General features: G+C 27.0%; 4 protein-coding genes across 4 annotated transcripts; 2 read left to right on the forward strand and 2 right to left on the reverse strand.

The window, feature by feature from the left end:
* Positions 1 to 6,077: 6,077 nt before the first annotated feature.
* Positions 6,078 to 7,418, reverse strand: LOC136091842 (uncharacterized). The gene has a single exon (XM_065819553.1). It carries the CDS (start codon positions 7,416 to 7,418, stop codon positions 6,078 to 6,080), a length of 1,341 nt encoding a protein of 446 aa, XP_065675625.1.
* Positions 7,419 to 8,786: 1,368 nt separating this feature from the next.
* LOC101239845 (tyrosyl-DNA phosphodiesterase 2) lies at positions 8,787 to 15,069 on the forward strand. The gene is made up of 3 exons (XM_065818704.1): positions 8,787 to 8,920; positions 12,823 to 12,993; positions 13,087 to 15,069. The coding sequence occupies exons 1-3, from the start codon at positions 8,889 to 8,891 to the stop codon at positions 13,685 to 13,687; spliced, it is 804 nt and encodes a 267-aa protein (XP_065674776.1). The 5' UTR covers positions 8,787 to 8,888; the 3' UTR covers positions 13,688 to 15,069.
* Positions 15,070 to 21,817: 6,748 nt separating this feature from the next.
* LOC100200799 (ras-related protein Rab-31) lies at positions 21,818 to 22,598 on the forward strand. Its single transcript, XM_065819554.1, has 2 exons — positions 21,818 to 22,448; positions 22,591 to 22,598. Exons 1-2 carry the CDS (start codon positions 21,818 to 21,820, stop codon positions 22,596 to 22,598), a joined length of 639 nt encoding a protein of 212 aa, XP_065675626.1.
* A 235-nt stretch (positions 22,599 to 22,833) lies between these two features.
* LOC100204411 (DNA replication factor Cdt1) lies at positions 22,834 to 43,806 on the reverse strand. Its single transcript, XM_065820443.1, has 6 exons — positions 42,833 to 43,806; positions 38,035 to 38,232; positions 37,517 to 37,742; positions 29,976 to 30,158; positions 23,270 to 23,615; positions 22,834 to 23,139 (listed from the first exon to the last, which is right to left on the reverse strand). The coding sequence occupies exons 1-6, from the start codon at positions 43,711 to 43,713 to the stop codon at positions 22,970 to 22,972; spliced, it is 2,004 nt and encodes a 667-aa protein (XP_065676515.1). The 5' UTR covers positions 43,714 to 43,806; the 3' UTR covers positions 22,834 to 22,969.
* Between the last annotated feature and the right edge of the window lie 13,553 nt (positions 43,807 to 57,359).

Consider the following 57,359-nt stretch of genomic DNA (forward strand, 5'->3'; position numbering starts at 1 on the left):
CAACTTCATTTTTTGATAAACTTTTCTATAAACTTAAGTTTAATTTTTGATCGAAAAGATCCCATAACGTATGCTCTTAATGCCTTAGCATGTATTTTTTATAATTGAAACCTCTATTCTTCACTCTAAAAATAAAAGATAGAAATTTCTACCTTAGGGTAGGATATGCAACATAACCTTAGTAAGTTATAATTTTCTACCTTCTTAGGTAGAAAATTGTATTACAAACCATTATTTTTAATATAATTTTCTACCTAAAAGGTTTAAAATTATACCTTACTATAACCCTTGATATCCCATGTCTTAACCTAAGGTAGAAAATTCTCTTTTTTAGTGTGTTTGACACTAGATTGTACATATTATATTAATAAGTAAAATTTAGTATAAAATCTCTCACTCCCCACTCAATAATATTGAGTGGGGAGCGGGAGAGTGAAACCATCACTACCCGTAACCAAACTGGCTTCTACCTACCCAACTAAAGGTATTTAAATCAAAATAAATAAGATCTGGCAAAATATATAAATAACTACAAACAAAAATCCACAATTTCAATTAAAAAAAAACAATTTTTATCAGCATGTCTACATTTTTTAGTATATTAAAGAGTGTTGAAGATGTCTCTAGCGCCCTTTTAAATAATATTTCTTTTGATACCAGTATGCATTTAGTTACTAAATTAGTTAATAAATTTAGTCACAACTATATGAATAAATTCATATAAAAAGTTTGGGTCTTAAAACGTCATTACTTTTTATAGAATTTGATAAACTTTTATCTTTAAATTACTTTATTAAAACCATTTATATTATAATATGATAACCACGTTTTTAACTAAATTAAACTTTTCATGTCACATACCTAATAAAGGTTTACCTTTTTTAAAAAAGTGCTTATATACTTGGTTTTTAACACGTTGCTCTAGATAGATTTGATCACAAGTATTATAAAAAGTTCTTTAAAAGTATGAATTCATGTATGTATACAACCCGAGTCTCGAGAGAAACAAAATAATTTAAAAACATTATTTATAAAACTAATAACTAATATAAATACTAATTATTTATAATACTAACATAAAACTAATTATTTTACATAGAAATTATTGTTTTAGATTTTTACACGTAAAAGAAAAGTAGGAATATTTTGCGTGTATTTTTTTGTGCTGACTTGATTTAGATTTTGTTTTTGTTACAACGAGGACTGTTACACACTAAAAAAACAGGTTGAAATTTCTACCTTAGGGTAGGATATGTAATATACTTGTAGTAAGGTGTAATTTTCTATCTTCTGCGGTCGAAAGTTATAATAAAACAATGGTTTGTCATACAATTTTTTACCTTAAAGGTATAATTTTTTACTTTAAAAGGTAGAAAATTATACCTTACGAAGGGTATATAACATATCCTACCCAAAGGTAGAAATTTGCTTTTTTTAGTGCGTAATGGATACCTATCTCTATCCTTTTAAACCGGTCTTGGTCTTGTCTCTTTGGACTCAAAACTTATCAGACTCGCTAACTAAACAGGTCATGTATGAACGTTAAAATACAGCAATGTTATATTTTAAGTTATCGAAGTGTAATACTTTATGTTGATTCAACGTTGTATTTTTAGTTAGCAGAGCGTTTTATATTTTTTAACTCAAAAATCCATGAACCAAAGGAAATGGAGTCCATATTTGACTGAAGTATTGGTTATGAAAAATAAAAACAAGGTTTGTAAGGTCAATATAGGGTATAAGTTCTAAAATTTAATTAAATTTAGAACATGGTTCTGGCGACTGATTAAAATGGGTTTAAGGTCTTTTTTTTCAGTTTGATGGCTTATACTATATAAGCCAAAGTATTAAAACAATATTACTACCATATTAAATAAATAATAGGTTACCGAACAAGATGCTCTTTTAATTATTATTATACACATCATATCATGATGAAATCATGGATGATGAAAGCTATTTTACCTTAAACAATAGCATATTAGCTGGTAATGATAGGTTTTATGCCGCTGATCCTTCTCAATGTTCTGACCAAGTAAGATACAATTTGCGTAAAAAGTACAAGGACAAGCTCTTAGTTTCTTGTTGCATCAACCCCCGTGGAATAAGCCCTCTTTATATTCATCACAGTAAGCAGGCAATCAACCAGTACACTAATAAAGAGATACTAGAAAAAACTTTACTTCCTCTAGTATCAGAATATTATAAAAAAAACAATGAGTTTATCTTCTGGCCTGATTTAGCTGGATCACATTACGCAAAGTCAGTCATCGACTTTTTAAAATTAAAAAAGATCAAAGTTGTACCCAAAGTAATGTTCCAGATGCAAGTAACTAAAATTAAAAAATATCAAAGTTGTACCCAAACTAACGTTCCAGACGCAGGACCAATTGAAAACTTTTGGAGTGATTTAAAACGGCTAGTGTACGAGAATAATTGGAGAACTGAGAATTTGGAAGAGCTTGAAGCAAGAATTAGATATTGTTATTCAAAGATGAATAAAAAAATTTTCCTTACTCAAATAAAACATCTTTCAAAAAAATTAGAATATTGCTAAATATGGTATTTGAATTAATTATTTTAATATATTTATAAACTACGTATGCTAACATATTAACAGTTGAAATATTAAATAATAAAACTTATTAGTTCTTAAAATATTGATTTTTAAATTTTGTCCAAAATTTTATTTATGAGGTGTTATTACTAGGGACAAATTATGTACTTTTTTCGAAGTTTTAGTTTTTTTGGAGGCGGAATGTGACGCAGTTCCGTAAAGAAATTGCAGCTACTTGACGTAGTTTGACGTAGTTTAGGCGAACTTGTAAAACTTAAATCGAAACTTTATAAAAATTTTATCTTCAACAATCTTTAACTTAGGTTTTAAATGAAATGAAATAAAAAAAATTTTTTGTTTAAGGTGGTTGTCCAACAAAGAATTTTTTTTTTTTTTCAAAAAAAATAAAAAATTTTATTTAAGTGTTTCTTTAGAAGCATTTTATCCTCTTTAAAATGATGTATGGATAAATTCAATTTATATAAAACTCTCTTTTTTTTCATTTTTTATATAGTGGTAAATAAAAATTTTTATAGAAATATAATAATCTATTGCACAAAATCAAAACGTGTAGCAAGAATGGAAAAGCGATCCAGTCCAATCATTAAAAACAAATAAAAAGCAATCAAAATAGGCTATATAGATAAAAAGAATGAGAATTAAAAATGTGAATCTTATGTTGCTGGTGATTTTTAACATATCTTAGGGAAAATTTTTGTATTATTTTAGATAAAAACTTGATTTTATCACATTCGTGATTTTAACTGATTTTTAAGATTTTAAATCATAATAACTCAAGAATGAATAGATGAAATAAGTTGAAATTTGCAGGAATGACTCATTTCTCATATATAATCCATACATCATAGGCTTTTTCTTTTTCGAATTTTTTAACTTTTCAATTTTAAACATTTATACAAACAGTGCTTTGTCTTAAACACACTTTTTAATAATAGAGGCATAACTTTTGAATAAATGAGTTAGTCAAAAAAATGGTATAATAAATAGATTTTACTATCACCTTAAAAGCTATGTTAAAATCTTGATGTTGTTATTACGTTACTACCTGTAGATATCATGTTTTAAAATTTTGCATATTTTTGTCTTACTTTAACGATAAAGTAGAGTAATCAAAGCAAAAAAAAAAAAAATTAGCGTCTTTTAATATATTTTTTGTCAAGGCCATGCATATAGACCAAAATTTGGTTATTTAAATTCACAGGGCCAAATAAAATATTTTTTCTTGGGCAACCACATTAATACAACTACTTCTGCTGTGTTTAAAAAAAAAATGTAAGTTTTTATCTGTTTATGCAGAGTTTAAGACTTTTATAAAGTCTCTTTTTGGACTTATTGAGGATTTTGCTCAGTCAGTTTGCTTCAAACTGTTTTAAATAAAATAAAAAACGTCTTTAATTTGGACATGATCATCGATCAAAGGAGCTAAAACCTCAACAAAGTGTTTAAAACCATAATCCTAAAAAACATGCTTTTTTCACTCAAAATTATGTTCCATGTTTAATAAGTACAAGGAAAGAAAAAAATTATATGCTTGTAGTAGTAGCTCTTTTTCTTTTATTTCTTTGAGGAATTATTGTCTAAATGTCTTCGTAATTTTTAAAATAATTCCAGCAAAGTCATAACTTAAAAACTTCCATTTGCTAGAACTTGAAATTTCAAAGGTCTTGAAATTAAAGCTAAAGTTAAGACTCCATAATATACCGCAATTAATTTTACTAAATTAAATAACATAAAATCTTGATAAACATATTACATATTAAATGAATTTTAAAAAATTGGTTGTAGTCAACAGTAAGATTTTTAACCCCTTTTTGCATAACTTTTTTTATATTGAAATAAGCTAATAAATCTAGAAGTATTCTATGCCCCAAAATCAAAAAATACATACAAATTTAAAAAAAAGCTATTTTAAGGTATACAAATTGCAAAATATTTATTTGTATCATATATGATACATCATGCAGTAGTGGCACTTTATGAAGAAATGAAAAACTAATGTTTGTTGTTAAACAGAGAGTTTTTCTTGGAATATTAGTTTGAAAGTTATACACATTCAATAAAGAAATATTATAAATAAAAATTTTATTGATAGAAGGCTTTAAAACAGTTGCGGTCTTTATTGAGACATAGAGCTGTGTCGCACTTCACACAAAATAAATGTCATGGCGGAGCACTTGGCATACTTGCAATGAGCTCGCTTTTCATTTAAAATGGTCAATGTCTAACTTGATCAGATCGAATTGCTTTATGGGGAATAACAAATTTTGGACTGACACGTGGTGTGAAATCAACAAGTGATGGGCGACCCGTTTTCCATTTACGCGACACCTGGTACATAGACAACAAATTTGCTACCGCCAATTTGAATCTGACAAGTGAAGTTGACAGATTACGCTTCCATGACAGAATCCAGAAATTGATAATGGACATATCAATATAGGCTGTATATGTCTTAAGTAATAATTTGTAACGAACATATCATATAGGCTGACACATATATATATATATATATATATATATATATATATATATATATATATGTATATATATATATATATATATATATATATATATATATATATATATATATATATATATATATATATATATATATATATATATATATATATATATATATATATAGGGGAGATGGGGGCGCATTGATCGCCGTAGCAGTGTTTTGAAAATTGCGCAGAACCTGAAAGAGATGTAAAAACTTATTAACTACGAAACACATGTAGAACTATCTGGCTTTTGGAATATATAAATATTTTGATCTAAAAAAATGATAAACATGAATAATTTTAACTTTTAAACAACCCTCTCAAAAGATCAATGTACCCCAAACTATGGGGTACTATGATCTCCGACTTGGGGCATATTGATCTTATATGCGTAAAATTATCTAAACGTTTAACACTTCTATAACTAAATCTTGTAAATAATTTAGTCAAAGGGTAATATTGTATAACATATAATACATCTAAATTTTTTAATTATTTTTTAAATATAGCAGTTAAACCCACTAGTCTAATTTTTAATTAAAAAATGTATAAATCACAGCAGCTATAAGCTACCCGCTTTATATACGTTTAAAACTTTACAACAACTTGAAATTTATAAGAACTGAAATATAAAGACTGAAATAAGAATACAACTTTTAAGTTTACAAAACTTGTTAAAAGTACAATATTTTGATTAAGAATATTTCATCATTTGTGAAAGTCAAGTTGTGAAGCAGCTTTTGGTTTACATTGTTTTTTATTCCTAAGCAAGTAATTCTTAGTTTCTTTCTTATCTTTTGTGGAGACTTTTTGTTGATTTTTGGTTTGCTTCAAAATTTTCTTTTCTTTTGACAAACGAATTTCATTTCTGACAGGAGTATCAGTCAAGATCCTTGTTTTTAACTGCCTACTTTTAACATTTTTTTTCTGGCTTTTGGGTAAGGTTTTAAAACCTCAGGTGAGATTATAGAAGCAACACTTGTTGACACTTTGTTTCAAATACTTGTTTCAATATTTACTATAGTTATTTCAGACTCTATGTGATTAACATGTGCTGGTATCATTTCAGATTCCATGTTGTTGACAGGAGTGATAGTAACTGTATCTGGAGCAGCTCTATCTGTAACTGATGATAGTAAATATTCGTCATCTTTGAAAATTTCAGAATTGAATGGCTCAATGCCAGCTACTCTAAATCCTGTCTGTATATTAGATGGTGAGAAAGCTTTTGTATACGGTTCTCGAACTATTGAAACAATATCATAAATGGTCATTGGTCTTGGGTTTGAAACCATCCAATTATCACATGCAGAATTGTAAAACCTTTTCAATGGTCCAAAAACAGTTCTATCTAATGGCTGCAATTTATGGCTGCAATGGGGAGGAAAACTTATCATTGTAATTCCGTGTTGAATTGCAAGCTCCAAGCCTTTAACAGAAATATGACTTTCATGACTGTCGAGAAGTAACAAAACTGGAGATTCCTGAGAACAGTTTGAATATTTAACAAAATGTTTAATCCATTCTATGAAAATTTCTGAGTTCATCCAACCAGAAGGATTTGCAAATCCCACACATCCGGGAGGTCCTTCCTTAATCATGTAATCATGAAACTTTACCCTAGGAAAAATAAATAATGGAGGAATGGAATTTCCAATAGCATTAGAGGCACAACATGCAGTTATCAATGTTCCTCGTTCTGCAGATGTGATTCTTCCAACTTGCTTGCTACCTCTACCAGCTAAAACCTTTACCGGCTTTTGAACGGTTGTTAAACCAGTTTCATCAACATTATATATACAGTTAGGATTATATTTATATCGATTTCTTACCGTTTTAAGATTTTGAAAAAACTCTCTTACAGTGTGTTTGTTAAAAGCTGTTGATCGAGCGAAGCTCGTTGCTTCAGGTGTTCGTAGAGACAACTCTGGTTGTCTTTTCATAAAACCTTGCAACCAATCAATGCCTGCAATTTTATTTTTGATCCATGATGATGGGCATATCTTATTGTTTTTTAAAGCAAATTCATATGCCAATAATCGCGTTGACCTAGTTGAAAGGCCATAGTTCATTTTTGATGCAATTAGTAAATAACTTGATAAACTTTTTTCATCTTCTGCTGTAAAAACTTGTCTATTGTTGTAGTTAGGCTTGAAAGCTTCATTTGGATTAAGCCTCTTTTTACGACAATATCTTTTTAAAGTCATTCTATCTATGTTAAACTGATGTGCTACAACATTCAGTTGTGTTCCTTCTAAAACTTTATTAACAGCTACTTTCATTGTTTCACTTGGTATAGCAACTTTATTTGTTTTTTTAATTCTATTTCTAACCATTTTAAGATCTGTAAAAAAATATATCAATAAAAACATATGTTTTTAATAAATGCTAATATTTAACATAATATTATGTTAAATATTTTTTAATTATTATGTTAAATATTATTCTTTTGATATTATAAAATAATAGTATTATTATTACTAGCTTATAACATAAGTAGATTTAAAAAATGAAATGCTAAAAGCTATTGTTTGTTTATATATAGTTTTTTTTTAAATTATAAATACAATTCCATTCGTTTAACTGTATTGCTTATAAACAAAAACATGGGGCAATTCGTCTTCTATGGGGCACTTTGATCCTCCGATCAATGGGCCCCGCATAGTCAAAGATCAATGTACCCCAATAGGTATAGGCAACATATTGATAGCAATATCTACTGTATAAATTGCAGCCAAATAAAAATTATATATTATATTATACACCTAACACTTACAAATTTAAAATAAAATTGTTGTTAACCCATACAGACATCTAAATAAAAATATATTTGAATTATAGTACGATTTAAAAAAATCACTTTTTATGACGAAAAACAATATTTTCTTTATTTTTTTTGACGCTGATAACCTTATGAAAAAATATTACGAATAATCAATTAGGGAAGCATAATGGTTAATTAAATTGCAACCTCACTTCTAGTAAGGCAAAAATGAACGAGTAAAAGCCAAAAGATCATACTGCCCCGGCGATCAATGCGCCCCCATCTCCCCTATATATAATTTATCAATATATCATATAGGCTGCACCCTGTTGATACCAGAAGGCTTTCTTCCATAGAAAAAAGTTAGATTGATAAAGATGAGAAGAACCATTTTTTGAAAAACACCTTAGGGGTCGTCCATAAATTACGTCACGCTTTTGGGGAGATGAGGGGTTAGCGGTTTTGTGACGTCTCGTACGTGTTACTAAAGAGTAACAATATTGTGACAAGGGGAGGGAGGGTCAAAAATTGCGTGACGTTTTTATGTACAGCCCCTTACCTACAATAAGTAAAATGACGATTTTGTTTAGGAAAGGATTTTTTTTTTCAAGATGGCGGCCGGAAGCATTTAGTGGCACAAGTATAAAGAATACTTATTAATATAAGATTTGAATTCATCTTAATAATGTGTTAAATTTAACTTAATAATTATGTTATTTAAAAGAGGCAAATTAAAGAGTAAATTGTTGACATCTACAGAATCGAAAGCTTTTTAAAATTCAATAAAGATATTGTATAAAATTATATATTTATATTTATATCGCTTTTTTTTTCATTTAAACTTTTTAATTTTTTACTTTTCAACAGTAATCCCAACAGTCCGTTGGAATTATGCTTTGTTTAGTTTTAATATTGATTAAGCATTTGACTATATCCCTTTTTTTTTATTCTTTTTGGTAAAGTAATTGTTATAGTTCCCTTGCTTTTCTTATTTATAACCAAAATTTATAGTATACTGGTTTTGTTAATTCAAATAGAGTTAATGGCAAATTATGATCAAGAGAAAGATAATATGTAAGTGTTTTAATATATATATATATATATATATATATATATATATATATATATATATATATATATATATATATATATATATATATATATATATATACATACATATATATATATATATATACATACATATATATATATATACATATGTATATACATTTAAAAAAAGTATTTTAAAAATAGCTTTTATTATAACTGATTTAAAAACCTGCGCAAACTTGTTTGAAATGCTAAAGTTTTTCAAACATAAACTTTTGGGGTGGATTGAAATTTCTTGTTTTTTTTCCCGCACTTCAATGCTTTGGAACTCTTTCCAATCTTCATGTTTTCCTGAATCGTAAAACCTCTAACTTTCCAAGTTTTCCATTTTTTTCTAGTAACTCTCAACTTAATAGTGGTTGGTTGTAGCCTTGTTGGGAGCGAATCAGAATTAAAAAAAAGAAAAACTAAATTAATAATTAAAAAAATGAATTAAAAATGGCTTACAATTTCTTACAAACTACATATAAAAGTCTATTGTAGATTTCTAAATTTTCAGTTGTAAAAAAATTGCATCATGGAAGTAAATATAGTTTAAACATTAAATTATTATATTACAATAATACGCAGATCAAAGTTTTTTAGATTAGAGTGTCTCAGAAATTTGGCCTCTAAGTTAATGACATTTTATTGGAGAACTATTTTAACTTTCCCAAGCAACCTTTTGCAGACTTCATTTGTGTAATCAATGTCTAAAGGACAAATCCAAGTATCACAATGTCTTTCCAAACACTGGTGGCAATTACCAGTTAATGCTAATTTTAACTTTGTTTTATGTCAATATTTCTTCTGCAAGAGAACCATGGCTTAGTCCAGTAATCTATAATAAAATTGCATGCCTCTATTATTTGTTCTTTTTTTGTTTGGGTTAAAAGCACATATTTCAAGCAATAGATAGCTCTTAAATTTTATTTTGCATTTAAAATGAGTCCTGGTTTAGAAAAACAAATTGCAGATAAATTTATTGTCTTGATATCCTATGCATAGCAAATCCAGCTTTGTGTAATCATTCCTGCCATATTTCTTACTTTTAATAACTGGCCCATTAGGTATATTTTTTCAATTTAAATTATGGTAGTTACTAGTTAACTCCTTAATGAACCAGTTATTAATACAAGGTAATGTTGATAAGGAGTCAAACTTTGAGTTCACAAAATGCTTATGAATTATGTGAATAAAACATTTATAAAAAAACATGGTTTTAAATGTTGCAACCAATTTTTATTTAAATAGACAGTTAGAAATAAATTTCAGATATTTTTGTTTTTGATTAGAAAAAAACATTTTTTTATCTTGAAAACTTTAACTTTATGCAGAAAAAATAAATAAACCGCTAGAAAAATTTAGTATTGTTTACGTTAATGACGCATTTCTTTGTAATTCTACAAAAAATGTCGTTCTTAAAGCAGTTTATTATTGTTGATTTTTCAAACTTTCTTTTTCAAATAAGTTTGACAAGTCATCATCATAATCATCAAGCTTTAGCCTTTTATGTTATTTTTCTTATATAAGCCTAGAGCTTTATCTTTTCTTAGCTATAACTCGTTTATACTATAGGTTACCGATATGTTTCTTGTTAATATGAAAAAAAAGGTTTTTGTTTAAAATAAATAATTTTGGGTAGGGGAACCTGTTGTACCTTTGACCACTTTTTGCTTTAAGGCGTTTTTTGCGTAGCCTATTGAGTAAATCCAAACCATTCAAACTTTATAATAATCTCTTATATTTTGCCCAAAAATTATACTTAGAACTTTTTTTTCATTTGACCAAGAAGTATCTTTTTCCCGCGTTTTAAAAAAAGAAGTCTATTGGTCAAAGGTACAACACGTACGTTGTACCTTTGACCGATGCGCGTTGTTCCTTTGACCAAAATGTTATTATTAAAAAATCATGCAATGTTTGAACCCTTTTTAATATTTTAGCTTGTTATATATTATATAGAAACTTTTGGTCCATCTTATATCAATATAAAAAATCTAATTATTTTGTAATCAAGCCTAATTGTCTAAAAAAAACTAGAAAAATCAATCCTTACAATCTTGCAAAGACTTGTGTATTAAAGTTACGATACTCAGTATTACTAATTTTTTTCAATAAAATCAGTTATTATAACTATTTAGATAAAGTCACATATTTTCTTTAGTTAGATGCTACTTACATGAAATAATTAGGATTAAGGTCCAAAACTTTAAATGCGATTTAATTGTACAAAACATATTTTCTAATATATACAGTTATTTTTATTATTTTAGATAAGAAAAGAGCAAAAATATATTTTTATAACTTATGTTAGCTGGCCGTCTATATTCATTTACATATGATCATAATGCTTTTTATAGAAAATATCTTAATGATGACAACAAAAAATACAATGATAAAAGAGTAAAATATATTAACTATTGCAAATAGTCAGATCAACATCAAACATAAGATACTGACGCTTAGATGAACCATGACCAATACTTGGTGGTGGAAGTTTCATAATAATATCCTTAAGTTCCAAATCATAAAGATTGTCATCTTCTCTTATAAACTTGTTACAAAAGTCTCCTGATTTCTTAAGATACTTAATTTTGTAAACTATACCAACAACTTCTAAAACTTCTGCTACATAAAATCTAGAGCATTTCTTTCCAGCCAACTTGACAATTAAAAAATCTCCAGAAACAATTTCACTTTCATTATCAAGTATATTTACTCCAAAATCAATTTCATTAGAGCTTTCATCATTTAAACATATGTCAGACTGACTAAAAATAATCTGCTTTGCCATTTTTTTTCTTTTGCTTAAAGAGGTCTTTTTAAATTGTTGGTTATTAGATTTTGAATCTAGAATAACTTTAAATTCAGGGGTATCAGTTAAAATACATGATTTTCTATTACGTCTTTTTGAAGTATTTGTTTTTCTTAATTTGGCTTTAGGATGAGGTCGTATTATCTCAGGTGAAACAATTGATCTTGATGGTAAACTCACAGTAGGGATTTCCCCTAAAACAATAGATGACGTTGATGGTACACTGGATGGAGCAGTTTTAACATCAATAATCTCATTAGAAAGGCAAGCTTCAGTATTCACTATTGGCCTATCAGTAACATTTGCAGCTAAAAAGTCAATATCAGTAAAAATATTTTCATTAAATGGATAAAATCCAGTACATTTAAAACTGTTTATAATATTATTTGGTACAAAAGCATGAGGATAAGCTTGACCAACAAGGTAAGATATATCATAAATTGTGACTGGTTTACCAGCATTGCCTGGTGATATCATCCAGTTATTCATGGCATTGTTATAAAAAGTTTTAAATGGTCCAAAAACACCACGATCAAGAGGTTGCATTTTATGGGTTGTGTGAGGATGAAATGTCATTAAAACTATGCCTGATTTTTTTGCTAACTCAATAACAGAAATGTTTACATGACTCTCATGATTATCCATTAATAAAAGAACAGGTTTTTTAATTGACGGTCGCACATTACTAATAAAATGTTCAAGAAATTGCACAAAAATGACTTCATTTGACCATCCAGACTTATTAGCTGCTCCTACACTTCCAGGAGGACAATTATTTAACATGTAGTCTTTGAATTTAGCACGTGGAAATACAAGTAATGGTGGGATGCTATTTCCAGTAGCATTAATGGCTGCAATCATTGTTACATTGTTGCCTCGTTCAGCACTAGTTATGCTCCCTATTTGTTTTTTACCTTTTGGAGCTAGAATTTTTGGTGGTACGTGGACTGTGGTAATTCTGGGCCAGTCTAGAATACAATCTATTTGAAAATTATAATTATGTATTTGTGTTGTTACATTTTGTGTTGTCTTTTGTTATTACTTTAACTAATTTTTATTTGTTTGATTTCAGACCTTGTTGTTTAAAAGTTCTTTCTTGGAACATTGATGGTTTGGATGATTGGTGTTTTGACCAACGTGGTAGTGGAATATGTAGTATTATAAATACCCATTATCCAGATATTGTTATGTTACAAGAAGTTTTAGATGAGCACTTGGTTATTTTTGAACAATTTTGCCAAAAGTAAAATCTTATAAATATGACTAAGTAGTGAAACACTGAAAACATTATAGTGAAAAATTTTTAATATTTTTTACTTTTTTTTTTCAATTATAGATACTCATTTTTTCCATACAAAAATAGTAATTACTTCAACATGATAATGCTAAAGAAGGATATAAACATTGTTATGGTTAAATTTAATCCAGAGTTATTTAAAAACAGTAAAATGGAACGTTCATTGTTAAAGTGTGAAATTCTTTTCTATAATCATCCATTTCTGATTATGACAACACACTTAGAAAGTTTAGGTGATAATTCTGTTATGAGAATAGAGCAAATGCGTTCATGTTTTGAAACAATTTTGAAAACTTCATTATCTAACTTTGTCATATTTGCTGGCGATTTAAATATCAGAGAGCACGAGCTTAAAAGCATAAATTGCATGTTTGCTAAGGATACATGCAATGATGCGTGGGAGTCTGCAGGTAAAGATTCTTCTAAAAAGTTTACTTGGGATGTACTGCTAAATGATAACAAATCATTTCAAGGAAAGTATCCCAGAGCAAGATACGATAGAATGTATTACAGAGATTCAAATAAAATACAAGCCACAGTTTCTGCATTTGAGTTAGTTGGAACTCATAGAGATAAGTGTGGGTTATTTCTGAGTGATCATTTTGGAATTATTGTATCTTTTTTATTAAATGTTTTCTAATAGTACTTTGTGGAAATATTTTGTGAACATGTGATTAAGTTTTTGTTATTGTTTCTGCGTTATTATTTAAGTTACTACTAAATTATTGTTTAAAAAATTTTTTAAAAGTTTTAATTTGATTGAAATGTTTTTATATAATATTTAACTTGGTTAATATCTTTATTGTTAAATGTTTTATTCTTGTGCAATATTATTCTATTTTTACTGACTTCTAAAACTTCAAAGTCTCAATTTTTTAATTTGTTTTCAAAGTCATTAAAAGTTAGCAGATTCTCTTTAACAAATCCATTCAAAAACATTAGCATTCAAATTAGCAATTTTTTTTCTATACTATTATCATTGTTATATTCTTTCTAATATTATTTACTATATTCTTATTTCAGTATTACTTATTTTATTGTCGCAGACGGCTTCGTAATCAAACTTGACACAACGCGAGTTATCATTGTAAAATGTCAGATATCTATTTATACCTACCAATTTTTTTTTTTTTTTTTGCTTGTGGTTATTTTTTTATTATTATTTTGATAAGTTTTATCTAAAAACGACCACGTTGATAGCTACAATGCACAGGGGGCCAGAGGTGAGCAAAATCAACTTCTATATTGGAGTAATTTCTTTTTGTAAATGTAATCTAGAGAACCCCAGCACTCTAAAACTAATATAATTTTTTCCCTACTTTATTTTTGAGCTCAGTGTAATAATTTTACAAAGAAAATGGCAATATTTTACCCTTTAAATATTGGTGAAATGAAAAAATCATATAAAAAAGAAATATGAGGCCAGTCAGACAATATTACAACATTTTAATTTCTTAACTATATATTAGTCCAATGACATCATATACTGAAATTTTTTTTATGCTTACTTTTTTTCAAAGTGTTTTTAAATAAAACCCTTTAAAATGCCCAACCTTTTTTTTAACACTTACCTTTAAACTAACAGAAAAACACTAGGCCGCACATGCGACCTACTTTAAATTACACTTTCAGATATATTAGGTCCAGAAGTTAGTTTCCGCGTTTTTTGTTGTTGTTATATTTTGTCAAAATAAAATTATTTTAATGTAACTTATTTTAGTTATGTTTTCTGTATTATCAGCGTTCAATCAATATATGATTTTCCCAATATAATGTTATAAATATGTGTTATTTTTAGATTAGAAGATGTCAACTTTCGTGCCGGAAAAACGTTATTTGCGGGAAGCTCTTCTTTTCAGTTGCGTCATGAAATCGCAGTCAAAGATCAGAATGGGCGGATCAACGTGACAAACTTAGGCTGCTTCATGATAACGCAAGGCCGCATGTCGCAAAAGCGGTAAAAAAAAAAACGCGTAAAAAAAGTAATTTACTGTTTTTCCCAATGATATTATAATTAAATAATGCGGGATTTTATTGGACAAAAAATGAAGCCGCTTATTTTTGTTTATGACAATAGTCCGCCATTTGTAAAAAGGGCGAAAGCTCTAGCCGGTGTGGAATAAAAGTTAAAAATGCCCAAAATTAAAAATAAAAGTCAAAAGTTAAATATAAATAAATTAAAGATAATTGAAAAACAAATTTTAATAATTATAAAATACTTATAAAAGTTTTTTTATGAGCCTATGTTTATTAAAAAGTATTTTAATTCATAAAAATGCTTCAAAAGCGTTTGTCGTTTTGCTTTCCTATTCAAAATATAAAACCCTTTTTAGTTGAAAATAAATTAAGGAATCATAAATTATTATTTAACAAGTATTATAATTTCCGCTTAACACTTTGACACAAATAGTAGGTAAATTTAAAATATATTTACTTCATTTAAGAAAATAAAAGTTAAAAATATTTGTTTTTAAATTTAATCCGCCATTTGTAAAAAGGGCAAAAAGCGGATTCACTTTTCGATTCGAAGATAGATATCTAATTATATAATATATCATTGGTTTTTCCATTTTTGGGGGGTTATTTAAATGAACAAAACATATTTAAAGTACAATTTTCTAGATGAAAACGGCTATTTAGAAAAGTTATTTAGACGACATTAAAACTAAAAGTATTATATGTAGTTTTCTCGCATTCAACACAATGAGAAATTAAAAATCCTTTTTTCTCGTAAACAAACTTAACTCTCTTACTAAACTAAACTCTTCTTTTTACGTAAATAAAAACTCTTGGGTTACATAAATACAAATAATAAATCTTCCATAAATCATCTTTTTGTTTTTTTTATACAAGTTTACAATTTTAAAATAAGAAGTATTGAAACTCAAAACAAAGATTATAAAGATTTTAATTATTTTCTACCATTATTGAAATAAAACAGCTATATAAAGAATAAGTATAGATTTGGCAGACCCGACGACAGGGAAACTCTGCCCCCTCCCCCCTTCCACACACTTTTTTTCCAAAAAAAAATTGTCTTTTTTAAAAATTTTAAGAAATATTTTTTGAAATTGACAAACGTGCCCCTCCACTTTGAAAAATGTGTTGTCGGCTCTAAATGGCAGGTGTGAAATAGACTTACCATGGCCCGTATTATACGAGTCATGGTAAGTCCATTATTACACATATTTTCAAGTTTATTTCCACATGTCATATTTTCCACATGTATTTTAAACTTTTTTACCAATTGTAATCGTATATTGTATATCAGTTATATATCGTGGAATAGATTTACCAAGACCAGTATTTTACGGGTCCAGGCATTAATAATAATAATTAATATTTATGTGCATACATTTATATATTTATATTTAAAAATAAAATGATATTGAAAATGATAATTTATAAAGATATTGAAAGTATGTTCAAAGAAAAATTCAAAGTACAAGAAAATTCGATTCTAAAGATTATTTCTGGAAATGGTAAGAAATTTAAAACAAAACTTTTCAAAATGAAAAAATGAATAGAATATTAAAATTGATAGTTAATTACTAAATGTTTGTAATTGGTAGAAGAAAAACAAAAAAATTTACATTAAACTTTTCAAGACCTACGGAAAAGTATCGAGTGAACTCAAGATACTTTGATCAATGAAAAAGATACATTTCTTATAAAGAACCAAACAAAGTAATTAATAGCGAAATAACAAACCTTTCAAATAAAACTGTTTACGTACGGGATTTTTTGGGGGGAATTTTTTCCTGGAAGATTATTTCCTGCTACAGTAAGTATGAAGAAATGCACAATTTAAATTAAATAATTATGCGTGATAACCGTGTGAAACTCATGCTGGTGGATGCGTAAGTGTTTATATTCACAATTCAATCGACTTATTTTCGTTAGGATTATGGTGTGAATGAAGCGGATTGTGAGTCATTGTGCATACAATTACTCAACAAAAACTTTAAAAACATAATCATCAATACTATTTATAGACAACCAGGTGGTAATTTTAAAACATTCAAAGCTCATACTAGCTTACTTTTAAACAAAATTCATAAACAAAAAACGCAAAAGCATGTTTCATAGTTGGTGATACAAATATAAACCTGTTGAAACATGCTTCTAATGATGTTAAACATTTTATCGATATTCTCCTTGAACACAGCTTCATTCCAACAATTATTAAGCCAAACAGAGTAACTAAAATTCTTTTACATCAGTTGATAATATAATAACCATGTTTTGTACAGGTATAATAAAGACAGACCTTTTGAGAGGTCAATAAACTCCTTAAAAATCGTGCAAACAAAAATGTCAATAATGATTCAAAATAAATATCGAACATAACCACTTTATCAGTTTTGTCGTTTTGAACATAACCACTTTATTTGCTTTGTTGTTGTTAAGTTATTTGTCAAAACATAACCACTGAATCTTATTAACCGCATTAAAATCACTTAATTTAATGTATATCACTTAATATAATCAATGAATAAAAATTATTTATACAATTATGAACAGAGTTCTGTTAGTATAATGTTTTGAGTTTGATAATCATAACTTTTAAGGGTTTGTTGTTCAATTTAAGCGAACAGTTTTATGTAAAAACTAATTTAATTTGTAATCGGACTTTTCCTTTCCACATCTTCATATGTGAGCATATTTATTGTAGAGATTGGTTTGATTGCTTTCATTTACATTTCTTTTTCTTACGAAAAGGAAATTAATCATCAATGGTGCATTATGAATCATCCCTTGAAATTAGTTTTTAAAAACGTGCATCAATAAAAAAGGCTACCGTATAATTGACATTCCCATTAAAGTCAAACCATAAGTTAAACCCGTTAAAGTTCAGGTTGTAATAAGATATCATTTTTAAAAAGTTTAGAGTTCTTTGTGCTATATCTATCAATAGCAACTTCTCAAATTACTTCAGAAGTGCAAGCTATACCTGTGCTGGTTATTTTTGTAATATTTTTGAATGGTTTAAAGAGTTAGGGTTTTTAAACATAACTATAGTTAAAACAATTTGATGTAACAGTCTACAAATAATGCGTGTTGTGACACGACCTAGTCACAATTGAAACATAAACGCACACAGCCTAGTTATCGTATCCACTTCAATGAAGCAGGTTGGAACCTTTAAAATTAACTAAGTGTTACTAAATATTCGGCAGCCTAATACTCGGTGCTTCGGCCGAACGCCTAGCCGAATATTCAATTTTTGGCAAAATCACTATTCGTGACATCTCTAGTAAAAAAAGTAGCCGAATAGGCCGAATACATTTGGTATCCCAGTCAACATTGTATTTAATAGAGATGTCACCGAATATTCATGATATCTCTATTAAATACAATGTTGACTGTGATCCAATATTTCAATCAAGCAATACGAACAACATACGGACTTATTTTAGGTCAATTTTTTAAATGTTATGAAAACGCGTTTCCAGGTGGTTGGGATACTATAGGATAAATATTGTTGTAGAGATTGTTATATATGGCAACATTTGTTATAAACAAAAAAATCACTTTTAACTACAAAAGATGACAAAATGTTTAATCAAATTCTCAAGAAAAAAACAAAAACTATATAAGAAATTTCTAAGAAATAAAACTTATAAAATAAAATAACTAACAAATATTGTAAAAGCTTGATTGAAAAAACATAACAATACTCAAAAATTTGCTGTTCAAATTTGTTAAAAAAACACTATGGAAACGCTAAGAAAACTTGGAATTCAGTTAAAGAGATTTCATCCAATGGTAAATTAGTCAATAGATAACAATAGCTGAAAATCTAAATAGCATCTTTCCTAATGTGGATCACAAGTTAGCAGCGAAAATTCCGTCGAGTTCTGCAACATTTCATTCTTACTTGAATAAAAACCTTATCTCAGAAAGATTATAAAAGAAGCAAATCTAGATTTTAATGAATAACAACCCGCCTTAAATACTCTAAAAAACAATAAAACTCGAGCAATTCTCAGTTTATCTGGGACAATATCTGATTTCAATGAAAGGTTGAAGATGTGATGCAATGATGGTTCAATGATACCAAATATTGATTTTACGACAAAGCTTTAATCTTTCATTGAAATCAGGTATTGTCCCAGATAAACCAAGAATTGCTTGAGTCACCAAAAAAAAGATTTATAAGTCTGGAGTTAATTTTAATACTACTAATTAATAAGCTATATCAGTTTTACCATGGTTTTTCAAATTACTAGATTGCGTCATGTATAATAGACTTTACAGTTATTTGACGGAAAACAGTTTTTTATAGGGTAAACAACTTGGATTAAAAAAAACCGCTCAAATGATCATGCTTGAATTAAACTAGTAACATATATCTTTTAGAAATGATTGCTTTACGTTAAGAGGTTTTATTGATCTTTCTAAAGCTTTTGACACCGTAAACCACGACATTCTTCAGAAAAACCTTGAAGTCCATAGAGTAAAAAATGATAACTTTGGTTTAAAGATTGTTTATCAAGCAGAAAGCAATATATTCAAAACGAAACAACAAAAATAACAAAATGCACAATCAGTTGCAGGGTTCCTCAACTGATAGTGTTTTCAAGGTCGATCAAGGCTCAACCGTTATTATCTTTACTTTATATAAATGGTTTATATTCAACATCAAACTTGTTAAATATAATCTTATTTTCGGATGAATCCAATCTGTTTTATTCACACTTTTTAACATAGTTAACAAAGAATAAACATAAATAAACAAATCGTTTAATTGTTAAACAAACTCTCTTTAAATGTTAAAAATTTTATCAAACTAAGTTCATCCTATTTCATAAACCAAATAAAAATGAAGATATTCCTCTTAAACTACCTTATCTAAAAATAAACAATACTAATATAAAAAGAGAAACCTTCATAAACTTTCTAGTGGTGATCTTAGATAAAAATTTGTCGTGGAAGCTTCATATAAACACTTTAGAGAGAAAACTCTCAAGAAATAACTCATTAATGTATAAAGCAAAACCTTTCCTTAATATCATGTCCTTAAAAAGTTTATATTTTTCATTATTACATAGTCACCTAAGTTATGGTAACATGGCCTGGGCAAGCATAAATTATACTATGATTAAAAAACTCTACAGTAAACAAAAACATGCCTGTAGAATTGTCTTTGGAATAAGTAAAAAAGATTCTTATGAACCTCTCTTATGCAAACTTGGAGCGTCGAATGTATACAAAATTAACATATATATTGTTTTACAATTTATGTACAAAATAAAATATGGACTGTCTCCACTCATATTTCAATCTCATTTTAGCAAAATAAGCCATAAATACCCTACTAGATTCTCATATGACAACTCTGTCATCCCAAAATTTAAATTAAAACTAAATTCATACTCAACCCAACACCGCGGACCTTCAATGTGGAAATATTTTTACCAGATTGTTACTAACAAGAAAAATACACTTGAACAATTCAAATTTGAACCTAAGCGTTTTTTATTATCTACGGACTTTTCTTTTTCTTTTTTAAAAAAGTAATGTAAACTAAATTTATTCTATTAATTATTATTTATGATTTGTGGAAAAATCAACTATCAAACTTTCGAATGTTGATTCTAAGTTGCGCAAGTTATTGATTTAACGATTAAATAATAGATTTATAGGAATAAAAAAAAATTAGAAGTTCACAAAATAACGCAAACAGAAAAAGTAAATAGTTTTTTAGTAATTAGATGGGGTCATTTCACCATTACTTTATTGCATTTGTCTAAATTTTGTATATTATTTTTCGCAAGGTTTCGGTAATGATAATCTATAATATACACTATTTGTTATTTTAGTTATTTAAAAACCGAGAAAGCCACAATGCGCACATTTAATAGCTATTAGTTTTAAAATTTTTTTTGAAGTGTGCTATTATGTACTCAAACTAAAAATTCTTTTGCGTATTTTTAAAAAATTCTAAAACTCTCAACGTGAAAATAAAAAGTTTATAAAAGTCCTCGACTCTTATAAATTATAATTCTTGTCTTGATAAGGACCAACATTCTCTGATTGTATTCGAGCTTGAAAAGCTCGAATGTAATCAGAGAATCAAAAATTCTGTGACCAGTATCAGAGAATCAAAATTTCTGTGTCAAGTAAACATATTTTATTAAAGAAGTATCGGAAAGAAATATTAAAATACAGGTTTGAGGTTTAGCAAAACTGTGTTGAAATAAAAATCAGAAAACACAAAATAGACATGCGATAAGAAGGGATTCAATTGACCAAACTTTGTGTAAATTTTCTGTTGCTTTTTAGAAAACCTATCGATTTCAAAGCCAAAAAGACTTTAAAAGAAATACAATTTTTTCATATATTATTATTTTACCTTAAGTAATAAATTTTTTTAATTTAAATATAAAAATACGTAAATGTTACATATTTAATACATCAAGTCATCAAAAACGTCAAAAAATCTCTACTGAATAATCAAAAAGAATTTTTCCATCTGAATTACTAAAATTAAACATATTTATAAAAACTTATATTTAATGAATATTTTTGAGCAAAATATATTGCATTTAAGTGTGATAAAATCTTATAATAAGAAAAGATAACTTGTAATATTTTTCATATTGATATCTGACACCATATAAAAAAGTGACGCTTTGAAAACACAAAATGCAATGTTTACTTTATTTCTTATGTCATCAAAAGTATTTAAAACAACATTTTTGAAATCACAATACTTTTAAAGTGTTGAGCAATAATATTACTTGTAAAACAATTAAATCATAAAATGAGCCAAGAGAAAAAAAGTTTTAATGTTGTGGTATTAGGAGAACCTGGTGTAGGAAAAAGTTCCTTAGTTAGAAGATATGTTTTAGGAACCTTTTTGTCAAGAACGACGACGACAGTCGGTGTTAATCGCGTTCCAGTTTGCGTTAACATTAACAAAGAGACTTTCGATTTCAACATTCTTGATACTGCTGGATGTTTTGGATTTCATGGACTAATAAAAAGTTATATGCCAAACGTAGATGCCGTAATTTTTGTTTACGATCTAACAAATAAAGAAACATTTGCCTCCCTTCCACTATGGAATTCTATTATAAAAAATTCTGGAAAACAAGGCATTACAAAAGTATTAGTGGGAAACAAAAAAGATTTATCAGAGCATAGAGAAGTACTTTTTAAAAATGCAAAGAACTACGCTGAATTTGAAGGTATGGTTGCCATTGAAATATCTGTTAAAGAAGAAGATGGTGTAGATCTAGTTTTTGATTGTGTTGCAAGAGAACTTCAACTAAGTAAGCAAACAACTAATATGGAGAACCACATTCGTAAAAATACTTTTCAAATAACAGAAACGCTAGATCACTTAAATATAAAATCTTGTACTAAAAAAGTAAGCAGTCTTCAAAATCTTGGTAAATACTTTTTCAAAAAAAAAACTAAAAAAGAAGAGACATACAAATTACAAAATTTTCACTGGAGCTAAGCTAATCCCATTATTTAAATTTTTTTTGTAAAACAGTGTAAATATATTTAATTTGATAATTTTTTGTTTAGCTATATAAGATTTAAAAATCTTTATTCAAAGGTATTTAAAAGATCACGAGTATTGTTAGATCTCTTACTTAAGAAAACTAAACATAATTTTGGGAACTATTACGCAAACTTTTATTTACTCTCAAATAAAGCAATGACGGGATTAAATAGGATAAGTTATTTGATTAGAATGTCCACATCAATCTCCAACGAGTTATTTAATCTATAGCGCAAGAATATCAACATGAATGACAACAAAAAAAGTTTTAATAAAAACATATCATTTATTAAAATTAAAATATTAATAAATATTTGTTTACAACCTTTAATAATTTAAGTTTTTGATTAATAAATTAATCAAAAAGCTCTCATATACAATTCTAAAATATAATGTTAAAAATTATACGGTTTTAAAATCTTGATTTTTTTTTGCAGTTAATAGCACATTCATGACATAATTGAGATCAACATCGCGCGCAAGTTTTATGTAAGGACACTTGCGCACTGAAACAATAGTAACCCAAGACGGAACAAGTTCTGCTAATGATCTTACTAGATCTTCACATTCACCTAAAAATCAATTAAACTTAAAATCAATAAATTTCTTTAATTTTTGAGTTCATTAAAAAAAAAAAAACCGTCCGTCCTGAAATATAAAGTAAAAAATTAATTTGTTGAAATTAACCACTAGTTTACTTACTTGGCGGAATAGCTGTTGCGTAACTTTCGCATAGCTTTAATAAACAATCTTCAAGAGTGATTGCAGCTTTTTTCTCAGCTGTAAAAAATGTTTTGAGTATACGAGCCATTTCAGGCAACTTTTCCATAAGAGCCATGCGTTTTATAACTACAGGATCACAAGTCAAAGCCTGTTCTATTTTCTTTTGCTCTTTAAGTTTAATTCTTTCTAAAAGCTCATTTGAAACACCCTTTAGACTCTTGATACTTGACTTAGTTTGAGTATTAGCTACAAAAAGATTTTCAACATCATTTTCCTCTTCTTTTGACAAAGATTTTCTCGCCACATTTTTAAGAGCTTTTTCAACCTTGTTTAAAAAAATACCGAATTTATAACCAATATTATTTATAAATAAATTCTTTAAGAAAATATAGAAGACACTTTTTATACTAGGTCTGTAGCCGGAACCTTTATACTAGATTTTTATGCTAGATAATGCCGGAACTTCAATAGCTTGCATGATCAATATTAAAATAACAATCTATATTTAAAAAGATTTTTTAAATAACTTTAGCAATATTTTCTTTTCAAAAATTTATTTTTGAAATATATTAATCACACAGGTCAACAAAAAATTTTTTTTCCCTGGTGCCGAGCAAACAATTTGTTTTTTGTACAGCATTTCTCATTTTGATTTCAAATATGCAACTCATTTTTCACCATCACGTCAAGTTGTTAAGACAAGTTGTTAAGATATTTGGGCTCAAATCTTTAGTATTTGGGATAAAGTCCCTAATATTGTCGAAAAAAAATTATTCAAAAGTATGTCTGGATCTCAAAAGAAGCGTATTTTCATAGAGATTTTAGAAAACATAAATATTTTTTCTTAAAATTTATTGACAAAAAAATTATGTGAAAAAAATGCTACAGACCCTTAAAAAAATTTTAACAAGATGTTTCTCAGCAATAAAACAAAAAGTATTTATTTTTATTACCAACATATAACATTTTAAAAACCTCTATGAAAATACGCTTCTTTTGAGATCCAGACATACTTTTGAATAATTTTTTTTTTGTGACAATATTAAGGATTTTACCCCAAATGCTAAAGATTTGAACCCAAATATCTTTACAACTTGACGTGATGGTGAAAATTGAGTTGCATATTTGAAATCAAAATGAGAAATGCTATACAAAAAACAAATTGTTTGCTCTGTACCAGAGAAATTTTTTTTTTGTTGACTTGTGTTATTACACTATAATGATGTAACAATTATAACACTGTAACTATGTGTCAATTATAACACTGTAACTATATATTAATTATAACACTGTAACTATCTATCAACTATAACATTATAACTATGTATCAACTATGATACTGTAACTTTGTATCAATTATCCCAGCCGGCACATCTGGTATTGTAAATAGCCACAGTATTTATCACGTATTATATAAGTATTAAATTCGAGTTCAATACCACGTATAATTAAAAATACGTATAATCGTGCCCGGTTTTGTTTAAATATAAACATTTAACAGTAAAATTAAATTTAATGTGCAGAGCGCAAGCGTACACTAAAACCACTTGATCAAAATTAAATTAAACAAGAAGTTTAGTGAAAATTTCTATTTCATTAATGCAACTTTTAGATAGAAATTATATTCTATAACTATATTCTGTCAGGAATATACGAAAAGCTAAATGAAAAGTCTTTATATAACTTATATGATATATGTGAAATGTTTTAGCAGAACGATTTTTTATCAAAAGGATCTCTTCAGAAAAGATATTCTTTTGATAAAGATCTCAAATGTATCTATGCTTTTTTAATAATATAATATTATATAATATATTATTAATATTATATTACTATGTTATATATTATCAAGTTCATTAATATATTATTAAGTTAAAGAAAAGATATCGTTCAGTTAGCAACTATTACAGTTATCATATGCTATTATTAAATGATGTTATCATTTACAACTCATCAGTGCAAACTGTAACGAGAATATATCTGTTATCACATAATATATGTGATAGTAGATAATAGACACACAAAAAAAACCAGAATTATAGATGGAATAAATCTATCTATACTTCTGTTTAATATATTGTTGTTGCTGTTGTAGATATACTTCCATTACAGTTTGCACTGATATTTTGGTATTAGGGTGATTCTAAAAACAATTTTTTTTGAAAATGACTGCTGGCACCCCCTGAATATGTTGTATATAATAAAAAAATGCTTGATTTAAACATTTTTTGATTAAAAAATATTTTAAGGGGTTGCTACCGACCCTCGAACATTAAATAGGTCCATAATATTACTAAAAAAAAGTTTTTCAAAAGTATGTCATATTGGGTTTCAAATTATATAAAAACTTTAAAAATAATTATCATTTTATAAAAAAACATCAAGAAAAAAAATTATAATAAAAAAGTCTTGTTAAATTCCTATTTTTCGTTCTTAGTTAAAAAATGCAACTTTATGTTCACTAAAATCTAAAATGATAATTTAATCATAAAACTATTCATATTTTTAAAATTTTTATATAATTTCGTTTCATTTGAGACCCAACATGATATACTTTTGAAAAATTTTTTTTTGATAATATTAATGTTAATATTATAAATTTGATAATATTAATATTAATATAATGACCATTTAATTTTTGAGGGTCTGTAGCAACCCCTAAAAAGATTTTTTATTCAAAAATTTTTTAAATCCAGTATTATTTTATTATATAGAACACATTCAGGGGGTGCCAGCAGACATTTTCATAAAAAATTGTTTTTAGAACCACCCTAGTTGGTATATGTAATAATGCTTGAGCAGACAATAAATACTGTTCAGCTAAACATTAACATGTATATCAATATACAATATATCAGTGGAAACTGTAAGTACAGTTTGCACTGATATGTTGATATACGTGATAATGCTACAAACAATATTTATTGTTCTGCTCAAGTATTATTATGTATACCAACATATACTAGAGATAATAATAATAGAGATAATAAATATATCTCCAGGAGTTAGATACAGTACTAGAGATATATCTATTATCACATATATTATATGTGATAATAAATATATCTCTAGTACTGTTTGCCCTGATATGTTGTTAAGTTCATTAGATGAATTGTTACCTGAAAATCTTTTGTCACCGGAAAACAAGTAAAAATGATTTACAAGTATTATCTTTCTGTAAAGTGAATATATATTCAAGTGATAGTCAAAATAGAGTATCAAATATTGTTGTCAAAAAATGAATGTGATTGGTAAACTTCTGTGACAGAGTAATTTAAAAAAATGAGTATTTATACAAATAATGCAGTTTTAAGAACTGATGCTAAAATTAGGTCAAATGCTTACCAATTGCATAAAAATAGGAACAGCATATAATTTTTAATAAACAGTTTAGATATGGTTCCTTCTTTTGCCATTGAGCCTGCCTAAGTGCAATTTGTTCCTTGAAGCTTGTCATCAATATCTTTATGTTGTGTGAAACTAAAATCTAAAATTCATATCAGCTTTGGTCGGAAACGACTGATTTTAAATCAAATGCTTGAAATTAATCCGCTGCTTAGTTAAAGTCCAAGAGGTCTTTTTGAACTAGAACATTGGAAGGCAACAGAATTTTGTCTAATTATTTTACATAGAAGAAATATTGTGTTCGAGAAAGTTTAAGACAATAAAGTTTACAACTGTTTGTTGCACTTGCTGTAACTGTAAGATTTTTAAACAGGGAGAATAATAATAACAAAAATTAATTATTGCCACTTGCTATTTATGGGTATCCATAATTCATTTAAGATCTGTAATTTTTAATGTTTATAACTTGTTTCATATTGTTGATGGTTTAAATATTAAAGTTGTTCTGTAAATGATACATCTGCATTTAAATTTGAAAACTTACAGTATTTAAAAAAAAACACACAAGAAATGCAAAATATAATGCAGCTAAATGATTTAATGGACTTTTAAACCCTTCAGGATAAAATATAAAATGTACAATGAGCAAAATTTTAGTTAAAAAAAAAAATACTCTGTTTAAAAATGAAATCTTTACATAGAGAGTATTTACATAGAAAGATGGAATCTCTATGTATTGTAAAGTAATGAAAACACTTCTTAGTGAGGGAGAGAAAAAATGTTTTATTATTGTTATAAGCAATAATCTTGCAGTTTCTTAATAACATCAGTTTTTTAAAAACTTAACTAAAATTATATATACCCAATAATAAATACAAAATAAACTCACTAATTTAGATATACATTGAAGTTAATATTTAAATTTATGTATTTATTGTATTTATGTTAAGTTTGTTAATGATATGTATATTATTAAAGCTGCTATCAATAAAAATTTTATTAAACAAACAAAAATTAGAAATTTTTATATTGTTATTCATCTTTGCTTTTACATATCCAGTTATATAGTGTTATACAAAGTATTGAGTTCTTCGCTGTTTGTCTTATTAAGGATGACAATGATAAAATGCATTCAGATTTAAGTAAGAACTTTTCCTTTGGTTAAATTAATTTCTTTTTTTCTGATATAGATTTGTTAATTTTGGAAGAATTATCAAAAAACATCAGAAGTTTTGTTTTTCTTAGAAATCGTCCTGCTTTATGATGTACCACCAAATAAAATGGATTTCAATTGTTTGCCTAATAATGTCATTTTAGAATATTACGTTGTATAGTGTATTTTTAGTTGTATAATACAAGGTAAATTATACATTAGTATACTAGTAGAGGATTTTGGTGAAATTTTGTTATTATATTTGTTATAAATTAATATAAGATGTTTTTTGATTATATTATAAAAATTGTAATATAGATGTGCATATTGAACACTGTACAAGTTAATTTAATAAAATTTTCAAGTAATAGTTTTTGTTATTATTTTTAGAGCCAATGCGAGTTTGCGTTTGTATTACATGTAACAGAAACACATTTCAGAAGTGTGTTATGTGTCTAATAATCTATGCATCTAAAACATATTTCTGGTATGTGTTCTACTCAGTAAAATGGCTAACATAAATTTGCCAATAAGACATATTCTAAAAAGTTTTAAATGCACATTTGATACCAAGAAAACAATGTATTGAATAATATCTAATTACTGTATTTTAGGCTTATTTAGAAGAGTTTCAAATGTGAATACTCAGTAGGATTTGCATTGCATACTCATTTTTAAACGCATCTGTAGTGTATTTCTAATGTGTGTTTAAAATGATAAAATGGCTAACATACCAGAATGATGTGTATTCTAAAAAGTTTTAATTGCACATTTACAACTTAATGTGCCGGCTGGGATAATACTATAACCATGATCAATTATAACATTGTAAATATGTATCAACTATAACACTGTAACTATCTATCGATTACAACATTGTAACTATGTATCAGTTATAACACCATAACTATGTATAAATTGTAACACTGTAACAATGTATCATTTATAACATTGTAACTTTAATTCTAATAAAAATACATTTTTATTAAAAAAAAAATTAAATAAATGGTACAAGTTAATAAAAAAAGAAAAAGAAAGATGAGTGCATTTACTAAACAACTAGAAAATATATTAAAAATCTGCTTGAGTTTAAGACATGTGTATGTATGTAATTGCTTACATATGATGGACTTTAAAAAATGACCTACAGTACTCATGACCTAAAATCACATCATTGAAAAATTGAATAAAAAATATAAAGCAGAAATGTAACATTAAATAAGGAAAAATTAACATAGTTAAAGTTCATATTAAAAAAATGTTTTTGAAATCAAATAAATTTTTTAGCAATGTATTGTAAAAAGACTGGCTTAAAATCTGAATTTTCACAGTTGTGAATTTTTACAGTTTGGTATCAAGACCATTTACATAGATCATCCAGGTCATATTTTAAAACTCCTGATGTTAAGTTTATTGACACCATTTTTGTTTACACGTTTTATCGGCATCGTATTTATGTGCCGATATTCTTAATGTTTTATGTTAGCCACAAGGCATGTAGTTTTTATATAATAAAATATATAATACAAGTGATATTGAATCATTAATTATTTCCTCCATCATGGACAATACGAAGATTTCAACACCTGAAAACTGTTTCGATAAAATATCCAGAAAAACTCTGGATAATGTTTTCCCTTATTTTCCCTTAAGCTTTACTTTTAGCTGAGTTGTTTATAATTTTTTTTTGTGAAAAAGCTTAAAAAACAAATATATTACAAAAATATATATGTTATATATAAAAACTTATATATAAAGAAAATGTTTTGGATATTCAGAAAAACTTAGTGTAAAAAATATTCGGAATTTCGGAAATATCCGGAAAAAGATAATCACTGCATTTAAAAACATTTTTGAGAGGCAAAAATATTAACTTTTAAAAACTTTTTATTTAATGACTGTTGACAACCTGTTTTGTTAAACCCTAAAAGATTTAAGCTTCAATTTAAATGCATTTCAAAGCAAAAACACAAAAGGTATTTTGGTCTATTTTTATGCAGTCACCATATTATAAATGGTAAACATATTTTGTATATCAACAATATAATATCTACTATATATTCAAAATCAAAGAATTAAATCATGTTAATAAGTCATGGAAAAAATTTCAAGTATTGTATCAAATTAAATATTACTTCTAATATAATAAAAAACTAAAAAAAGTTTAAAATAAGAAACACATTTTACCTTGCAAGACAAATCTTTCTTGTTCTGTAATAAAATATCAGCTGCACTTGAGTAGCATTTAAGAACAGGTGCACTAGGCAATAATGATAATTCAATATCAGGAACAGAATCTAGTTTGAAGTTAGGATGCCATCTTTGAACATCATTATTATCCACATTTATGTTTAACTGTTGTAAAAACTTCTAAACAAATTTTTTTTTTGAACAACGTGCTTAGCTTTTCAAAAACAACACATAAGTAATGGTAATGACAGGAATATTAATTATAAAATATACTTTTTTGTTTCAATATTACTTTATATACTTTTATTTATATATTATTGTTACAATAATATATCCATATTATATCTTATATATATATTTTTTATATCTTATATCTTTTATATATCTTATATCTTTTATATATATTTTATATCTTTTATAGATATCTTATATCTTTTATATATATTTTATATATACTTTTATATTTAACTTAGAGGATTTAAACAAGTTTTTTAATTATATGTTTATAAAATATTTTTCAAGATGGTTTTTTCATTTGGTAGTTTTTTCTTACTGAATTTCAAAATTCAGAAGCTGTATTTTAATACTCATTCCCTAATCTGTTTTAAAATTAATTTCAAATGTTCGATCAGTTATTTTTTATATCTATGCATAAAAATTTATTTACTTTTTGTTAAAAAAAAAGTGTATATGTTAAAACATAAAAAAAGTGATATATCTATGTATAGAAATTTATTTGCTCTTTGATAGAGTGTAAAAATATAACATAATTATCACAAATGAAAAAACTTTATTACTTATTGAGTTGTTAATGACACTGTTGAGGATTTTCCAAAAGTCTCTTGAGTCCAACCTCTGAGATAATTAATAAACTGAGAATGTTGGAGCTTAGCATCAGAAGCACTTATTTGCATTGATTTTTTGCAATAATAAAAAGGCGTTTGTTCTCAAAAGTATTTTTTTCCTTTTGAAAAAGATAAAAAATAAACAAAATACACATAGAAATAGCAACTGCATAAGGCAAAAACCATGGAGTAGAATGAGCCTTTACTTGAAACCAACAAGAATAAATAAAAGCTTCTACGCCTGTCTGTGCAAAGATACAGAAAAGTGTAGAAGCTGTAGGTCTATTCAGGAGTTTATTATCAACCCATAGAAAATCACAAAAAGAATCCCAGTCAGCTTTAAGGTAGTAGTAAGTAGTACGATGATAGGTTGAGTCTATAGAAATACGAGATAAAGGATTTATAGAGATTATTGCATGGTCCGATCCACCTAAAGGAGAACAAGGAAAAACTGAACACAAGCTAGGGTCAGAGACAAGACACAAATCAAGAAGTGAAGGTAAGTAAAGGTAAAGTTTCTCAAATTTTTTCTCTGCACAGCGGTCATGTTCGCCAAGATTCGTGTTTCAGAGTTAAAGAGTTGAGAGAGGGTTGTAACCACAGCTAAAGTAGCCTCCTAGACTGTAGTGCTAGTGTTGAAAAAATGTTGAAAGCAGTTACTGATATATATTTGCGTCAAGCTTAATCTTTGAATGAATGAACTTTTGATCTTTAGCTTGCTATTTTAGTTTATGTGATGAAAACGAAAAATCAAAACATAAACTTTTCCAGAAAGTTTTGTTTCTTTTCCATTTTCCTTTTGACTTTTAAAATAATACAAATAACGATTACAATAACTTAATAAAAGTTTTATTAAGATCTTTTTAATGTAACCCATAGTAAATGTAACATGTTTTTAAACATAATTTTTTAAATTAAACTTAATGATTTTCTAGTATTTAAATCAAAAAAATTAAAATAGTAGTAAATACGTTTATTAAATACTTATGTTTTTTATTCGAATAGTTAATCAAATACACTATTTTTTATATTTTACTTATTATGCAATTTAATATATGTAAATATATTATGTAATGTAAATATTGATTAAAAATTGTTTAAAGTATTTAAACATTTAATTACTATTTATTTAAAACATTAATAACTACTAAAATTGAATTTACTAAAATATAGTTAATAAATATTTAAAATACTTTGAACAATTTTCAATAATTATTTACTAATAGCGTGGTATTTTCAAAAAAAGCATTTATTAAAGTCTTTAGTTAAATAGTTTTCTTATCATAACTAAAGTCCACTGGTAAATTCATGTATTCAAAATTTTATCAACTCCAATTATATCAACTCCCTATCTAAGGATAAAACTAAACAAGATAAATACAAATGATTAAAATGATGATTGAAAAAATGATGACTAAAAATAATTGTTGCCAGTTTTAACTAGGAGATAAGAAGAGGGGAGGGGGAGAAATTAAAAACAAACCCCTCCCCCTTCCTCCTTAAGGTGGTTAAAAAAGGAAATAAAGTTGAAATTTTTCAAATTTTCAGTTTACTTTGTTTAAGATAATTATTACTGAATTCATTTCTAAAATCTGTTTTTAAGTAAAAAAAAACACAAAAGGTTTATTTTATAATTAAGCAAGGTAATTAAACATATTTTGCATAGCAACGGCCCCTAGCAACACACTTTTCTTTCTTGCTTTGGACTAATTTTTGTATACTTGGCATACTTTTAAAAAGTTGAACTTTAGTATGATGGTCAAGTCTGTTCTATACTGTTGATTAAAATAAAACAAACAAACAACATTTACTTTCAGTGTTATATATCAGCTTTTACAGAGCACTTATTTATCTCTAGAGATAATAAAACTTTTTATGTATATTTATTTTTATTGATAAATTTGTTTATAGATTTTAGTTGGGATCAATAATGTAATTTGGTCCAAAAAGTGTCCAAAAATGTGTTAATGATGAAATATACTCTAGAAATCAAAGTAAATTCAGCTATTTTGATTTTGAACAAGGAACATCTAGTCTTAAACATGTTTTAAAATATCTTAATATACCACACAGTGGTAAGACTGTAACCGGTTCATTGAAAAGGGACAGGCGTTGTGTTTGCAATATGGAGAGAAAAGAAAATACTTTAATAAAAAAAAGAAATCTATTAAATAGAATTTTCTAAATGCTGGTTTGATGAAGAACAAGAACTTGAAGCTAAAAAATTGTGTGCTTTTAGGAAGTTTTTAGACTTCTTTAGTTTTTTTGTTTTTAAAATGTTGTTTTGTCATTTTTCACTATTTACCTTTACGTGAAACAAGATATATTAGGATTGGTTTAAGATATGGAGCTACTATTTTCAGCATTTGCAGTAATCACTTAGATCTGGAGACTGAACTAAAATCAAGACGTAAGGTGCTTTATTTACAGTGTTATTATTCATTGTTCATAATTTTTTCATTTAAACCCCCCGAAAAGTGGTATAAGTCATAGAAAACTCAAAAATTGGCCTCTCTACTTGTGCAATGAACATCATTTTAGTTCAGGAACTAGATAATATAAGTGAAATTATCTGTGTAAAATTTTGAGAGAAATAGACATTTTATGTTTGAGTTTTCTTGTTTCATTCATGTGTACAATTTTAGGCCTTTTTGGGCTAAAACTTGATATGTTTTACAAAAAATTTCAAAATTTCAAATTTTTTTTGTTAACTAGTAACTAAAATTCATTATTGGAACTATTTTATTTAATATTCTGAAAAAAAAAATGCAATTTGACAAAAAAAAATTTATTTCCTGGTAAAGCGGTATCCTCAAACCTAAAACCATTAGGACTTATTAAAAAATAAACATATACGCATTGAACCGAGATGAAACATCAAAATTGTACAAATGGGTTTAAAAAAATTCAAATTAACAAACAAAAATTCAGAAGATCATTTAATATTAATAAAATATCTTTTAATAGCAGTCTTGCACACTAGTTTTCAAGCAGTTCTTTTTTTTTTTTTTTTTCCTGTTAAACCGAGCTTGCTGATATCAGTATGATAAACAGACACTTTTAAACATTTTTGATGAGGTATTTATATTGCACAGTCCACTAATGCCAAGGATTACATCATAAACTTGCCTTTAGGCAACTACAGATTCTGTTCCAAGATTTTATACTAAAACATTTGAGTTAACACTAAAATCTCGCTTAACTTATGCATCCATGTGTTAAAATTATTAAAATTTAGCTATGTATCTTCTCCTATTATTTATTTGTTAAAATCATCTAAAAATTCCATAGTGAAATCAATATTTTTAAAACATTCCTGTTTTGACGATGCCAAATTGTGTAAGCGAGAATACCAACCAGTAACTTGTTCAGGTTGGATTGATTTTATCAGCCCAAATTCACGTAAAAACGATGCTAAAGAATTAAAACACACCTTTGCTTAGTCAATTTGATAATAACACTTGGTCATCATTTGGTTGATAAAGATTAGTCAAACAGACAACCTGATGATAACCTTTCGTGAAAATGATGTCTAGTAGCGTATTTTTGTAGAGAATGCCCTTTTAATTTAATGACTATAACAACCAAACAATGAATGCATTCAAATTATGTTGAATAAGCAAAAATGCAGGGCAATAAAAAATACAGTATGCCTTTGGTGGTGCAATAAACATAATTTTGAGATCATAACAGTCCTTAGGTCAAAAAGTTAACTGTTAATGAATTATTTGAATGAATTAAATTTATTAGATGAAATTTTATTTTAAAATAATTAAAAATGCTAACATCTCTTTGAAAGTCTGAATAACAATAGCACAAGTTTATAATTGGTGGGACAAACATTGCATAGAGAGCATCATATTTTTAAAAGAATTTAGAAATTATAAAAAAAAAAAAGAATAGAAATATTCATACAATAGAGGCAAAAATGACAAACAATTATTTATTTTAAAAGGCAATCAGTATACAAACAACACAGTGAGAAAAAAGTAAAAGTTCACAAAAGTTTGAGTTGAGTTTTAATCAAAAACAGCTATAAAAAGATTTACATAAATACAATACCAATAAATGGTTTGAAGCAGAAAGTTCTGGAATCAGAGAGAATGTCACATTTGAAAATACAGAAGGGTGGCTTAAAAGTGTTGAAAATAATGCATTTCTGGATGAATAGAAAAAGCTTATGACTTTTATAAAATGCTGTTGCAGCATGATTAATGAAAAACAATTCTTTTTGTTTTTAAACAAACATTTTTTTTTTTTTTAAATAAATTATTCAAATCTTTTTCTTATTTATTTATATCATCTAGAATGTCATTGTCAAAATTTTTTTTTTTTTACTTTCAATGCTCTTAACATTAAATTGCTATTCTAATATATCATGATAATCAAAACTTATTTTAAAAATAAGAACTTATTTTAAAAATGATAACTTTTGCACCCAAAACACAATTCACAAAAAATATACCTAAAAAAGCTAAACAAAGAAATGAAAAAATTAGTTAGAGTTAATCAATTGGCAATGCAGACCTAACTGTCAACTTAGAAGTGTTTGAGGTTGGCAAAAAATTGTTGACTTTGTTTCTATGTCTTTAAAACTTAGTTAAAAGTAAAAACTCTTCTTGTACATTTTTTCTGCCAACCTTATTTTTTCTAATGCAAAAAAAAAAAAAAAAATGAATTCAAAAAAAGTTTCAACCCCTTCCTCATCCCTGGCGCCACTCTGTGGTAAGAGGAAGAGGGGGAGGAGGGGAGGGGTTGCATTAGTATAAAATTTTTTCAACATTAGTTTGTAATTGTTATTTTTTAAACATAATATCTTTAATATTTAAATATTATTTTTCAATTATCTTGTTTGGTGGAGTTTAAAATAGCGTAGTTTACTGTTATTATTTACAGCTTAAGTTATAGTTTTAAAATTTTTTAAACATGATTGTGAAAGTTTTACAAATGCTAGTAACTCCAAATTTTCAGGGTACATTTAGAGTTTTATTAACTGGGGTTTCTACCACGTTTGTGAAAAACAGATAATTATTCAATTTTTTCAAAAAATAGTAAAATGAAGTACCCAAAAAAAAAAAAATATATATATATATATATATATATACTTAAAGTAAAAATTGAACTTTTATTGAGGTACAAACCCCATACAACACAACAAGTAAAATTTCCTAGAAACTTCAAATCAAAATCTTTATCAGAAGTTGAAAAAACGTGTTTTATGTATCGCACAGTATTAAAAAAAACCACCGAGAAAAACACTTATAAAGATTGCATAATAAAAAATTCATAAAATTATTATAATTCTAAAGTCACTAGAAAAACATGATGCCCCTTCTGAATATTTTTTGTCAACGAACCTTTTTTTCATAACTTTCACTTTAGTTGGTATAAGGTATCAGCAGAAATTTTTTTGTTGAAACCTAGTACGGAAGTCTTTTTTGTCTTATATTAATTATCAAAAAAAACTTCTTTACTCTTGAAAAACTTGCAATTGGTAATGAGGCTGTAGTTTTGGGTATATAACTGTTTTTTTAATTCACGTTTTCTAATTGTGCAACAAGTCAATTTTTATATAACAGATGCAAGCAAACTTGTATTGAAAATAGTTTTTAAGCAAGCATGCAAATATAACCATAAAATGTGGTATTATTAGCACCACCCTTTAAGCTGTGAAACTTATCCTAATTTTTTTTTTGAGCACTGACAAAATATTAGGCGAACAGGATATTTTTAGAGCTAAGTTTTCTCCAAAAACTTGACTATACAGCTAAAAAACCAATAAAAAAATTTGTTACTATGGTAGTTGCTAGGGAAGTTTGAAAAACTATAGTGCACTAAACTGTAACTATTTAAAAAACTAAATTAGTTTACAACAAACTGTTTCTACATAACTAATCTCTGTTAAGTTCATCATTAAAATTGACAAAAAAAATTTTTGGAATTTTTTTGATTTTTATGGGGATCTGCTACCTTAAGTTTTTATAACATTAATAACATAAAACGCGTTTAAAATAAAACAAATTAAATACAAACGTTTAAATTAAAAAAAAAATAAAAAATGCACAAGCATGCATATCAGTAGACCAAACGAGTAAGGTCAGAGAAAAAAAACATTAGATACCATGTTTTTTAACATAATTTATTTGATTGCTTATTTTTTTTTTTTCTTAATTATATTATAATTAAGAAAAAAATAAATAAGCAACCAAAAAAAAAAAAAAAAAAAAAAAAAATCTTCGCAATTAGTTTTTTCTTTAAAAAATCTCGAAATTATTTTTTAAAGAAAAAACTAATTGCGAAGATGTGAAAACCAATCCCAATTTGCGATCGCGATATGCTTAATTCGAGCCCTGTAATAATATAATATTAAGTAATCAAATAATATATTATATATTAAATAATCAGTTTTTTTATTATTTCAGTCATTTTCCTTATTTGTAAATTTAAATATTAAAAGAAAATTCAGATAAAATATATTTTTATTAAACTTTGTAAACAATTAAATTTAATTAGTCAGGAATCTAACAAAGTTTTAAAATTTATTTTTGCAAGAATCTCTACAAAAAAATCTGTCTGATTTAGTACTTAATAATTATATTAAAATATTACACACAGAGACACACATACACTACAATAGTGTTTTGTAATATTTGTAAACGGTGTTAATAATATTGCAAAGAGAAACAAACAAACCTGATGATGCATTTTAGTTATATTTACAAGAATATTTTCAACTTTCAAACGCCTTGTAATCAGTACTGAAGGAGTAATAATATTAGAAGATGTTACATCTTTGAAATTTGCTTCGATTGTCAAATGATAATCAACAGGACTGAACTTTTGAAGAATCTCTTGACGAAAGACATATCCAGTTGGATAGACTGTTTTTATTGATGCTAAATGCTTTAAGCTAAACTCCCTAAAAATAATTTTTCTTATTAGTATAATAAATTTTGAAACAGTACTTTAAAAGAACTTATACGCCATAAAAAACTTATAAATTTTTTTTCTTATTAAAAAAAACACAATTTTTCAAGTTTAAAAAGATTTGAAATAATTTTACAATATACAAACAAACTTTTGAAAAAAGTAACATGCGCTGGAATAACAAAACTGTTCTTATGATAAAATTTTAGTTGATTTATTTGGTTTTTGTAAGTTTTGTTATTTTGAAAGTCAATTAATAAAAGCACCAAAATAATTGATCTTACCTTCCATTCATTGATTGGACAGACTTTTTAAGCCTATCAAATGTACAGACTTCCTTTCTTTGATTCAAAAGATACAATATTGAATCTACACAGCGTATTATTTCAAGTATAACTTTATATTTATTGGGAAGATTTAATGATTCTGACACGCTCTTTTGAAGAAGATGTTTATACTTTAAATAAGCTGGTTGATTAAGCCTAAATCAAAAAAAAATTGAAACGTTCAAAAATAAAATTTTGTTTTCTATAAAACCAATAGCTGTGGTATGGTTAAATAGTTATGGTATGTGGTTCCATGGTTAAAAATAAAAATTATTTTAATCAAAAAATCTGATGTCATATTTATTTTAAAAGTCTAATTTAAATAATCTCTATGCTGTGTTGTCTGCTTTTCTTAAAAACTTTTATTTTTAAATAAATTAATCTGCCTCTTTATTTCAAGAAAACTCCTTAATCATCTTAACCTTCTTTTGGAGAAAAAGCTGATATGGTTATACTTTTTGAAAAAACCTCACCCTTATGTAAAAAGTTGCAAAAAACCTGAGGTAGTTAAAACTTTTCAATGCTCATCTTTGATTTGTACAGAAATTGTAAAAAAACGATTGATTGCCTATTCTGTGCATTATCGAAACCACAATTTCAATAATATATATTATAACTAACTCACTATTTTGTTTACTATTATTACTGATTACTGTTGTTAATTATTTATTTACTGTTTATCGTTTGATTATTTTACTTTTGATTTTCTATATTTTCTATACTATAATGGTAATTTCTCTTCTGTAAATACTTTTTCTACCTAAATTATGAAAATTTATCAGAATTGCAAGTTTTGCAACAAAAAAATAAAAAGTATTCATAGAGCCATCCAATTCAACTATTACTAATTTAGAATTTAAGCAAAATGTATTCTAATTGACAAACATAGATGCATTCTGCTTTTAACAACTCTTCTGAATGGTCTTAACTGCATTCATACAATATGCTTTTCTGCATGCTCTCTGATCTGGAAATTAAGTTGACTTTTTGCCTGCAAGAATTCTCCTAATATAAAATCTCATGAAGCCAATGATTACAAAAAATTATTTAGAAACATAAACAATGTGTTTTATCCAACAACTAAATGCAAATACCTTAAATACATTAATAAACTAAATAACTCTATAACCCTTATACAGAAATTACCTCTATCATAATATTTTTTAAATAACTCTATAACCCTTATACAGAAATTTACCTCTATCATAATATTTTTTTCCTTCTATTTCATATCAACGATCTCTCTAGTCTTGTTAATACTATCAAAACCATGGTGATAGGAATAACTCAATCTAATTTATATGCAGAGGATTCTAATATAACTGACATTACCATACAAGGACTTAACATTAAGCATTTTTCAACAAAGTCAAAAAAAAAGAGGTGCACTTCTTTACATGAATTCAGGTCTTAATTACATAATTCATAGTGATCTCTAAATTTATGCCTCCAAACTTCTAGAGTCAAACAAATAAAAATTAGACTTATAGGCGATTTCAACATAAATTTATTGAATCATAGAGTATAAAAAGTTGTTTCTAATTATTTTGAATCTCTCATTCTCTACTTCCTATCATAGTTCTTCCAATGTGTATAACTGCAAAAACCCGCTTTAATAGTTTGCTTAACTCAGTAGTTATGTTTTCAGAGTGATCAGAGAAACTTGTTTATTGATTCAATTCTTTTTTGTCACTGGACTGAGGAAAACATTTCTTTTGAAAAAAAAACCACGGTTTTTTTAAAATTAAAAGTAGATTATTTAATTTAATTAAAAATTTAATAAAATAAAGAAATATAATTGTTTTGAAACCTATGTAAAAAAAATTTTTTTTTACCAATTTATTGGCAAAATTTACTGGACAATTAACAAAAATAAAATAACGGTAAGTTAATAAAAAAAAAGAAGGTAAAAGCTTAACTCTACATGCAACTACATGTATTTTGTTCATGCATTAGAAATCCTAATAATTGCCAAAATCCCTCTGGGGTTGCTAATCAGCCCTATTAGAACTTTTTTTTAGAAGTTCGAACTTGAACATACTCGAACTATTCGGGAAAAAAGTTTGAACATTTTCGAACTTTTTCTAATTTACTAAAACATGCAAGATAAAAGGGTACAAGTTAAAAACAATACTGTTTATTTATCTATTAAAACTGCTTATTTTTTAAAAAAAAAAACTGTTTATTATTGAGAACGACTTCTCATTTTCACTACATTTAACTTGAAAAATTTGTCTATTTTAGAATAAACAACAACACTCAAAAGAGCCATTTCCTTTTTAATGAGGTTAGATCCGGGTTCGCCTTTGTCTACTGTCATTTGAAAATCAGATGTTTTAATGACACAATTAAGTTTTTGAGCTAAAGTCAATTTAATGTTAGTATTTTTCATATCACCAGTTATATTACTGTTATTGACTTCTCCATCAGCATCAGAGTCTTCTCGCTAGACTGGAATAATCTTTGGATGGGGTTGGTAGCGGGGTTTGCTAGGAAGTTTCTTTTTATTTTATTCTTAAACTGATCATCTTGATTCAAAACATCTGGGTTTAATAAATATTTTATTAGATATATTAACTTTGTTTCTCCTTTCAACAATTCTTCTTTCTGATTGCTGTTTTACAATTTGACTAATTGGCATGTTGGCTTCATCCAAAAATTTCCCAGATAAATTGAATTATAAATTCTGAAGACAATAAACCACCATCATATTTGGAAAGTGCTTCAATAGCTAGTTTGAGCAGCTTTAGGGCAACACAAAGGTTATTAACTTTATCAAGTTCATTATTAGAAAGAAAAAAGTCTGTGTTTTTGCTAATTAAAGCTATTTTTATTTCGTTTTGGACTTCCAAAAACCGTTCTAACATAGCAATTGTGCTGCTCCACCTTGTCCTGGAATCACAAATCAAAGCTTTCTCTTTTTCAAATGCTTTAACAATATTTGGCTGAAGATCATCATCATTTTTTACAGGTGATCTACAAAACATTTGTACTAATTTTTTCAAATTTTGACCACCAGCTCTTGAAATTCAGTTTTCAATAAGGTACCAAATTTTCAGTAGATATTTGAATTGTTTCAACATAATCAATCGAATTTTCATCTTCTTCCTCACTATCACCATCATCATCTTCATTAACATCTTCAATTGAATCATTAACTTCAATAGTATCACCAACTTCAATGGTTTCATTAACTTCATTGTTATTACCAACTTCAATGGTATCACTAACTTCAATGGTATCAACACTTTCATTGTCAAAATTATCAATTGGTCGTGCAGCACTTTTTTTTAAAAAAAAGCACATCAATTACGCATAAATGGATAGCATGATTGAAACACATTTGATGTTCAGGTTTAACGTCAATTTTTTCATCAAACTGGCTCCATCTGTAACGGAGGCAACAATATCTTTGTCTATATTTGAACCAAATGTTAGGCTAAATTTGCCATTAGTTAAAATGACTTTTTGTAATGAAGCAATTACTTGTTTCTTGATTATTTCAAAGTATTCCATCACTAAATCACAAACAGTTAGATGACTTTTGGGCAAATTATATCCTTGAGCACAAAATGCTGATTGTAAAACTTAACTACTACCAATGCTTGTAGAGCTTGTCTTGTAATAGTGCTTAATTAAGTGTCTTGTAATAGTGCTTGTTGTTGAGCCAGGGTTTTTTAATAAAACTTTACAAATTTTACATTTGACTTGTTGCAGCTCCTGTGGAAATTCAAAATAATCCCAAACCTCAGATCTTCTGGATGTCTAATGTATTTGAAAGTAGCCATGTTTTATTTTTACTTAATATTTTAATTTTTTCCAAACATAAATAAACAGTGGTCAAACGGTCGCTGTTTGTTTAATTTTTAACGCAAAAAAACTGACACATGAATTGCAATGGTTTTACATGTTACGTTATTATGTTCGTATTTTTAGAGTGACCACACAAAACACTGTTTTTCTAAATTTTGAATAGCTACAAATAAATCAAAAAAGGAAAGAACATTGTTTTCAAAAAATATAACAGCTTCAAACACTAATTTTTATTTATTCTATCTGCATTTATCGAAATGACTGCAAAGGCATTTCTTCTGAAAGTTCAAACTTTTAAGCGAAAAAAGTTTGAACCTGAACGTTGAAATTTTGGTGTAAAGTCCTGAACGTTGAAATTTTGGTGTATTGAGGCCCTACTCTCTTAAACTATAATTTTTTACAAAAAATTATTTGTAAAAAATTATATTTTTATTTTATTTAAAAATTAATTTGTAAAAATTTTTTGTAAAAAATTATAGTTTAAGAGAGTAGGGCCTCAATTTTCTGTAATCTGGTAAAACTTTTTTTTATAAACTTTTGAAGTTTTTTTTAAATTGTATATGTTTTTCATACATAGACTGTACCTTCCCAAACCAATAGTCAATTTATATACTAAAACCCATACACATAGCTATTTCAGTTCAGTTTTACATAAAATATACTACAATTAGTGCATATAATGCATGTATGTATAACTTGTAGTGATAATGTGTATCAAGGGTTGCACATTACATCGCTAATGAACTATTAGTAATGATGATGCAATAATGAAATATATAGAGATAGGCAAATGTGCATACACACATAAAATAAATATCAATTATATGTTAAAATTCGAATATATATATATATATATATATATATATATATATATATATATATATATATATATATATATATATATATATATATATATATATATGTATATATATATATAAAATACTTTTCTTCTGCATCATTCACATATAAATTGGTATCCATCTTTTTGTCTGTCATTGCTTTTTCATCAATGCACATGTTATTTTGCAATAAATGAGCATATTTATTACGAAGTCCTGATTTAGATTCTGCTTTTTTATTCAACGGGGCTATAGCAGAATCAACTTCAATTATGCCAGAATATTGTGTTAAGTTACATTGTTTTGAAATATCAGCTACTTTCTCAACATTAAAATTACTTTGCAACAACTGAGCAATGTTTTTGTGTTGTTCTAATTTGAGTTCTTCTTTTTTATTTAATAATGGTATTGTTGTTGAATCAATTTTTTGTGAGTTAGATACTTGTTTTTTATTGTATATTTCACCGCATGGCTTAGTTAACCCAGCCTTTAATAACTTAGACCTTTTACTAAATAAAGTCATTTTTGCTTGTTCATTTATAGCAGAAACTGTTTTTAACCTTCTTCTTGTAAAATTAGTTGCCAAACTAGTAAAATCTTTGGATTGAAAACATTTGACTTCATTTTTATTACAGTTTGGTAGACTATCATTATTATTGCTGATTGATTTAGAAATTAGTTCTTGATTAAGTATTTCTAATCCTTCTGTTGTAGATTTTCTTTTTAAACTTACGTCAATTTTAATTTTAGGAGAGTAGCGATTATCAATTAATATTGTATCTTCAATTTTTTGAACACTTTTTGATGAGTCTTTGAACAAATCTAATACTTCCAATTGAGGTTTATTTTTCAAAAAAGTTCTATGGTTTCGAATATTTGGCTCAATTATTGTAGTAAAATCTAATTTTCTTTTTTTTGACGGCTGCATCAAAATATCATTTTTACGAGCTGTGAAAAACTGATTTAAAGTTGTTTGTCTATCCATTTTATGTTTAAGTTTTAATGCACTATCCTTTAAGTTATTGTTTAGTAATGGTTGAAAGTTTAGCGCGGGAAATTTTATTTCTGGTTTATAAGCCCAACTGTAGCCGTATTTCGGTAAAATACACACACTAAAGAATACAGAATACAAAACTTTTATTCTTAAACATCAAAAAAAGCATTTTTGTGAGCACCAAGTCGATAAAAATATTTTCGATAAATTTAAAATTTCATCGATAAATTTTAAAGTTCATCGATAAGTTTTAAATTTCATCAACAAATTTTAAATTTCATTGATAAATTTTAAATTTCATTGATAAATTTTATTCTCGGATGAATGGAGGAGCTCTTCCGGCATTTTTAAATTTTAGAATTAAATTTTAAAGTTCTGCGTTTGCATACCTCAAAACTTGTTATTACAATACGGTTTCGGTAAAAATAAGTTTTTCGATACTGTGGCGATATGTTTTCGGTAAAAAAAATCCTTTGCGGTTACAAAACAATTAATTAATTGTTTGTACGTTTTCGGTAAAATATAATAAGTTGTCAGAACAATGTAGCAGATAAATAACATTTTGCTTCAATTTGCTTTGAGTTCAAAACTGTTTCAGCACAATCAAAGTAAAAATATTGGAAATATTTTTGCTTTGATTTAGTTTCAACCAAAATATTAAAAATTTTATAAAATTTTTAAAAACTAAAAATGCACAAAAATTAGGTCAAAAGTAAACTGCAACAAAAAAGACCTTACAGTTAAAATTGTTGGTACGTTTGATAATGATAACAGACTACGACAGTTTTTGTTTAAAGAATAAATTTGATTTTAAATAAATGGTTTTCATAAAAGTAAGTTTTTGTATGTACTACGTATACTATAATAAATAAAATGCGTCAATAAAAAAATTGTTGCGATATTATGCCATTACTTTCCATGCCATTACTATGCCATCCTTTCACCATAAAAATACGCTAAATAAATTACAACTAAATAAGAATACTACAAAAAATATTCTTAACCCCCCCCCCCCTCCTCCCCCAGGAAGCAATTTGTATTACTAGAAAAGTCAGGAGCCCTCGATATTACATGTGGAGTTTCTCAGTTCCTCAGGGTTCAATCTAAGATCTATTATTGTTTTTAATATATATTAACAATATGGATAAAGCTTCTATTTCTAAAAAATATCTACAATTATGTAACAATACAAATTTATTTTTTAATCATCCTGATGCAAAGACTTTGTTTGAAAATATGAATATTGAACTCGAAAATTTCAACCACTGGTTCATAGCAAACAAATTATCCCTAAATTGTGAAAAAACTAGCTTCACTCTTTTTCATAAAAAAAAACAATCAACTAATCTTCCGTCAACAATCAACTAACCTGTTAATTAATAAAAATAAACTTAAACGTGAAAAATATACAAAATTTTTGGGAGTACTTTTTGATGAAAATTTTTCATGGAGAAACCATGTTGGTTTTTGTGAAACAAATATGTTCTCTGTAACAGGTGTTTTGTAGTCGAGACCTTTTCTCGATAGTAAATCACGTAATATGCTTTACTTTAGTCTAGTATTTGGTATGCAAATTTACTTTAGTCTTGTACATAGTATGCTTTTGTATGCAAATATCGTATGGGCCAGCACCCATAAAACAAAATTGCTAAAATTGAAAAGCCTGTAAAACCATGCAGGCAAAGCAATTAACTATTTAAATAGGTTAGTTAACCCAGCCCTAGTGATGAAAAGCATGATGGTTCTAGATATTTAGGAACTTAACACATTAAATATACGTATTTTTATGTATAAGTATAAAAACAAACTAACAAGCGTTTTTTTAGATATTTTATTGTATTTTTTATTATAAGGTCTCTATTAATTCAACTTAATTTTACTAATATATATATATATATTTTTTTTTTTTTTTTTTTATTTTTTTAATTTTTTTTTTTCGCTGTTTATATAAAAATAAAATAATAAAATTACTATGAAACTTTTACGTTACACAAAGAATATATATAAAACAGACAGGGGCTCAAAGAAGATACGGATGACTGGTGTCACCACAATCTTTTCATAGAGCCCCTTTACAATAACATTTAAAGCCCACATGGCTTTAGTAAATTTACAATAAAATATTTTTTCTGAAAAATACTACGTAAAGAATAAAACTCAATAACATAATTTACAATAACATTTAATAACATTTAAAGCCCGCATGACTTTAGTAAATTTGCAATAAAATATTTTTTCTGAAAAATACTAGGTGAAGAATAAAAACTCATATATATATATCCTCATATGTACACATACACAAACACATATACAAACATACTTACACACACATATATAAACATACTCGCATATATATCAGAAGTTTAGGAGATGCAATTTCATTTGTCGTTTAAAAGAGGAAGTGCTTTTCAAATCTTTTATATTGTTATTTTTGAATTGATTCCATAATGACGGACCTTGGTTAATAATTGAGAATTTTGACACTTGTGATTTTACTCTGCTCAATTGATAGTTATGGTTGCTATTTGACCGAAGATTGTATTTTTGTGAAAATGCTAATGTAAAAATATCAGAAAATACTTTTGGCAGCAAGTTATTCTTATATTTATACATAAATATTAATATTTGAAGCGAATTAAGTTTTGATATATTTAACACATTCATGTATTTCATTACAGAGGAAAGGTTTTCTAATCTTTTTAAATAGTTAACCGCTTTACATGCGTGGTTTTGTAGCCTCTGTTATCTTATTAATTTAGTTTTGTGTGTGTTAGCCCAAACAATATTAGCGTAAGAGAGATGACAATATATATATATATATATATATATATATATATATATATATATATATATATATATATATATATATATATATATATATATATATACATATATATATATATATATATATATATATATATATATATATATATATATATATATATATATATATAATAAAAAACTAAAAACGTTTTTATCAAGGTTTTTATATTTACGATGTTATTTATTTTTTACATGATTATATGAAAATTGTTTAATATTGTTTAATCAGCGAAATAAAAGTTATATAATAATAATAAACTATATGTCGTTTATATTTACAGTTATATAATAATAATAAACTATAATCGTTTGAAAGACTATATACCTTTCATGAACATTTATGAAAAAATTTCTACAATTGTCGTAGTAAAAAAAAAAAGACTTTAATGTTATTACACTAAATATTCAAATTTGTCAATATAGGTACGTGTGCAAAATTTTTAAACTATTCAAATATTCAATTATTATACATCATTGTAAAGAGCTTTAAATCAGTATTACAATGGTGAAAATTTCATAAAAAACAAATGATTCTACTAAAAGTTATGCCCATTTAAGTGACAAAAATTCATTATAAGGAATGCTTAAGAAAACTGCAACCAACTTAAAAAATTAGCGTTCGGCTTACGGTAGTTTTATAATAGAACTTTATTGTTTAGTTTTTAGCGCATAACTTTGCCTCACTTATATTTTTATTCAAGTTATAACAAAAAAAAAAATTAAAATTGCTTAATTAAAAAAATTATTTCTATAAACGAATTAAAAAAATTATAAATAATAATAAGATATTTCAATTTTTATATGATTAAAAATTTTATTCATAAATTAATTTATTTTATAACTTTTTTTTTAAAGATAATACTTATTATATTACACTTTACTTTACATATATAGGCTTATTTATTAAAACGCGTAGTTCATTCGTTGCGTTATTATATATGTACATAGCCTACTAGAAGATAAACAGTGAACTGAGAGAAAATAATAACCTCTTTAATTACATCTATTTTTTGCGAGCGAAAAATATGACTTAAAGAAAAAGTCGGAAAAGGATGTGATTTGTGTAAGAGCAATAGTTTTGGGGAAAAATAAAGCCTGTTTTCCCAACCGTACCATTGTTATTACTCAAGCCACATAATTTTCCACTTAATCCATGATAGATACTAAAAATACTATAATAAAAATGGTTTAATTACTTTGACAATAGCGATAACATTTCATATTAATTAGTATTTAGAGAGATGAAGACTTGTATTTAGAAAAAGCGCTTCAGTATCCTTTGTGTATCGCCTCGATTAACATCGAATAATACGCCCACCCCAATAAAAAAAAGATTTATTTGTTTTAAAATATACTTCATAATAATATAAAATCTAAACTAAATTTATTGTTTTCCATATGCTTATTAATGTTTTTAACAGAATTGTGGCTATGAAAATAGCCTAGTTTTGAAGCAAATCTAGCACTGACATCCAAAGATAGAAAAAGTCGATCCATCGAGAATATCTAAAAAAAAAAAACAAACAGATTTTCAAATAAATCTATAGATCACCCTAGCACAACCATTATTAATAGAGAAGGCATATGTCCTGAAAAATAAATTATTATCTAATATGATACAAATATGTTATTACTGCATAATTTAATCTTATAAGTATAAATTAACTTTTTTCCTGACTTGTTAAAGATCCATAGAAGCAATAGTCTATTTTTCAGTTTTCATACTGTGAGTTAAAACCTAGCAATGATAGATAAAATACATCAGATATTTAAAATAACTACTAAAAAAACCCATCAAAAATTAGGAAAAAAAAAGGTTTTTGTTTTAGGTTAAAAATAAATTAAAATAACTTAACTTCTGATGTATAACACATTATGTCATTAAAACAGAAATATCAATGGAACAAATTGAATTCTTCGATTTGTCGCCTAAAAAAGAAAAGATATTATGTATAAAAATAATAATCAAAAAAACTTATTTCTATACTGATTGATTTAAACTACATAACACTAACATCTTGGTGTCCATGCATGCAAAAGGTCATCTTTTTAAGTTGAAATAGTATATCAAAAGCTAGGTGATTGGCTCAAAGCCAATAGTAAATGAGCTATGGTTTCCCATAGCATGTTACAACCAAGTCAACCCTGGTTATTGGATGTCCCTGGTTATTGGATAATCAAATGAAAAGAATAAATCTTTTCATAATCTTATCAACAACAACAAAAAAAAGAGGGTGAGGGGGCATAATATACACATTAGGCATTTTAAAAATATTGCTAATCAAGGCACTTACCTAATATCTGTAAATAAAAATTATTAATGCAAGTATATAAACCATATTATGATTTACAATAACACATACCTTATTATAATCAATTTGCACATCATTTTTTTATGATATTACCATATTACCACAAATGATGTCTGCAGATAGTTGATATTTGCTTATTTCATACTCAACAGCATCATCATCCTCATTCTCATTTGGTTTCCAATAAGAAACTATGTATATACCACTGTTCTTCTTTTTAATGCTAAGAAGTCTGCCAAAATATACATCTTGGCTGTTAGTGGCATTATCAAACCACAAGTGGCAAATACATTTTCCAATAGCAGCTCCAATAAGAATTTCTTCAATATTAGAAGCCTCATTATTTTCTAGGTCAGGAAATATTTCTTTTATCTGATTAGGCATACAATTTTTTAAAACTTTTTCTATTTTCTCTGTTCTTTGAATTTTTTATTTTGAATTTTGTCAGCCATACGTTTTATAAGTTCTGACGTCATTTCTTTATGAGATTGTGCATTTGCAAATCAAGTTTTTCTGGCATTAGAAATAGCCCATAATGTTAATTTGTTTTGAATATCAGTAGGTTTTTTGGAGAGTAGAGCAGTTGTTTTATTTTTACAAGCACGAAGTTTTGAAGAAAGAAAGCAAAGCGTGGCATTTGGAGCTTTTTGCTTTGCAGCACTAAACATACCCATAAGTTCTTCAAGAGTCAATGTTGTGAAGCCTTGCTGATTTAGTCTGGTTCATAATTTGATCATTAGAACTCATGTTGAACTGCCGCTTGTACTGCCTGTCAATGACACTAACAACAGCTTTCAGACATTCAGCTAATATTTTACTCATTTCATCAGTTACTGGGCAAAAGCTGATTATTGAATCAAAAACAGGATCTTTAATAATATTTCCGAAAAAATCAGTTTTTTGTTTAATTAGATTTAGAGGATCCTTGCTGCTTTCAATAAGAGTGTTCCGAACATTTTTGACTACCTGAATGCCAGATATGTAGTCAAGTCCCTGACCTGGTTGGATGTAAAATTTTGTCATCCAAGGACCAGTCAGTAGCTTTCCAATTAAAGCTAGAGCACATAACTCACGGATACCTGAAACAAAAAATTTATAAATAAACCGTAATATTAGTCTCTAATAATCTATAATCCATTAAATATTGCTCTTAGTAACATTACTACTGGTTTTAAAGGTTTATCCCATAGCCTTTAATATTGCACCCTTTCCTATCAATTTAATATCTGAATGTGTCCAAGAATGGAAACAATCATATAAAAGATTCACCTGTTTCAGATGTAAAATCTTGGTACAAACTATATCTCAGACCTCCGCATAACGCTAAGCCAGAAAACAGAAATGTTTTCAATATTTCATAGTGATGAATCAAAATACCACATGTGTGAAAAATAATGTGTAGTCTGTTACCTCTGTAGCGTGGCAGCAGTCCTCTGGGCAGCTTGTGTTGGTCTAAAAAGGCTACAAAACCCTTTGGGTCACCTTTAAATAACATAAAGTAATTGTTTTAAAAAGCATAAGGAGCATGTGAAATAAGAAGCATTTATATGTTAATAAAAAAGATATTTTAAATTTATATATCATAAAATTATGTTGTGTTACATTCACAAAACTATGTTGTGTTAAAGTAAAAAAGTGGGATTAAGATTATAGATCTACCTTTTCCATCCTTATAGCGAAGTTTGTTCAGCTGTAAAATAATATTTGCTGCAATGCAGTCTCTTCCAAAAAGTTTTCCTTTAAAAGTCTCTAATGCTTTGAGTGAAGATTTGCATGAACTGGTCATTGACAGTTTAGTTCATTTAATGATTTCTGCCAAACAAGGTTTAACTTAGTAACTGTCGCATGGTTTGTTGCTACTCTGTCACTCATCATGTTAGTTATGTTTCCAATAATAGTACTTCGCACATCAGTGAATTGTAGCTGGTAGAAATCACTATATAACTTGGCAAGATTATCAACAGATTTTGTTATGTGACTCTGTTAGTCGTAAGCTGTACCTCCAGGAAGTTGATCAATAGCTACAACCATGCATACTGATTCTGTTGTTAAGTGCACAACATTTACATGAACACCCTCCTGTGTTGTTGCATCAAAACCAAGTGTCAGATTTTTTGTTGAGAAAGCTATCTCAGCAGTCAGTAAGTCTGAAATTACACCTAGCTCATGCATCCTTTGTTCCACAGTTGTGCGATGTGGAATGTGACTAAATTGATAGCCAGTGTGTTCTCCAATTTTACTGAGCAGAGTTGGAACACTATGTGTAGGAACTTGGCACACAAGCATGTCATATATAAGTGCTCTAATATCTGCTGAGTAGCATTTTTCAGTTTTGGTGTTTTGTGTTATTTGTTGCATTTGCTCCACTTTTTCCTGTAAAATCAGTATGTCATTTTGCAGTACAAGAATTTTAGAACTTTTGTGAGCAAGTTGTTGGCTTAACATAGCCTTTTGATAAGATAAGTTGCTTTGGGTAAATGTCAACTGTTGTTTTAAAATAAAAATGTGATTTTGAAGTTTCTTTAACTGTAAATTCAAATATTTTTCCTTTAATTTTTTTCGAAGATTAAGGATTGTCTTTTCTTTGCGAGCAATAACCTGATTTAGATATTTAAGTTGGTATGGTCGGGCCTTTGCCTTTTCTCTTAACTCTTTTAGATCCTCTTTATGCTTTTTTTTTTTATTTGCCATTTCATTTGCCAAAATGGTTAACCTCTTTCGCAAAACTTTTTTCCTAGGACTTAACTGATCAGCTCTCAACCTGGGTAGTGGTTCATGAGAAGAGGTTATTAAAGTGGGACCAGATAAAGGAGATAAATGATTACTATTTGATACAGATAAAGCACTGATGTGTTGAGAAGGTAAAATAGAAGAACACGAAACAATGTTACTTGAGTTTGTGGTTGAATGCAATGGTTGTGGCACAGCAGATATTGATTTTTGGTATGCAAAGAGCATGTTGCAGATATTAATAAATTGTTCAGAATCCCTTGAATAATTACGAGCATAGAATTTGGATCTATTTACTAGTTGCACAATCTGACTTTTACATATTTTGAAATTAAAAAATTTATTGACTATTTCAACAGTTGTTTTAAATGATTCATTGTTGGATATGAATATATTTAATATATGTCCATTTCTACATTCAACATTTAATTGAGTTGGCATTGTAAAGTTACAAGCTAAATAATTTTTGGCTTCACCATAAAATAGATGATTCTTTTTAGGTCTTATAATGCTCTAAAAAAAAATTTAATAATCATAATAGTTATTTTATTGAAACAGCTTTAATTATTATTACACTTTTTTTTAAATAAAAAAAGCTATACAACATGCAACAGAAAAAAAAATCAATTGAATCTTAAATGTGTGTGTGTGTAAATCATGTTTTGAATACTTTAAAAAAATCACCAATATTTTTAATAAAGTTTCATTTTTCAAAAAAAAAACAACTTTTTTAATAATTAAAAAAGTTCAAATATACAAAATGCTCATAATCGTGAATCGCCCTCACCCCCCCTCACCCACAGAATATTTGGTACCTTTACTGCGTGCAAAAATAGAGTATGAGCGTGTCATTATTTTTTAATGAAATTTGGCAAGTACATAGAAAATAGATATATAAAATTGACTGGAAAGTTAGAAAAAAAAACCATCATGCCTTCAATGTCAATCCACTTCCAGAACAGGAACGAAGTTTTCAATAGCAATGAAATCACTAAAAACGTTAGTTACTGCAAAAAAAAAAAAAAACTGCAATAAACTTACAACACTCTACTTTTAAAATATTATCTAAGTCAATATAAAATTCTAAAAAAATACCGACAAAAGTCCATCCTTACTACACCTACTTCGAGCACGCGGTGAAAAAATGGTCACAGATTTTATCTTTAAAATCGGTGCCGTAAATCGAAGATACGCACGTACCTAATTGAGTCAATAGGTTGAGTTTAAGAAAATAAATCTTCATTTTTAATTATTTTATATTAAATGTTTTACTACAAAACGTTTTACTACAAAATTTCCACACAATGATATACAGCAATTATTCCCTCTAATAAATACTCTTACTTAATAGTGACGTAGGAACGTTTTAAATGTTTGAAATAACCAACTTTTAAACAAAAAGAATATTTCAAATTTTTTTACGTTCATTTGTATGATAAAAAGATTCTTTGAGCCAATCAATGAAAAGATTTTAGGGTTTCTTTCTTTCGCTTTGTCTTGTTTAATCACCAATTAAAACCAGCTTTCATTAAACCAAGCCGAGGAAACGTGGCTATATGTACTAGGGTGACCTTAAAAACAGCTTTTTTAAAAATTGTGTACTGGGACTCCCTAAATGTGTTTTATGCAATGAAGTAACACCGAGTTTTAAGAACTTACTAAAAATGTATTTTAAAGGTGCCGCTAAACCCTTTATTATTTAATAAGTCCTATATATTTTTGAAAAAAAGTCTTTCAAAAGTAGGTCAACCTCGTACTTAGAAGAAGCGAAATAAACGTTTCTCTAATTCAATTGCGCAACTATTTTCGCAACATAAAAACGAGGCCAGTAAGGACAAAAATGTAAACAAACAGCGACAAATTACTTAAATAATACTTCTAAATTACTAATTTTTCTGTTTATCCAGGGCCGACGACACGGTAGGGAGGGGGGAGGGGAGGGGAAAGGCACTTGCTCCTCCTATTTTTTTAAAGGATTTTTTTTTTATATATAAAAAATTCTAGATATAGGGGATTTTTTTAGAAATTGTTGATTGTGCCCATCCACTTTAAAACTCATGTCAGCGCCGATGACATGAGTTTCAAAGTGGATGGACATAAGTAAGTTGCTAAAAACACTTATCTGTTTTTTTTCTTCATATGTTCATCAGGAAGGTTCAGGTAGATTCTTCCTAATGAACCTACAGAAGGAGTAATAGACTGTTTAAGAAAAAAAATAGATAAGTATTTTTACTAATTTATTATTGCTTTGTTCTTTAAAAGCATTGAGCACTCAATCTTTGTTTATAGTTTACATTTATAATGGTATTGTTATTGTAAACATTAATTTTGATAAATGTTGTTTTTTAGAAGTTATAAATAAGTTAAAGTATTTTTATAAAAATTATATTTCATCTCAATAATAAATAGCACATTTTATATATTTTACTGTTTTATAATAGGATCCATAAAGTAAATATGGCACATTCTACATGAATTCCTACTGCTGCTATTGTTTGACTTTCTATAACTTATTTTGTGTAATAGTTGATTTCTTCCATTTAAAAAGGCTAGAATATTAAATGTTCACGTTAATTTCTAAGATTTAAATATTCAAATAAAATGTCAAATTTTTATTTTCTCATGCCACAGTGGGTCAAAAGTGACATTTTCTAGCCAAAACCTCTAAAACCAAAACTTTTTTATTTTTTTAAATTAGAAACAGTTTATTATATTGAAAAACATAATTTGTGGAAAAAATAACATTTGTTTTTTAAAAACTTCAAATTTTATTACATAATTACGCAAATTATTAAAAAACTCATTTATTTTCTCCATTTATAAAAAATTCCGTTTTTACCCAACAAAATTAACAACAAGGATATTATTTAAATTTATGTTTTACGCAGAGTATTCTATCGTTGGCTCTTGCAATAGTTCAAGTACACCAGATGGTAGACTTTTTTTTTTGTTATGTATCTTCTTTCTTAATGTGCAAATTAAAGGATCAGATGCACATAAAAGGCGATGAAAAAGGTCTATATTGTTTTTTTTCCGATCGCATTTTCTTGTAAAATTTTCACGAAAAATCTTAAAAACCTTATTGGTAGCCTCTTGAGCCTCTTCAGAAAACATACCTAATGGAAGAGTAAATAGTTCGATGACTTCATACCAATGAATCAAAATCGTATGAAGTGTTTGGGTCATAGGATACCAAGGGTACAGGAATACATTGAGCGAAGCAGTTTCCCAACAGAATGTTTTAAATTTGGATGAGTTAATTTCATAACCACTTGATATTGTGGCCAGAATAATATGAAGCCTTTTCATAAGATCTACATCGATGTTCATTATACTAGCTGAGACATCGTATTGCTGAAAAGATCGCCTGGCTGTGTTGCCATCGTTTGATGTACTTGCCCCACCTATTCTCGGCTGGCCTATGACAAGACCTATCCTTGTTCGAAATTCAGCACAGACTTCAACCTTTCTCAGTTTAACAATATTTTTTTCGTCTTGATTTCTAGCCTGCCACTTCATAATCGGCATCTTATAAGAGATATGAAGCATACATTCTAAAAACCTTATCCAAGCATGCAAAGTTGAAACGCCATGTTTTATATTGCCTTCTAAAGTTTTTTTTTGAACAACTAAAGATAAATTGTTCGTTTCGATTGGAGATGCACCACACACTAAACAGCATTGGTATGAGTTGGTTGCTGTGGAAATAATAGTTTGAATTTTTCCATCTATCTAAATTTACAATATGTTGTATTTCAACTTCCTTTGTTGTACCGTCCTCCAATAAAACAGGTACAACAGATAATGTTATCTCTTTAATAGAAGCCATAATTGACTCATGTTCTGCAAGAATTACTTCATTTGATTCTTTTCTATATTTAAATCTCAGAGGTCTGCAGTAATTAGTTGACGATGGTTTCGGATTTCTCCAAACAACCTGTTTTTTGTCATCTTTGAAACAATATAGTTCTTGAGGAACCAAGCAAGTTATGAAAAGTGATTCATCTGTATGAAGGTCACTAGAAACATCTGACAGTTGTTTATAAACATATTGTCCTGTTGCACCATCAAAACCAGCTTTGTATATTATAAATAGTTTAGTACAATCTTTAAGCACAGGTGAATTTAACACAACACTATAAGCTGAACATATTCTTGATGCAGTATGAAAAAGAAGAGCTTGTAATGGAACCTCTGCAGAGTAGTCACTGGCCTGAATGTTTTCAGGGTAGCATTTATTTTTAGCCTCTTTTACAATATGATAGGATGGGTATAGAGAGCTGAATGGAAGAGCATTGTTTCTTAAATGCTGATAAGTTTCCTTGGATAAATTAATATCTAAGACTAGCGCTTAAGATTGTAAGTGATTCTGTCGATAATTCTTTGTTGTATATTTTTTTAACCACTTTTGCTTCTATAAACCTTTTATCCCTTTTCAAACTTTTACTTGCTGCATATAAAAGTTCGTTTAAATTATATTTACTCAAAAGCTCTTTAATTATGCGATCTTTAGTTCTCACAGACGCATCTTCAAACAAAATCGAAGGGCGTCCACCTTAAAGTATAATATTATTTTATCAATTATTAAATCGTCGTAATAATAATACAAATAAATTATACACAATATAATAAATTTACACATAGTTAAAGTAAACATACCACAGGTTTTTGTTTCGATTTTTTTTTTTTACAGTCAAATATAGTTTGGTTTTAACCAAACTTTATATCTTTTTTCAAATACTGCACTTGTTCTATTCGATTTTTTCCACTTTTTTTTAGCTTGGTTAACGAATTTCGAAATAATTGACAAGTTATCATTAGATTCTTCAAAATTGCTTTGGGAAATAAAACTCAAAATCTTTGCATGTAAATCATCATTTTGTAGTAAATTATTTTCCATTATATAATTCATATGACATCTCCTATCCATTTTTAAGAGATTGTCTGTTCAATAAAATACTTTTAATTTGAAAGAAAGTAACTTAAAATGTTTTTAATAAAGTAATTTTTTTACGAGCAGTAACTATGAAACTCAGTTCCTTTCCTTTATTTCTCATTGGTTGTTATCGTGTTTTTTATCGATTACATATAATTTTATTGTTTTCGGAAAATATAAAATAAATAATAAATATTATGTCCCAAACTTGTACTACGTAGAAGTATATAATTCATATTTTATCACAGTCTCTGAGTTTTTATTACTTTAAAACGGTAGCATAAAAAATTAGGAATAATGGTTTCAATGTGATCTAAATGTTCATTGAGCAAATAGGAGGAAGTTACTGGAAAGCAATTAAAAAATACAAAAATATTTAATTTTAAACTTATGTCTTTAATAAAAATTATTATAAATTCAAACTGCAGTTTTTAAATTTCAAATCTTCTTGAATTTTTTGTTATCGATCAAAAACGCATTAACAAGAAACGTGGACGTAGTTAATTGAATTTAAAAGTGTATTCGTTTAGGCAGCTATAGGCAGCCAATTTTTATACCACAAAATCAATGTCATATTGGTATTCAATTATATATTATATAATTGAATACCAATATGTAATTGAATACCAATATTGATACAGGTTGATCCGATGGTTTTAAATGATATTTTTGAAAAAAATAAAAACTTATAACTCAAAATTATTGATGTTTGCATTGTTGAAAATATTTATATAAAATGCAAAAAATATTTTTTTTTTATGTGATTTAAATATTAACATAATACTATATAAGTCATTTATAAGTTAAAAAATAAACTTAAACTTCTTTAAAATAAG

This window comes from Hydra vulgaris, chromosome 15 (genome assembly GCF_038396675.1).
Source record: "Hydra vulgaris chromosome 15, alternate assembly HydraT2T_AEP".
Classification (NCBI taxonomy): Eukaryota; Metazoa; Cnidaria; class Hydrozoa; order Anthoathecata; family Hydridae; genus Hydra; species Hydra vulgaris.

Coding starts and splice junctions, on each gene's coding strand:
- LOC136091842 (XM_065819553.1), bottom strand. CDS start 7,418: ATGGTTAGAAATAGAATTAAAAAAACAAATAAAGTTGCTATACCAAGT.
- LOC101239845 (XM_065818704.1), top strand. CDS start 8,889: ATGGCAAATTATGATCAAGAGAAAGATAATAT. Junction 8,921..12,822: donor GATCAAGAGAAAGATAATAT/GTAAGTGTTTTA, acceptor GTTTGATTTCAG/ACCTTGTTGTTTAAAAGTTC. Junction 12,994..13,086: donor TTTGAACAATTTTGCCAAAA/GTAAAATCTTAT, acceptor TTTCAATTATAG/ATACTCATTTTTTCCATACA.
- LOC100200799 (XM_065819554.1), top strand. CDS start 21,818: ATGAGCCAAGAGAAAAAAAGTTTTAATGTTGTGGTATTAGGAGAACCT.
- LOC100204411 (XM_065820443.1), bottom strand. CDS start 43,713: ATGGATAGACAAACAACTTTAAATCAGTTTTTCACAGCTCGTAAAAAT. Junction 23,616..29,975: donor AGAAAGATTTGTCTTGCAAG/GTAAAATGTGTT, acceptor TTTTTAAACAAG/GTTGAAAAAGCTCTTAAAAA. Junction 23,140..23,269: donor CGCAACAGCTATTCCGCCAA/GTAAGTAAACTA, acceptor ATTGATTTTTAG/GTGAATGTGAAGATCTAGTA.